Source organism: Cornus florida, unplaced genomic scaffold, assembly GCF_030987335.1.
Source record: "Cornus florida cultivar Cherokee Brave unplaced genomic scaffold, ASM3098733v1 CherokeeBrave_3.0.0_Hap2_Chr11, whole genome shotgun sequence".
Classification (NCBI taxonomy): domain Eukaryota; kingdom Viridiplantae; phylum Streptophyta; class Magnoliopsida; order Cornales; family Cornaceae; genus Cornus; species Cornus florida.
In genome coordinates this window covers 126,998,554-127,061,895 of record NW_026775581.1, presented here as the reverse complement: position 1 = coordinate 127,061,895, position 63,342 = coordinate 126,998,554, and the positions used below count along the sequence as shown (strand labels likewise).

The following is a 63,342-nucleotide window of genomic DNA, read 5'->3' as shown; positions in this document are numbered from 1 at the left end:
ACATAAATGAAATGCCAACATAACTGAATATCTGAAAGCTTAGCATAATATGAATGAAAACTAGGCATTTGCAATTTTTTGAATGATTATTATTATTTTTTATCCATACTGCAAGTTTTTACGTTCAATTTTGCCAAATAAAAATTTAATATATGCGGTTTAAAATTAATAAAAAATCATCAAACAAAGAGAAAAAATATTTTGAAAAGGTAGAAAAATCCTTGCCAATATGAGAAAAGGGGTGAAAGATTACAAAAAATAAAATTAAAAAAAAAAAGAAGAAAAGAAAAATTAAGACTAATATGCTGCATAAATATAACACCCTCAAAATATACGCTGATAGGGATGAAACTCGAACACAGCTTAATTAGCTCTCGAGATTGGGCCCAACTTTTAGTAGCGGATGTTCAGAGATTCAATTCAGGGCTAAGATTGAGTTGGGCTTAAGTTCAGGTCTTCGGCTTTGCTAAAGCTGTAAAAGTAAGCAAACAACTTTATCCTTGGTTAATCCATAATCAGGCCCAAGTCTAATTAGAATATAGGTAAAGTATGACACCCATGAGGTTTGAGAAAAGGATAGGCAGAGGAAAGTTGGCTTGTTTTTGGATAAACACACCCCCTTGTGAAATTTGCCCTTCAAACATACCCTTAAATCAAGTGAAAAGTCCACTTTACCCTTCATTATTTTATTAATTTTAATTATAAAATATTTAAAACTTAAATGGCCAAAATACCCTTTTCATATATACTTATACACACACACACACACACACACCACAACCAGTCACCACCGCCCCCAATCTCCACCAACCCCCAGCCTCATAATCACCACTCACTAAAGAAGATGCCGAAAAGGAGCTCTGCCACTGCCACCTCCTCGACCTCGCCGGAGCTCAGCCTCGGTTCGGGCGGCGAACTCGGACTCGGACTAGCCGGGTTTGACCGGGATTGACAGAGACGTTCCCCACGCCGGAAAGGGCTCAAATTGGACTCAAAACGGACGGCAAAAGCGATGGCCACTTCAGCCTCCTCGGCCTTGTAGGTGACGGTCGCCGGACTGTGCTCATCTGAACCTTGTCGTCATCGGATCTTGGTCCTCGCCGGATTGTTGCTGCTCGTCGGTCTCTTGTTGCTCGGTTTCTAAACTTCGCCACACTGTTCAGTCCGTGGCCGCATCGTCATCGGAGCTTGGTCTTCGCTGGCAATTTCAGGGTTTCGTCGATGCTTCTGGGTTTCGCCGCCACTGTCGCAGTCATCACCGCCACCCCCACTGTCGCAGCCATCACCACAATCTCTCTCATATCTTCTTCCTCTCTCTCCTCTTCACCTCATCTCTTCAACTATGGCCGCCCCTCTCTTCCCCCTCTCTCTACACCCACCACCGCGGCCACAACCACCATCCATCTAATCTCCCTTCTCTATCCTTTGGTGAACTGTATAACATACACAGGCGGGTTCGGGTTCGGGTTTAATCAACGGGTATTTAAGTCCATTAAAATGTTAATTTTATTTGAAAGGGTAATAAGGTCAATTCACTATCTTCAGAGTCTCTTTGTCCATTTTTCAAACTTGAAGGGATGTCATTGTCCAAAAACAGACTAACTTTTTTCTGCTTGTCCTTTCCCCAAATCTCAAGGATGTCAATGTACTTTACCCTAGAATATATATATATATATATATATATATATTATACAGCAAAAGAGAGACAACCAAACAAAATTCAAGCATTCGCGGGTGTGACAGTGTTGTCCAATTGATAAAGGATCAGCCTTAAGTGCCTCCCACCATATGCATCTAGCCTTAAATCCCCTTCTCCTAACTCCCACCAACTCCCAACTCTCTAACTATTGCCAAGTTAAAAAAAAAAATTTAAATCCTAATACTCAAGACTTGATGTTCACTTAAGAATGGAGTTAAAGCCCCTGGTTGAAGGTTTTCACCTGAACAATTAACAAAACACTACTTTAAAAAGTTAAATTTTTGAGCGCATACATATATATATATATATATATATATATATATATATATCCACATTAAAGACTCTTTTGCCCTCTCTTTGGCAAGATACACTTGCTCTGCATCCAACAAAAACTACGGTAAAGTTGAATATATGTGTAACGACAAAAGTACTGGTATGATCAAGCAAAATAGGCAACTTAAGCTTTCACAAGACATATCAAAGAAAAAAATGTACTAGGTTTCCTCAATAAATGAGGAGGATGAAAAGCTTAATAGAGCATGAAAGATTACAAGTTTCCACGTTGTTCATCCCACAAGCACAGTTCAGCCTTGAAGCTTGAAAGCAACTTGGAATGAGTGGTTGAAATTTTGGATCATTCATGTGTTTTCACTTGGTCATTCCTCACTAACAATTAATTCATTCCCCTCCTTTTCCCCATTTCCCTCATTTTCCCCCCACATTGCATCATATCTCCAACTGATTCAAGCCACAGACCCATTATCACCTTTTTTTTTTTCTTTTTTTTTTTTTTTAACTTGAACCCTAAACCTACCACTTTGAGAGGTAGACGAGATACAACTAGACTACAGCCCTTGGTAGCACAAACATGTTATCACTTTGGAGTTCCTTTATATTATATATTGTATATATTATATGTATAGAGTCTATAGACACACATATATTTATATATGTATTTATAGACATAAATTGGTTAGCATAAGGATCTCATAAATATTTATGTATTTGTAGACATATATTCGTTGGCATATAACCTCACTGAGAGATTCCACTTTCACTATTAACGCTTTAGATATACATTTGGCCATTTGTTCTTTGTTCCAAGATTCCCACAAAAGGTGGTCCTCATGTTTATGCTAGCTAGCAGATGCATGGACCAAGTGTAAGAGGACTTCTTTCACTCCTGAAAAAAATGAGGGCCAGGTATAAGTAGTGGACTTCTTTCTCTCCTCACTTATAAGAGGACTAATTAAGCTTAAACCATCCGACTGTGTCCGGTAGAGTCTGACATTATGAAGTTCAGGTATACATCTCCATTACAAACCCTTTTTCCATACTTCAAAATTACAGTAAGGTAGCAACAAGACAGTCCCAACAGGAGGGAGAAAAAGGAATCCATGGATATACTTTTCCAGAGGTGGACTTGATAAGGATTCCAAATACCAGAAAGATTGTGTATCTAAAGGATCACCATGAGAGTATGTATCTAAAGGACCACCATGAAAAAGAAAAAGAAAAAAGAATCCTTCCACACTTCCCGTCTCTCTCATTAAATGATTAAACTTCACCATTTCCACTCCTATCTTGTTTTTTCTTTCCCGTCTCTCTCATTAAATGATTATATCATTTTAGGCTTCTAAACTAGCAAACTAGAAATAAGAATAGAGAGGTTTGGATGGGATGGGGTTATTGGCCAAGGTAGTTCTAGTATCATGAAGAGTGTCACAGAGGCACACTATAAGAAAATAGAAAAAAAAGGATAAACACAGAAAAAATCAAATACGTAGTGCTATTAATGAATACTTTATTAATAAAGACTAAACAGGCAAAACAAATAACAGAACTTCAACCTATATGGAGAGTCTTCAACTAGGACAGCCTTTAATGACTGAGGTTTTCATAAAGCAGGTTGTATTTTTTTTTTTTTTTTTTTTTTTTACCTGTAAAAAATTTCGTTTTGCCATTCTTTGTTACTTTACCCAGAGAGCTGTCTGAATCATAGCACAACAAAGACAAGACTCGGTTCCACTTGCAAAATTGGTGCCTGCAATGAACTTGATTGATAGATTAGGTGACTTGCCTAGATATAATAATTTATATCAACTTGGAGATATAACTCAGACCAAGAGGCTCTTTACTTCATAGAAAGAATTTTCAGTCCACATCTTTGTTGAAATTTTAGCAAATGGAAGAATAAAGACCGACCATTCAATATGAACCGTCAGCAAGAAGATCTTCCAAGATTTAAGAAGTTCCTAGATGAACTTTCATAGCCTACCAACATGGAATCTTATGACTACTTTGTGGAAAGTTGAAATGAACCAAACAGATCATATATGCTGTACCATCCGTACAAGTTTGCTATCAAGCATATAGGTAGGGTGTTGAGAGTCCAGACCCACCAAAATGAACCATTAGCTTGCCTTTTGAGTCATGTTAAGAAAAGGAAAAAAGAGAAGATTGGTTTCTGCATTTTAGTCATCTAAATTCATATTTTTTTTTTTGTTGGAGCAAATACTGCACCACATAATTTCAGTAAACAACATAGATTTAATCATTAACCCAAGGGAGTAGAAAAGTTGGCCAAAAGGTATATGTTTGAAAGGTGAACGTCTCAATTTTGACTCCCCTTCCGTGGGGCTAGCCTTATATAATTTTCTTGCACTAATCCAGTATGCTGCTTGGGGCATGTTGGTAGACCCGAAGGGGATTAGTCCCACCCAAAGGGAGGGGATACCCTTCTTGTCCCCAAAAAATAAAATAAAAGTAACCATTGATGACTAAATTGAAATCATCCCTCACCTCTGTGATGCCTTACATGGCAATGCAGCAAGGCAATTGAAAGCATTGCTTCTTTGACTACTATCCCTAGTTGAACTCTTTTTTATACACTTAGTTTCCCTGAAAGAAAATTAAGGTATTAATCATGTGGGCTAGCCACCTAGATTTAATCTCATCACATGATATTCCAAGTTCTCGTGCTTGACCAAAGCGTGTGTGTGGGAGAGGTCTAGTCAGTTTCTAACAAGGCATAAGTCATTGATTCGTGGTGTCTAACATGCTCCTCCTTGGTAGTTTGATTCTCAATAAGTTGTGGATAGGACAAATTGGCTTTTCAAAAGATTGTCCAATTCTAACCAACTCAAGGACAAAAGTATCAAGTTTATATCAGCAGCTAAAAAGATAATTTTTACAGTTTTATTAAGAACAAAGTCAATGGTAAAATTAAATTTCAAGCACTGATAAGAAGTTTATAGCAGTTCGGGCAACAACATCACAAAAATAATTGTTGTTTTGCTGCTGTTTTTCTTTTCCCAATTGTTGGTTTCTTATTGTTATTGATTGCTAGCCTTATTATTTGTAGTATAATTATTCATAGTTAACATCAGCCTCATCTATCCACATCCAGCTACTAACTGTTTTGCTATTAATCCATATTTTGCAGTAGCTTATAAGTTAGTGCCACCAATTTCAGTTCTTTGCTAAAACAGACCCTTTTGTCAAGTTAGCTGAAAGTTTTATTGGGTGTGAATGTTAATTGGGATTGCATCCAAACACCAATGAACTGATACATGGTCCACTTCTTAAGAGACTAACACCCAATGGCTCTGCCATTTATGCAGCCTAAAATGAAATAAATGTCTGTTCCATCAAGCCAACCACAACCATTTGGTTTGCTGTTAAGAACAGCGTAATAAAAGCTACTTCCACCCATTTGTGACACATCAGCCACTCATCCCAGTATGGAAAACCTAAAAGTGCTAATGCATTGCAGCTCTAAAACATATAGGAACTACTGATCACAGCCTTCATGAGTTCTTTTTCTATTTTTAAGAAGAAAGGTTATACTTGAGCCCTAAAATGCAAGTTTAAAAACAATAAGGAGAGAATGAAAAGCCTTACCAAAAAGAAAGAAGGAAAAGGATCATGTCAGTGTTAAAAATATGAAAGATAAGAAGAATAAACTGTATGTCCCGCAATTAGCATACTGATACCGATTCTCCTCATTCACCTGTTGTTCTTTGTCTTGCTCCATTTTGTGGTTCTTAATGGGACGGGTCACTCCTTATTCTGCCCTACTGCAAGATATATTCACCCAACTGGCTCGACCCCACCACCTTTCCAACTGTTTATAAGGGGCTCACTTGTATCAGCTTCCCCATACCATCCTAGACTCCTAGTCATCCTTCCTGACTAAGCATTCTTTCTTTTCCCTTCTTTTGCTTTTCGCAGGATTCACCCTTGACACCCTTTCATTTTCATTTTGTGTTCCAATTGTTTCCCAACTACACTAATTCCTTGCCACCAACACAGAGCTTGGCTCTTTCATCTTCCACGGCCTATCAAAGTTTCTTTAGAAGAGCATCTAGGACTTGGAATGGCATCAAATTACCTCTCTTCTTCACGTAACTCCAGCTCCTCATGGACACCCAAGCAAAACAAATTATTTGAAAAGGCCCTGGCCTTATATGATAGGGACACCCCTGACCGCTGGCAGAACGTTGCCAGGGCAGTAGGCGGAAAATCTGCAGAGGACGTGAAGAGACACTATGAAATCCTCGTAGAGGACCTCAAGCACATTGAGTCAGGTAGTGTCCCATTTCCTAATTACAGATCAACAGGGAACAACCGCTGAAGCAGTGTGCATCTGGAAAACGGGTAATATACTAATTTCTTTTGACCTAGTTCCTAGCAGAACAAACATTTTGCAACTAATTCTCTGTTTATTACTTTCCTCAATGTTCCACCAATGCAAAATAAATAAATAAATAAAATAAAAAATAATCAGGCATAAATCATAACTTCCATACAAGTGGTGTGTAACTGCAGTCTCCCTCTAGGTCCAGATGATAATGGGACTTATAGTTGGATTGCATTGAAAACTTTAAAGTGCTGCTTTAATGTGGTCCATCAATACGTTGAAGGCTTCGATAGATCACTAACCCAAAGTTCCCTTCACCGAATTGCTTTTCATTATTTGAAAAGGCCACAGCTGCTGTGTTGCTTATTTTTTAATTAAAAAGGCAATAGTTGCCACACTTCTATCATAGCCTGTCCCTATGTCCAACGAGAGCCCACATGAGGTCTAATCCCACCCTTTGTTGCGGATAACATGTCAATGTTCCTATGCTCCTAAGTCATGTGAGTTTAAAAACACTAGCCCCTCCTTTTCGATTTTAATTAATGTAGACCCTCGTGCACACTCCACTCAATATTTCATTCCCTATTAGTACTATTACTCCATTCTTTGTTCTTTTTAACATATATTTATTTATCGATTTTGTCTTCACTGAGTTGTTTTCTTGCATCACCACTTGAAATCTCTGGATGTTTGAACTTTCCAATCACAAAATGTTAATATATGTTCTAATCTCTACTGTAAACTAAAACTGTTTTCTCGCATTGTGACAGGCTTGTGAAGCACATAACATAAAGTTCAATTGAAGTTCAAGATGAAAGTAGATCATCTCGTCAACAAAGCAATGTGTATCATCAGAATAATTCAAAAAACAAAATAATCTGCCCCTCTATTTCTATCTCTAAATCCTACGTGCTCTCTCTCTCTCTGTATCTTTCTCTTTTGTGTAATTGTAAGCAGTACCATAGCTATGAATCGATGGTGTTACTTTATTGCATGTATTGTATCAAAAAGGTACTATTTACTTGCATACAAGACCGAAACCCTTCTCAGTTTAAGGAATCATGATTATAGACCATCAAAAGGCAATATTGGAACGAAAATGGCAATAATTCCAATCGAATAACAGTATTAAAGAGAAATCATCTTCTGTAATGGAATTTCTGATTCAATCTAGTAATCAAGTTGTTTTTCTTACAAGATTGACAACTACTTCAATTCAGATGTCGAAAAGAAATAAAATCGAAAAGCAATGAAAAGAGTAATACTTATATACAGTGAAATTTCAACGGCGTTTTAGGGTTTGGGAGGGCTTACCTGGATGACTGAGTGTCCTCGTCTCGGATTCGCCAAAACTTCAGTGCTGGTTGTAGAGATCTGAGACCAGATCGTGCATAAGCAATTGGAAATATGAGAAAGCACAGTGCATTGCAACGATGAACAAGTTTTATTCCGCCATAAAATTGGAGAGCCGTGTTCAAATTTTGTGCAAAGTTTGTTGATTGTCCAAAGGCGGGAGATTTCTTTTAAAAATTATGATTGGAAATTTCATTAGCATACAATCAATAGTTAAAATCCTTTTTTAATCTGTATTTTATATTAATTTTTTCTTCGCAAAAAAAAAAAATAAAATAAAATAAATTCATACACCCGAAAATCAATGCACCAAAATGTATAAGTGGACTTTTGGTAGTTGGGATACTTGCCCGTATTGAAAACCAAAAGCAAAAAAGAAAAAGAGAGGAAAATAAAATAAAATAAAATACACCGGATGAAGAAACATGATAAGTAAAATTGAATTAATCGATCAAATTCGAATTATTTAATATTATTTATATCTAATTTCAAATTAATTTTTAATTGAGATTATGTTATAAATGTTTAAATAGGCTTGCAACCATGTCTAATCCAACTCAATATTTAATCCAAAACTTCAGAGCTCATTCATGTTGAAAGTTACAAAATAGGGCTAAAAATTAAGACAATTTTAAGTTGAATTATTTAACAAATATTAAAAAATAAAAAATTGAATATAACTCATAACAAGCTTCCAATGAGATTTAGAAAAAGAATTTGACAAAACACAACAACAATATATGATATATAATAATAAAATATATACAAATTGGGACAAATTGGGATGAGGTTGCTTGATCCTGGACTCTAAGACCAATCCTCAGTTGATTTGAGATTGTTTTCTTCAAATATGTGAAAGATCATATTGACACTTTTTTTTTTTTTTTTTTTGGGCCCGACTAGTCAAAGTTTATTTTCAAAGAACAACCAGTACAATCAGAGTTTTACTACAGCCATGATCATGAATTTTAAAACCGCCAGAATAATCATGAATAGCCCGCTAACTTAAGATATTTGATATTCCGACCAAGTTTTAAGATTGGGTTTGGACCAACATCGGCCCAAATTATAGCCCAAACCAACATTACCGAATGCGCAAGAAAACTCCGATTTGTTCTTTGATTAAGCAGAACGTTTAAACCCTAGAAGACCAGAGACAAGACACCAAGGGTTTATGCCCGCGCCAAACCTTAAACCCTCTTTCCACATCCCGAACTCTCCGCTTCTGAGTTCGAATGATCTCAAATTCAAACCCATCTGAGCAGTAACACCACGACGTTCGAAGGTCGTCAATGGCCGCCTCAAAACTAGCTTCCTTGGCAGCAATGGCTGTCACAGCCGCTTCCTTGTCCACGCTCCCTAACCGCGCGTACGCCGACTCTTCGTTTCGCTTCAATCCCTTCTCTTCTTCTCCGCAGGTGCCACAAAGTGAATCTTCAAGTTCAGATGGTAAGTCCGAGCCTGCAGCTGAAGAACCGAAAGGCGGTTTCGATCCCGAATCTCTGGAGAGAGGGGCCAAAGCATTACGAGAAATCAACAGCTCTCCATATGCCAAACAGGTGAATATTTTCTCCAAATAACTAAATTTCAATTAAAACAAATGAATTCTTTTATATTTGATTTTTTCCCCCTTTTCTTTCAGGTATTTGAAATCATGAGGAAGCAGGAACAAAGTCGCCTTGCGGAATTGGCGGCTGAGAAAACGCATTTCGAAGCAATTCAATCGCAACTCGATATAGTGAGTCATTGATTGACTATATATGCCCCCATTCACATTATGATTGCTTTTTAGGAAAAAAAAAAAAAGAAAGTGTTTGTGAAAATTTATTGCTACCTCAATTTTAATTTTAACTTTGAAGAACAACAATAATTGAGAGGTTAAGTCATTGTCTTTGAGACAGGGTAGAGGTTTTATTCTTTGTCAAGTTTTTATTTCATTTCTGCCTGATAGGAAAGTAGTTGGCTATGCGCGATTATGCTGTGAAACCTTTATATTAGTAGTAAATGCAATTGGAATCCTTGTTTTGCCAAGATTGTGCATTGCTTATTCTTGATTATTTATTTCCTCTGTGTTTTTGCCAAGATTGTGCATTGGTTATTCTTGATTATTTATTTTCCTCTGACTATTACTATCTGGGTTGCCAGGACAAGCAGCGGAAATTGGCTGAAGAACAAAGGAATTTAATACAACAACAATCACAGGCAAAGGCACAAATGCTTCGATACGAGGATGAATTGGCTAGGAAAAGAATGCAGGTGGAAGGATTTACCTTTTTATCTATCTATTATTTAAAATTCCTTACCACTTCAGAACTTGATAAGAGTTACTTTACCTATGTAAATTGTTTCTTGACAAGTGGAATGGGAACACAAATGTGGTAATACCAAATTAACTAAAATAAGGTATGTAGGGATAAGCTTCTACTGGTCTAAGTTGTGGAATTTTTTTGGTATCGAATAGGCACAAACACTGACAATGACATGAAAAGATATCTTGACGTGGCAAAATCTAAAAGAGTAGGATTCGGACAATGACATTATATACGTATATGCTTTTATACATAATTACATATTTTTATCGGACTAACTTGTATCCTTGATTAATTTTTGTAGTTTTAATCTTCCGCACTAGCTCAAATGGGCAAATGTGAAACTTGAAAAATATCGTTCACGTAACTATAATCTACATCATCTATACTACTATTCTCTTCTCATTTTTTCCCCCTAAAATTATATTCTCAAAAACTGACCATTGCATGCTTGACTTGTGGTTGCTTTGTGAGTGTGTGTTAATGTCAAATTTTCCTTTTCTCCTTTCTAAATTAAAAATAGGTTGGACAAATCTTGGTGTGTTCATCTTGTTTCCACTAGTTTCGAGTCTTGGACAAAGTTCCTATCAAGAAGTGTTTGTGAAATATTGGTTATTCACTAGAATTGTATAAGAAAAATCAGTCAGTGTGTCTAAAATAATGAATATATATATATATATATATATGAATAAAGGACGTGTGTAATAACTGTCAGAATAGTGTTCACCAGTTTTTTCAGGAGTATCAGTATCCAGCACAGACACTGTTCTTCTTTAGAAGTGTCCATATTAGTATGCTACTTAGCTAGGGGTAGTACTTAGTGCAAAAGTATTTTCTTTAAATAAGTTGTGTTTACTGAAACCTAATATCGTCACCAAAGGCTGTGTAGCCTAATGGTACTTCCTTGCCTTCCAAAGTAGAAGGTCAAGGGCTGAAGTCTCCATTGGAGCAAGTGGGCGTGTGAGTGTGTTTCTTGTCTTGAAAAAAAGAAAAAAAAAAAAAAGAAACCTAATGTCATTTAAATGCACAAATTGTCTGTTTAAGTTATTATATTGGTCTCAATCATGTAAAGACATTAAATAAAAATAGAACTTGGTATATCCTACAAATTAGCTATGGATGTGTGTTTTACCCTTTCATTAAATGTTTACCTAAAGACTATTTATTGAATTATTTTTTATATTCTATTTCGTTTTTTCAATTTTTTTATTTTTATTTTGAATAAAATTAAGGCTATTGATCGGAGAACTTTTGGATTGTTAAATCTCATATTTTATATGGAAATGTACCATGTTTTGGAATATTGCATTCCAGATCAGAAATTGCAGGGTATTAATCGGTTCAGACAGCTTCAATAAGAGTTTTGTCAAGCTAACTCGGCTGAAAAGAAAGAATGTGTAGGCCGTTAAGGTTCTGTATCATTAACTTGTATAATCTATAGCCATAACGTATATCCTGGAATCCTTAGTGGAGCGGTTGGGTTTTAAAATCTGACTTTTGCTGTCACAGTTGTTGGTAATGATCGAGGACAAATAGAGATTAAATAAGGTTTGGTAACAACTCTAAAGTCCTAGACTTAGTTTTTGGCTTGTTTTGTTAATGGAAGAAGACAAAATATGTACTAGGCAAGGCATTTATCATCCAGCAATGGTTCAAAGTTGAGGTATCAATTGCTGACTAGGGTGGCCTCTAGACAACTTGGTCACAAACTCACAACGTCATGGAATTTGCAAATCCCATATGAATATCAGGGTCAAAATGATACCCTGGATATAACATCTAAATTATTAAATTTATAAAAGAGAATGGAATCTAGAAAAATTGATAACAATAAAAATATGCATCAAATAAACAATTGGTATCTAGTATATACAAGTATTTACCATTGTCTAAATGAACTTGCCAGGAAAAAGTGTCTAAATCAGCAATATGTGTTACAGTCACCTTCCTCTTAATCCCTGTCATCGTCATTGCTAACATACTCTTCCTCAGCATTATCCTTGTCTTCCCATATCATTCTCACCCCATTCTCATCTTCACTTCCCTTGTAAAAATGTTGGTCCTCATATAGTTTAGCATTGTAGTAGTGTTCTTTCTTGTGTCATGCCCTTCATGTCCTTGAATTAGGTGGCTGAGGTGGAACTGAAAGTAATATGAATTGTGAAGTTGATCCATCTACAATAAATTTTTTTGAAAGGCATTATGCATGGATCCTCTCTCTTGTAGAACTAGTGCGTTTAAATCCTATTGTCTTTCGTTGAAGAAGTCTGAGTATCAAGTCTAAGTTGTTCTTGGTAAAAAACCTAAAATTATTTGGTATTTAATGGTTGAAGGAGAGCGATTTGGTCTATCTAGTTGTGGTGGAGAAAGGGACTCCTGTAATGAGTTGGGAAAATGTTCTCGATAATGTTACAAGAAGACTTGATTGACTTTGTTGGTCTTTGGTTCTGTGTTAAATGAGATGTCGTCGTCTACTGTATCACAAGGCGTTCCAAGGTGGCATCATTTTGGGCAATATCCGCAATGTGTCTTGATATGCAGGGCGAGGCAATGTTGTCCTGCTAATTTATTGTATCACGTCACTTATACGTCTCAAAGTCCAGTGATTCCAAGACAACTCAGCTGAGTTTTCTAGGAAGGGATTCCTATATTGAGTTGGGAAAATGTATTAGATAATGTTACTCAGAAGACCTAATTGGCTTTGTTGGTTTTTGGTTGTCTTAAGTGAAATGTTGTCATCCACTGTATCACAAAGGCCCTCCCAAATGGTGTCATTTTAGGCAATATCCGCAATGTGTCTTGCTATACTGGGTGGGATGATGTCGTCCTGCTAATTTATTGTACTGTCACTTGTACGTGCCAAAGTTCAATGATACCTAGATGGCTGAGTCGAGTTTTCTAGATATTGAGTGAGACTTTGAGTTATTCATCCAACAGTATAATTTATTGTCTCGTCATTGTTGCAGACAGATCATGAAGCTCAGAGGCGACACAATGCTGAATTGGTCAAGATGCAAGAGGAGTCTTCCATACGAAAAGAACAAGCAAGACGGGCAACTGAAGAACAAATTCAAGCTCAGAAAAGACAGACTGAGAAAGAGAGAGCTGAAATAGACCGGGAAACCATGCGAGTAAAAGCCATGGCTGAGGCTGAAGGTCGGGCACATGAAGCAAAGCTGACTGAGGACCATAACAGGAGAATGCTTATAGAACGGATGAATGGTGAAAGAGACAAGTGGCTCGCTGCAATCAATACAACTTTTAGTCATATTGAAGGTAGAAACTAACTAAGATGGTTTTTTATTATTCTTATTTTAATCACAGGGCTCGCAATGTGGTGTACATTAAGTGGTTTGTTGCATGAAGTTTCTGATCACGTTGCTTCTCTCCATGTGCAACATTAGTACTAGTTTCTTCACAGTACTCCTTTTGCCATAAAACTTTTTTTCACTCTGGAAGTTCTAGTTATTGTCCATTGACCTGTGCAGATTTATGCACTTGCTGCTAGTCATATTTTGTTTGTATTTGTAAGCATAGATCCTCTATGTTGTGTCATTATATTGACATAAAGTTATTTTTCTTTCATTTTCATTTGGTCAAAGAGTGAGCACACCTTTCTGACACTTGTTCTTAACTTCAATTTGCAGGGGGCGTAAGGATTTTGTTGACTGATAGGACTAAGTTGATTATGACTGTTGGAGGAGCTACTGCATTAGCAGCAGGAGTTTATACGACTAGGTCTGCATGCTATTCTTCTCATTGCATTTTGTTCATCTAAATGAAATAAACTAAATTCTGTTAGTAATTTTGTGCAGTTGGGTTGGTAATCATATATATATATAACTAGTAATAAATGTGAACTTTGTTGAGAACCAAAAAATAGATGCATGAAGATAGCACCATATATTGTTAGAGACAGTGATGGCATGCTCGAAGTACTGATAACAAATCAGAGCAGGAGTTTCTATCACGACGCATAACAAACTTAGTAGTATGAAAACATTTGATAAGAAAATTGTGGCTGTGTTGGAGTATATAAATTTGGTTGCATGGCTAAAACCATGCTAAGTGGAGGCATAACTGGGCGAACATGTAATTTGTCAAAAAAATAAAATAAAAAATTACTGGCTGAACATGTGTATATTTGTAGGAAAAGTACCGGGGATTAATTTTTTGGCGATGCACATGGGTGGGCATGTTTACTGCTATTGCATTGAGAAAAAATTTGGTGGGAAAGGAGGAGAAAAAATTAACAGAGGATTAGAACCCAATGAATCTGATGTCTGTGTATATATATATATATTTTCGTAATTGCGTTCTTTAATTCTTTTCTTTTTTTTTTTCCTAGTGGTACACACACTCCCCCTCCAAGGAATTGTTTGCACCTAGCAGGAATTGAACCTGAGACCCGGTGCTTCATGAGGCACTAGGGCCCAAGTCTTTAATTCTTTTCACATGATATTTCCTTCAAAAGATTCATCACGCTGTCATTAAACTCCTTGATCCATTGCTCTTTCCAGGCCAGATTAAATAGGCATGTAGTGAGCAGTCTGGAATAATGCTAGCTCACTTCTAGGATATGCTTTGACATAGATGGGTGGAGAACAGTCTGATTGCATCCCATAACTACATTGTTTTTTTTTTTTTTTTTTAAGCCAATAGATTGGAATACAGCCTGATTTAATATCCTTGATGCACTTGCAGAGAAGGTTCCAGAGTTATTTGGGGATATATCAACCGAATTCTGGGACAGCCATCACTGATTCGAGAATCGTCCATTGCAAAATTTCCATGGTCAGGAATAGTTTCTCGAGGTGCAAATAAGGTGTTCAATTATAGTACTAAGGCTGGAGCTGCTGCACCTGTGGCAAATCAAAGCAGCTTTGGAAATGTTGTTCTTCATCCTTCGTTGCAGAAAAGAATACAGCATCTTGCTCGAGCTACTGCAAACACTAAGTCTCATCAAGCACCCTTCCGTAACATGCTTTTCTATGGGCCTCCTGGCACTGGTAAAACCATGGTTGCAAAGGAAATTTCTCGAAAATCGGTATTGTGGTAACCCATTGTATAATTTTTTTTTTTTTTCCTTATCTTCCACCTTGCTCTAGCCCGTGCCTTGTGATTTTTTTGCATGTCCTAATAGGTCACTGGTCATCCCATTAGTTTGTCAATGAGAAGTGGGAGTAATCTTGATGGACCAATTAGAACCAAAAAAAGGATAAGTGAAACTGTGTCAAAATTGGGAATTGTTGCTGATGCACGTGAATAATGTGGTGTTGAGATTTTGGTTGCTTATTTGGTTTCTGTTTTGTCAGTATTAATGGATTTGCACAAGTATAGTAGAAAATTAAGTGAGAGATGTTACAAAAAGCAACAAAATAATCAATGGGGAATAGTTTTGCTTACATGAGCCAGATGATGGGCTACTCTTTGTCAGGATTTCAACCCCCAAGTCTCTGTTGACATTTCTGTCCCCTGGGGGAATGCTTTTAGAAATTGGAAAGCATTAGTTGCTGCTTTCTTCTCACTAGCTTTGTTCTTGAATATTGTTGTGCAGGGTTTGGATTATGCCATGATGACGGGAGGGGATGTTGCACCACTGGGTCCTCAGGCTGTTACCAAAATTCATGAAATATTTGATTGGTCCAAGAAGTCAAAGAAAGGTTTGCTGCTTTTTATTGATGAGGCTGATGCTTTTTTATGCGAGTAAGTCACTCTCATCTGATTCCATGGATCAAGTTTTTGGGTAAATCTATAATCTTCAGATTTATTTTAATGAAACAATGGTATTTTCTATCAGTCGGCAATTGTAAAATGTTTGGAATAGTATCACTTAACTTTTTCATCATCATCATATACTTACAATTGCTTGCAGGGCATTTATAAGTAGATTTGTGAAATGCCAAACAAGTTTCATTAGCTTAATATTGCACTTATCATGTTCTTGACTTATTGGCACTATTATGTTAAAGGTATATCAGGTCCTGGGAATTGTGCTAGACCTTGACAACCAAACAAAAATGAATTTGGAAGGCTCAAACCTGTAGTTACTTGCATGGCATGCATCAACTCAGTTTTAAATAAGTACTGGTTCCATTTTTGTGGGTTTTTTTTGTACATTTTAATTTGTTTCATCTTTTTGTTGGCAAAGTACCATGAATGTTCCAAATGAAAAAAGAGAGTGAGTTTAGGATAAATCTATTATCATTTCGCATAATCTCGAGGGTCAAATTGTACTTCTTCACCAAGTGACTGAAGCGAACATTAAAGCAGCTGATGATGTGTGGTGACCTTATTTTGCCTATAATAATTAATTGTACTTGTATTTTGGTTGTATGATTCTGACTTTTTATTCAGGGAAGACAACACAATTTGGTTTTTCTTCTGGCGACCAAGTTAACAAGTATATAATTGATTGATGCAGGCGTAACAGTATACACATGAGTGAAGCTCAGCGAAGTGCTCTAAATGCATTGCTCTTCCGAACTGGTGACCAATCAAGAGATGTAGTTCTCGTCCTTGCCACAAACAGACCAGGAGATCTTGACACTGCTATCACTGATCGCATTGATGAAGTGATTGAATTCCCTCTTCCTCGGGAAGAAGAGCGTTTCGAACTGCTGAAGCTCTATTTGAATAAGTATCTCGCTGGTGAAAGTAATGATGATTTTAAGCAGGGCTTTTTGCTTAAGTATGGATTTTTGCATAAGAAGAAACCACAGAAGATAACCATAAAAGATTTGTCAGACGACGTGATCCGAGAGGCAGCCAAAAAGACGGAAGGTTTCTCTGGCCGTGAAATAGCAAAACTCCTGGCCAGCGTTCAAGCAGCTGTGTATGGGCGCCCAGATTGTGTATTGGATCCGGAGCTGTTCAGGGAGGTTGTGGATTACAAGGTTGCAGAGCATCAACAGCGAATAAGACTGGCAGCGGAAGGTGGCCATCCAGCTTAGAGAGGTTCTACTTGTAAGGTAGAGAAGCAGGCCTTTGTTTTAGAGGTCTCAAATGGTGGAAATTTTGTTTTCTTTACTTATTATTTTCACTCTGTATTTGGAGTATATTTAATCCATTTAAATTTGATTAAATCGAGTATAATAGTGTTTTCTTGCAAGCAAATTGGTTCAAAACTTTATCCAAGTTTGCTTATGGGAACTTCGGGAGCTGGTGTAACTTCTGATTTTTCATGTGTCAATTTCTGGGGCATGTGTCCAGCAATAATTTGTATATCTATATCTGAGTTTTGCTATTTTAAATTTTGTAAATTTTATTGACTATACATGCTAGTTAGTTAGTCTCTAATTGTCAAGTTTAAGGGAGACCGACAGTAGTATTTCTTCGCCTTTCAAACCAAAAAGGTCTCGGCCCAAGGACTCGAGGACTCAAGTGGGTTCTTTGTTAAGAGAGAAAAAAAGAAAAAGAAAAAGAGTGTTCCAGGATTTGGAATTTGTCGAGCATATGTCCGGCATATGTCCAAAATTGTTTAGTTGGGACTCAGTTAAAGTTTGTGAAGTATATTTATCTAAATTTTTAGATATATTTTTTTTATTGTATTTGATTATTTCCCTTTAAATAGGAGTCCTTTTTCTAATAATTATTTATTAATATTAATATATTTGAAATTACAAAGAATGCTTTAATTATATAAGACATATTTTCAAGCCTATGGTTTTGTTTTTTTGTTTTTTTTCCGAAGAAAAGAAGAACTCGAGTATTCATTAAATCTGAGTTTATAGGTTTTGACTTGAGACTCTATTTAATCGGTACAATATATATACACACACACACACACACACACATATGTATTATTTGAACATAGCCGTTACCCCTAGCGGTGATTTGTTTGCCAAATTAAGAATGAACTTAGTAGGGACTTATGTAATTCTTAGACTAGTGTGGGCTTTGCCTTGTTTGGATAGACTCTATGCCTATTACATTCCCTTTTGTTCATTGGCCCATTGGCCCAAATTCATTCATGGGATAATAAATAAATACTTATTGAATCTGAGGAAAAGAAAAAAGTACTCTGGGCTTGGGCTTGGGCATGGATATGAGCCGCAACACATATGCAAAGGAAGCGGCCCAATGCTTGGCGTTAAGAGATAGAGACGTGGCAGTATACTGGGGGGTCGGTTCATGAAATTCCTTGGGACCGCCACGTTTCTCTCCACCGTTAACTGTTTCGTGTTTATATCTTCCACTAACTGTTTCGTGTTTGTATCTTCCATTTCATTTCTCCAATCAATCTTCACTACTCTCTTAAACATTTTGAATCTTGGTTTCTGGTTCCATTGTTTTGAGACACATATCATAACATCACCAGATTTCTAGAGAGAGATGTCAAAGAGAACAACGGCAGTATTAGTACTATGGCTGGTGGCGTTGTCGGTGGAGCAGTGCTGCTGGTGTTGGGGTGAAGACACCGCGGATAACATCAACCTCAAGGCGGAACAGGCGGAGCAGACCGCCGGCGATGTCATGCAAGACGCCGAGGACAAGACCCATCCTTGGGCTGATTGGACTATTGGGAAGTTCTCTCAGTAAGTTATATACGGAGTGTCGTTTGTAAACTTTGTATATATATGTGTGTGGATTAATTGCAATTTTCGATTATTATTATTGTTAAGCCTCAATTGTGTATCAAAAATTCTTGGTGGTATGAACTATCTTTTTTGTTAGTCCGCTGGGCAGTGTCTCAAACCCTCTACTATTCAGAGTGAAATAAGAGAATATATCACGTACTCGTCCACTGGCCTTGGTCCCCGGGTGGTATGAACTTACTTATATAGATGTTCATGCAATTTTTTCTTAGGCTATGTTTGGTAGGTATAGAATTGCAATAGGTGAAATTTGATTAAAACGACTCAGAAAATTGAATCAAAATTTTCTCCAATTTCATCCATTATAATTTCAAATCCAAAGGCTACAATTTCATGCGGCCAATTAAAACCTTAGAAAAAAGAAAAAGAAAAAGGGAAGTTAAGAAAAGAGCTGAAAGGTCAAACCTATTTTTATTAACTGCAATGTAAGTTGAGCAACTTCAGAGAGTATGAAAGCAATTAAGGGGTGGGAAAATAGGGCCACCATAACAAGGGGGTGTTTGGCATTGACTCCTAATTAAATAATTAGTGTACAAAAGTAGGAGATAGGGAGAAACACTGAAAGATAATACAATTAAAGGTGGCTTAACTAGGATATAGATTTGTATATTCCACACTCATTTCACAACTCTTTTATCATTACCTATCGATGTTTCTATAGGTTGTTGGGCTTAAATCCATAATCAACTTGTAAAAATCAAGAATAATGCATAATTAAAGAACGGAATTTTGCAATCGTAACTGATTGATGATTCAAGTTTGGAATACCTTAACGTTATGTTTAGTTGCACGGAATTGGAGAAAATTAAGAATTTTGTAGAAGATTCTTAGATAGTTCAACCCCAACTTAACATTATGTATGAGCTCAGTGGCCATACTTAAATTTCAGATATTGAATGAGTTGGGAATCATTTATGGTCCAATGTTGCTTGTAGGGGTTTTAAATTAAACGAGGACCAAGCTAAAGACAAGGCTCACAGGATGATGGATAAAACAGGGGATGCAGCATCAGGAGCTACAGAGTCCATGAGTTTTGCTGCATCTGGTGATTATTTTTTATTTTGGACTTTTAATTAATGCTTTCATGACCTGTACTTGTAAATCTTTTTTCTAATATTAACATTTTAATTTTTTGGGCAGAGGCATCAAAGTATGCTTCTGAAAAGGCCTGTGAGGCGGCAAATTTGGCTAGCGATAAACTGGATGATGCAAAGAACTTTGCCTCTGAGAAGGCACACCGAACCATGAACAAGGCTTCGGACATGGCCAGCTATGCCAAAGAGACAATGGGAGGAGCAATGTCAGACGGGGACGATAAAGTATCCGAATTTGCTTCTACGAAGGTCGATCAAGCCAAGGACATGGCTCATGATGCCAAAGCGATGATGGCAGGAACAATGTCACATGGGAAAGATAGAGCATCTAATGCCTATGCCTTCGCTTCTGAGAAGGCAGATCAACCCATAAAAGGGGCTTCAGAAAAGGCCAGCAATGCCAAAGAGACCATGGCAGGAGCAATGTCACACGGGCAACATAATGCATACGATGCCTATGATGAAGCTAAAACCGAGGTTGGTGATACATATAGGTTGGCCAGGGAAACCATGACTGATCAAGCGAGGGAAACATATGGGGTTGGGAAAGAGAAGGCTTCAGAAGGTACAGGTACTCTAGGAGCGAAGATCAGAATGGATGCGGAGCTATGAGTTGTGAGTTCTTATTTCGTATATTTTATATAAATTTCATTGTTTCTACTCCTAGAAACATTATTATGTTGAAAGTTGTTATAAGAATTTGATCCCGTATTTTCTGTTTCACTAATTTATTCGCAAGTGAGTCCTTAAGGAACTGTCATTCTCTACATTCACCTCTTATCACTTTTATTGCCCGTAGTCTACTTTAATGTCCCTTTTTGGGCGCCATTTGGTGAGCAAGAATGGTATTTGGCAACATCATGGCCATGTTATGTTATCCTTGAACTTCCCCCCACCTCACCCACAAAAAATAAAGCCCCACTTTTAGGTCGGATTGAACAAACTTGACTTGACATGGAGAGCTCCTGATATAGAGTCCGAACATCGAACATGAGATGGGATGTGGCCCCAAGCCCCATTTTATGCATGTTCTGCTGTCCGGAGTTCGGACTCTAAACAATTTCCCAACATTAATTGGATTTCTATTCTAATCTCTCTCTCTCTTAGTCGCCAAACCACTCACGAGGGTGAAGATTCAAATTAGGTTTGAGCAGGCCAGCCTTGTTTTTCTTATGTCCTGCAAGTTGTGCGCCGAAAATAGTTCCCAAATATTAGTCATGTTAGACTATGCTGTTGAATGACACACAGGCCACAGCCTAAGCAATGGGCCATTAAGCAATTAAGTGACTAACCCATTCCCATTTATTGATTGGCTTTCACACTGGAGATATTAATTGCAGGGCTATTGTTCAACCTACATATTCCAAAACTCATTATACTTTGTGCCCATCACATTCCAGTCTACTATTAGCGCATGTTAGTGAAGTCACTACCCCATATTGGTGGTGGCAAAATTTGGTTTTGAGGAAGTTGTATTTTGGTATTTATTCCCCGAGTATGATACATTTCTTCAGTTGTCCCTAGACTTCTTTTCCCCCAAGCAAACTGATGGACTACAAGTAAGATGCATTTAATAGCATCGCATCTAATTCATTCTTGCTATACATGACTGATTTTGAGAATGTGTAGTGATTATTGTATTTTGTGACGCAACTCACCGGCATTCTTAACTCAGAATAGTAATCTATTGCTTTCTATACCCGTCAATCATTATTGTCATCTGACATAATTCTATGGAGAGTGTTCAAGAGTATCAAAATTCAACTTATGTACGACCAGCCTGACAACACTCACTTAAACCTAGTTTTATGGATCCGTTATTGATAGATTAAAGAGAATAACATGTATTGGATACAGAAACTAAATGGTGTCATAAAAGTTGCAGTGATTCATGTCACAGTGCAACAATATCTACCAAGGGTGTAGCCTGGTTATATATATATATATATATATATATATTGTGAAGGAATTAGGAGATTCTTTTGCCAACCAAAGGAATCGGATCACATTCCACGAGGAATGTCTGAAGGATAATTCAATCAAGAACATTTGTAGCCATTGAGGTATTGATAAGATTTTGTGTTGATTAGTAACTTCTCTTACGAACTTTCATGGATTAATATTTATAATTATGTGCCATCCTCTAAGTCATTGAAGATCATTCTCTCTTTTTAGATGTCTATGACTTATCAATGGTCATTGTAACCCTATATAGTTCATTTCCTTCATCCGGATTCTTTGCTTTTATTAATAAAGTAGAAGATGCATTTCATACCTCCAGTGTCCTTGTGTTTAAAGTAAGAAAAAGAAATTAAGAGTTTCTTTACTTTTTTAATCTCTATGTATCTAATCAGCTTACATTGTAAAATACTCAAAAGAATAAAATCTGTGTTGTAGCTCATTTAAATCCTATATTCCTACATATCAAAATCTTCACATTTACAACAGCCACTGGTGTCACAGAGTTTGGCATTAAAAGTTGGGAGTAGATGGTATTTTAGATTGCATATACAATTAATGTACATATATCTAGCTTATATAACTAAGTTGGGTAAACTTCCATTTAAGATTCAATTAAGCTTGACAAATCTCATACTTAAAAAATAAAAAGTAAAAAAGAATTAACTGTATCTCTCTCTAATGTACGCGTACTTCAATTAATGGTGTTGCTATAGAAATAATAGTTTACTTATATAACATTCATATGAATAGTACCTCATTTGAAACTTCATCTAGATACATGGGTACATGAAACCTCATTACAGAAAATGATTCAGTATTGTTGTTTTTGTTTCTTTTTGCAGAAATAGAAATCATGTATACAGGAAGAAGCAATTAGTTACTTAAACCCACAACAGAAGCCATAAAAACGTCAAATGCAAACTATATAGAATTTAATTGAAAGTACTAGAAAAAACATGGAAAATGATCGAAAAACCTGGGGTACTACTTAGTGCTTACCCAAAAAAAACCTGGGGTACTAAAATGTCCGACAAACTTAACCAAAGTTATGAAAAAAGAGGTAATGATGGAGTTAATACTAGAGATCTATATATTTATAATAGATGAAGCAAGAACTAAGATTTAAAAAAAATATATTATTATTATTATTTATTTATTTCCACTTTTTGTTGAAGAGCTTGACACAGGAGTATCCCAAAATAAGTGGAATTTGTTAACTTGAAGATCGATGGGCAAACCTAGTAGAAGATAAGGTGATGTGAGTCATATTGCATATTCAATTAAAAAGAAACATAGTTTCTTTATAATAATGCACATCTAATTAAAATTTGATACTCTACTTAATTATGCGAAAACCAAAAATCTTGATGGGGGTTTTCATTTTGTCTTACAATTGTTTCTTCTTCATGGCTTGTTTGTTGTTGTGCATCCACACCTTGAACACCTGCCTCTTTACACCCATCTCAGCACAGAACTGCTGGACCTCCTGTTCATCTTGCTTTTGGATCTTCCATCCCAACTTTTCTGCGAATTCTTGCATCCTATCTTTCTGCTGCTGAGTGAATTTAGTCCGAAACCTCTTCTTTGAGGAAGAAAATGACGGTGGCCCCCATGGTTGCGCTCCAGCATTGGCCTGAAACATGTTTAGATCTTCGCTTGAGGACTCTGCCGGAGCTCCACTGCCACCACCAAAGGCCACCATGACCTGTGGAACCGGACCTGCAGGCGGGCTAGTCGATAAACCATGAGAGTAACCACCATGAGGGAACTTGTGGTGGTGCAGCTGAGGCGGGGGATGATGAAGTGAAGGCGGCGGAGCGTGAGTAGGGTGGATCGCAGCTCTTCTGCTATTGTTCTTGCTGTGATTGTATGTGTAGAAACTATTCACACCGGATTGAGGCTCGCCTTCCACTTCTTTCCGGTGAAAATTCCGATGGCAATCGCAAGCTGCACATTTCAATCCTTCCTGGGTACCTTCCTCTCCACTCGGCATGAATTCTCTGCATCCGTCCACCACGTGCCCGCCCATGCTCGCTGCATGATTTTTCTGGCACTCCCGATACTGAATCGGGGCGGCACTGTTTGTGGGTTTTAGTTGCGGAGGTTGCGGCGGCGGTGGCAATGGTGGGGGCAGTGGCAGTGGCTTTGAGTTTGAATTTGATGCAGTGCCAATTGTTGCGGCTGCAGCTAGAACTGGATCTGGATTTGGGAGTCTTTCCAATCTCTGTGTTTGTTGTTGCTGTTGATTTAGATGATGATGATGATAAAGATGAGAGTGGTCTAGGGTTTGACTTGTGTTGATGATGGTACTTCGTTGACCATCTTCATTTCTTCTTCCATCTGCTACATTAGGAATTACAGATGCAGGAGAGAGCTTGGATGCTGATTCTTGATTGTGTTGAGCTGAATTATAGTCCAAAGAGTTTGGCATACCTATTTCCTTCTCTTGCCTTCTCAGCTCCATTTGTTTGATTTCTAAACTGATTCCCTTCATCTAAAAGTCATTCCTAAACCATAACCAAAATCACCGTCATAATCTTCAAGATCTCTTCTAAACAATAAATATGCATCATTTTATATATATATATATATATATATATATATATATATTTCTCAAAACCCTAATCTAATCTAATCTAATCTAATTCAACAACAAACTTAATCAGAGAAATAATCAACTCTCTCTCTCCTTCGCAGTGCTAACCCACCAACCCATTTCACTAATTTCAACGCTGTTTCCAATACGTAAGAAAGTAATTGAGCACTAGATGCACAAAATATGTCTGTTTTTAAAAAACGAATTTTTTTTTTTTTTTTTGAATATTACTCTATAGCCAAAAAGAGAATACTTAAAAATAAAAAATAAATAAAAAGGATAAAAGAATCTAGCTAGCTAGAAACCCAAATAGGAGGCATAGGTATAGACTTAGATCATATGGACCCCTCAACAATGAAACAAAGTTTACTAAAAGAAATTCAAGCAATAAGCTTTTAAACTCTTTTATCTAGGTAAAGCATCACACAGTGATACAGAATGAATTTATATATATATATATATATATTAGTATAGAAGAGAGAGAAAAAGGGGAGGAGAGGGTGGTGTTCCCTGGCAGGCATCCAACTTCATAAAATTCATGTAACAAAGGAAACAGATGAATTGGTTGTTGTGAAGGTGGTGAGAGTCAGAGGTGAGTTGATGAGTGATCAGAGGGTTGCTCTCCAAAACAACCGACAAGCTAGGTCCATCTTCGTCCTCTCCTACTGCCTGCACTTGGGTCCAGTACTGTCTCATTAGTGCCTCACCATTGTATTTTGCACTCTTTGAACCCTAAAACCACACCCACAATTCACACCACTCAAATAATGGAATATAGAGAGAGAAAGTGATATATGATGATGATGATGTGACGTTGCTTTAGTTGCCTGGAATCTTCCTGCAATCTTCAACCCCCTTTATTTAGCAGAGACTTAAAAGAGTTAAGACACAGTTAGAAAGGTGCAAAGAAGGGTTTAGGAGACGGAGAAAGAGAGCGTGTTCTTTTTCATGTGCAGAGGGTTGAATTAAAGTGAAAAAAAGATGGCCCACAACAAACCACTTGGGTCCTTTTAGTGTGTGTCAGATTTTCTCTCTCTTGTTTCTCTCTCTACTCGAGGTTGAGACCCGTGGTGCGCCTGCTGCAATGCCTGCAACTGCACTGCTTATCTAACAGGTGGCTTTGTCTTCTCTCACTCTTTCTCAGTGCAATTGATGCCTATTCCTTTCCTGGGGATTTTTCTTTTTTAGTGAACTGGAAATTTAAAATATTCTTAAAAAAAAAACCTAGTTTGATTAGAAATGAAAGAATAACATATCTTCAAATAATTTTTTAAATATAATTTGAAGTAATAACATCAGTCAATTTTCTCTTAATTTCCATATTATGAATAAGATTGATTAGATGATTTGATTTTCACTGGTTTAATTAGAAATACAAGAAAAGCATTTTTTTAAGATTTTTTTTATTATAAAATATTATCATTTTTTTTTTTGTAGATAAGATTAATGAGTTGATTTGTTTTTCATATTATATTTAAAAAAATTCACAATGGGATGTCTCTAGTTTTTGTCAGTTGTTTGGATTTCGTTGCTGAGTGAAAGAGTGCTAGTGTTTTCCACTAGTGGCGTTATATCAAGCAGGTCAGCAAGGTATGGGTTACACATTATTATGCTAGCTACTAGAGTCCTCAAACCCCTTTCCTCTGGTAAACGGACATGCAAGCTTTATTTTCTTCGGGTCCAGACCATGCGAGACCACCATTTTAGGTTTAAGCTTTTTACATCAAATTGAGTTGATATAATACATTTGCAACCATTTCATCATATCATAGTCCTCTCATTGCTTTACCAATCTCCCTCTTTGATTCTCTTTCTCTACACTTTTTCTTTCTTATTTTAAAAATCGTGTCCTTTTCATTAGTTTGAATTTTTTATTCATACATGTGACCCCATTCGTTGCACTTACCAAGACAAACACTCAAGAGAGACATATTACGTCAAAAATCATAACTACGACACTTTTGTTCCAGAATACATACATCGTTATTACATCTCTCGATTTAATGATGATGTATATATTTTTTATTCAATATTCATTCCACGTTAGTGCAACACTTTTGATAAAAAAAAATGCTCGGATCGACATTACAATATTAAATACTCAATTTATATATATATATATAATTCAGTGTTCATTCTGGATATTATAATTGTACTCGGACAGTGTCTCATTGGTTTCGGATTCATCTGTCCTAAAACTAGTATCTGTTTTATAGATGTCTAGGTTATCCTATTTTATAATTTTTTTAAAAATAAAAAATAAAAATAAAATTGAAAGGAAAAGAAGTAACAGTTGGATTGCTTTATAGACGGTCTCTAACTTTATATTATATATATATATATATATATATATATATATATAATTATATATTGGAAGTAAAGAAAGTGACGGTTGGATTATACGGGAAAGTGTTGGAAGAGTCGAGCTACTTAGTTAATCCAGAATATTAATTTAATGGGTCAATGCACGGGATTGACTATTGAGGGAACAATTTCCGACCAATGAGTCCCATTATATTATTAAGTCGAAACTAAAGTTGAATGATTAATCTAATCAGGCTAATGCCTTCAATTCTTCTTGTTGGGGTTAGAACACGTAGCAAAAGCTCAACCATGCGTCAATGAAGATGGTTTAGAAATTTACTAATTAAATAGAAGTACTAAGGGCCTGTTTGGTAACCAAAGCTACTTTGTGTTTTTATTTTGATAGGAAGTAAAAATAATATTTCTGTTTTATAGTGTGTTCAACATTATTTCGAAGCTTGTTTAATAACGTAAGTTTGACACAAGATTTTTAGAAACAAAAATATAAAAGCATGGTTGGTAAAAGTGTTGCATGTTTAAAAAATTTGAATGGTTAGTTAAAAATGTTATTTTAGAAAGAATTTATTTTTTTTTTTACAGTGCTTTACTACCGTGCAGAAGCAAACAAAAATATCATTTTGATACTTTCGATTTTGACCTCAATTTTGGAAGCGCTTCGGTATTATTCAAATGACAGCAAATATTACCAGACATACTTCGTACTTTTGCTTCACTACAATACACTAGCAAATGCAAAAAAACATGAAGCAAAAACGGACCCTAACTTCTTTGTGCCTATGCCTGTCAATCTAATTTAATTCAATTCAAACCGTGCAATATAGAATTAGAGATATTTTCAATTCATTAGGACTTGTTCGTTTACCTTTTAAACTTAAAAAATCCTGTCAGTTCCATGTTAACTATGATATATATATATATATATATATATATAGGGGCAGAGCTAGAAATTTTAGGTTGGGGGTCGAATTTGTACCATATAACTAAAGTTTGAAAATTTTATAAATCAATTGTAATATAATTTTTTATAAATCTAGTCATAGTATATATATTTAAGAAAATTCAAAAATGAGAAAAATACAACTTAATAATACACGAAAGATTAATATTAGGATGGAAAATGTAGAGAAAAAACGATGAGTTGCAATTAAAAAGAGTAGATGTACAGAAATAAGTATTGTCAGAGAATCAAATCTTCTTCATCAATTGTTTCAGCTTTTGAAAATCTAATTTGTGGGGAAGAAAATTTTCTAGTACTTTGATTTCACTCAGGAAAGATATACCTAGATGAAATATTAGAAAAAAAAAAATGAATTTTAACTAAACAAATTAATTTTAAATTAAACAAGATTTTAATAAAGATTGTTGTATAATTCTAGACATTTTTCTTGTAGATATTATTGTACAAAAATATTTGACAAAAAATGCTTGAGGCTTATTTATTAAACATGATGAAACATTATTGATTTTTATCCCTTTTTTTCTCTCTTGAATTAATATTATAGATGTTGTACATGTGTATATGTAAATAAATTAACAATGTGCTACAATAACAACTATAATAATAATGAGTTTTTCCACAATATTCGAACTTTTAAAATCATAGTTAAAAGGGTTCAAGTAGAACTTTTTTAAAAAAAATTCAATAAGACAGATACTAATTTTATTTTCGAACTCTCTATTTTGGGACTAATTTTCGAACCCTCTATTTTGGGACTAATATGTAATTATTTGAAAAAATTGCGGGTCAATTGAATTTTTTAATGATTTTTAGGGGTAATATTATTTACATATGTTCATTTAATAAAATTATATTTTGTTTCTTAATAACATATTAAATAATTGTTTTGTTCTTAATTGATTTTATAGCCTAAGAATGCAAACTTGAATAGCTAATAGAGAAAATTTTATTTGTGTTGCGAAAATGAAATTAAACAAGGTTTGATTTAGGCTACTTGATGTTGTCAATTATATTGTACTATATTTTGATATAAGTTTAATCAGTAAAACCAAATCAATTTTGCTTGTACGATTCAGATAAGTTAGATTCAGAGGTCTTATCTATTTAGTTTTGTTTTAATTTCTATAAAATTATTAAGATATGATTTATTTTTAATTTATGTAAATGTGTCTTTTTTTATAAGACAAGAAGTGTTACAAGTTAAATATGATTTATATTGTACTATTTATTTTTAATTTATGTTATTGTGTTTTTTTTTTTTTTTAACAGAATAAGAAGTGTGTTGTCTCGACAAATGTGTAGATTATATGATTGTAATTTTATATATCGGAGTCATTCAAAAAAAAGAAAAAAGAAAAATTTGTTGTAGGCAGTTTATTTTGACAATTACACTTTGTAGACAAATTTTTGGATGTCTTGAAAGTGTAATTTGAAATCCTCAACTCATATAATGTGTCCATTTTTCACCAACATAATATGCATAATTTGAACTTTGATGAATAGGAAAATTGAATTAAAATGTAACCAAAGGAATTCTTTGACTGGTTGGTGATGATATTAGTACGTCCTTGTTGAGAAAGTACTGGTACATCTTTTGAGGAAGGTGGTAAGTTTGCTTTGGTAAGTCATTTGACGTTTCTCAACACATAAATTGTCCCACTTTTGTCACTCACATAATGTGCAAATTTAAAAATTTAAAATTAATTATTAATTTGAAATTGAGAAAGACACAGTATTAGCTAAGAGAGAGAGAGAGAGAGAGAGAGGGGCACCAGATTGAGAAAAAAAAATTGAGAATGATCGAGAGACGCTGGGATTGAGAAAGTGACGTTTAGAGGGGTATAAAGTTGGTAAAGGTAATAAGGGGTAAAAGGGTAATTTAACAAGCACAGTAAAACGGCAACTTGGAGAGACCAAAATTGTAAACATTGACTTTTCGTGTTTTTGTGTTTTTTTTAAACAACACAATTTTGCTGAAACTCTTGAACTGTGCCACAATCGGCCGTTCGGTATAGTTTTTTGAAGTAGAAGTTAACACTTTGATTTGACTTATGTTGTTTGATAATTGCATTATAGATAGGGATGGTAATTTGACCCGCCTTCGTAGTTACTCATCCCATTTTTGGCAATTTTGAAAAACCATTTTACTTATGTGGACGGGAATAATTTGATATAATAAAAATCCGCGCGAGTTTAGTGCGGGGGCGAGAGGAGGTTGCCCCGTCCTGTTTAGATAATAAATTACTTAAATACTCTTATTTCATTAATATATATATTTCAGACTATATATTAAGTACCATATATAACAATATTAAAGTAACAAATAAATTTTATTAAAAAGAAAGCTGTAATGGTGAAGAATTGAAGATGAGAAGAGAAAAAAAAGAACAAATTTATTTCAAGAATAAATAAATTGTGATCTTAAACGGGATAGGGCGAGTACCCGCGGGGATAAAAATGTTAAACGGTTATGGAGATAGGGTGGAAAGTTCCCCCATTTTTGCGATTTTGGGTGGGGACAGGGGTGGAATTTTTAAACTTGCGGGAGCAGGGGAGGATACACCCACCCAAAGCTACCCCGTTGCCATCCCTAATTATAGAATAACTTTTAATGCTGTAAGAATTTTTTTATCTGTTTGGCAAAAAGTTTGCTAAAGTTCTTCTACTACTAACATAACTATTTTGCCCTTCATTCAATTTATCAAATTTATTTGTAAAAAGCCATATAATAATAATAATAATAATAAGATTGTAAACACTATTTTGTGTTTTAAGAAATTTAGTAACAGTGTTTCAATATGCCATTAAAAAATCAATTAAATGAGCATTTTTACCATGTAAACCAATGAAACAACTCCAAAACAATGGCCTAAATAACAAAATTAAGTTAATTTTAACCATGTAAACCATTTTTACCAAGTTATTTTTTTTCACATGTTGATGCCCATAAAATGATCTAAATAACAAAATTAATTTACTCTAAAAAAATTATTCATACAGGCAATTATTTAATTATTTTTCTTTCCTTATTTTTTTTTCAACATAATATATATTTAACTTATTTTGTAATTGTTTTCTTTTATAGTGTTTTGATAAATAAAAAAATGGACGGAAACTAAAAACAACGCTTTAATTACAGGGAAAAAAAAAAAAAAAAAAAAAAAAAAAAAAAAAAAAAAAAAATACATCGCTTTACTTACAGAAAAAAAAAACAACAACAACAACGCTTTTCGTATAAGTTCACTTTTTCCCAATTCAACTTTGAGGGGAAATTTTCTTTATTTTGTTGGCATTGATCGTCATTGTACTATGTTCTTTTATTATGCCTTAGTTCTAGAGATTTTTTTCATAACCATCGTCAAGTAAATCATATAATATATATACACATATATTACTTGTATATACACCCATAGCTTCACAAGCAAAACTGAGACAAAATAAAATTGAAGGGAAGAAACATATGATGGATGGTAATGAATATGAGAATAAGCACAAAAAAAAAAATAATAAAATAAAAAATCCAATTATAGATTGCAACAGGCGCGCGCGCACAAATGTATATTGTTCTCATCCCTTAGTAGCTTACTTAAGATTTTGTAATTTAATGATTTATTAAAACTTGAACAACAAAGAAGAGAAGCCAAACAAGAATCTTCTTCTGGTTTCCCTCCAGTTGAATGCTCTATCAGATCACTCTTTTGAGTATGAAGGGGATATGTAATGGAATTTTTTTTTATTTTTTGTGAAAGAAGAGAGGCGAGAATGCAGAAGCTGTAATACTAGAGTTTGGAAAGAAAATAAAAGGATTTTTATAGGGATACGCTTGAAATTATATTTTTTTTCTTAGGTAATAAAAATGATATGCTTGTCATTTAAAAAGTTTTATTAAAATATCAAAACTCTTTCCATGTTGTTTGAAAAGAGTATTTTGAAAAAATTGGGTCCCAACTCCTTTAAAACGCTCTTTCAAAAATCCAAAACTCTTTTAAAAATTTGCCAAACACCGTTCAAAATAGACTTTTAGTCCAAAAAGCCAATCGAAATAGAATATGTTAGAGTAAGTTAGGGGCCAAAATGTCACTTTAATGTAATTTTTCGGTCTTTTATTTCCGTACATGAATTTACTAGAAATTGTTACTCATATATAAGTTATATAACAATACTTGACTTACTACCTTTCAGAAAAAAAATAAAAATAAAACTTGTCGTAATGCAATCTGTCAAATCATAATCTGTTTTAAAATAAATAAATAAAATCATAATATGTTATAAATCGTTCATGCTCATTTTACATATTAGATTCTCACATAGCGAAATACATTTTTCGAATAAAGAATGACATGTGTTATGTTAATTCGGGGTATCGACTCTCTATATCTACTAATCTATTATAAAGAATGAAATGTGTTATGTTAATTCGGGGTATCGACTCTCTATATCTACTAATCTATTATAAAGAATGAAATGTGTTATGTTAATTCGAATGCGTCATATGTCGACTCTCTATATCTACTAATTTAACTTATAACTGAAGAAGCAAGAAATTCCTTCTCCACTTTCTCTCTCTAGAATTCTTACACCTCAACCCCAAAAAGATCCCCCTTCATTTCATTCCATCTCCTATTTATAGATATTTACAAGATATTTACAAGATATTTACTAATTGCTAGATCTGGGTCTATTCCTTCGTAAGCCTTGGTCACCTTTGATGGGCTTACTCTCGTTCGGCCCATATGGCAGTGTCCTTCTATGGGCTGGCCCAGCTGTACGGACTGAATGCTATGTTTGCGAGTCGGATCTGGCCCATGTCATCCGGGGCCTCCTCAACTGCCCCCATAATTGCCCCTTATTTAATAAGGGGTAATTATTGATGGCGTCTCATCATGATGTTGACGGCTCGAGATAACCACGTGGGGGAGTGGACGGTCAGATCCAGCATCAATGTTCCGGGGCTCGAGGGATTTCTGGCCTTCCCGACGCTTCGGCCCTCGGGCCCCCTCGCCTTTATAATGCTCTAGAATTCCACTTCACTTCCCTTTACCGTCTCCATCATCAGCCAAGTCTCTCTCTTTTCTAGAACAGTGCTAAGCTTTCCTTGGTGAAATTCTTCAAGAGTCATTCTTCCAGCGATCTTGCAGTCCTCCGAGGTTAGTTTCGTTCTTTTTACTTTCGGCAGGCTTCCATTTACCCTCTTGTAGATTCTTCTATCACTTCCACCATGGTTGTAGATCTGGATGTTCTTCGTATGAGACTTAGACTTCCTGACAACATCGAAGTTAGGGTTTGCCCCCAAGACGTTAACATTACGACCGGCGCCGGCCTCCTGCCCGGCGAAGTCTTATTCACGAACCTTCAATTGAATGTTGTTAGGTTCCCTCTGCACCCTTTCTTTAGTTATGTCTTCAATAGATTGGGGATATCCCCTCTGCAGGTCAACCCCAACTTCTTTAGAATCATATCTGTTATGCTCTTGTTGATGCGTGACAGAAATCTGGACCTCGACCTCATAGACCTCCTTCTGTGCTATAAGGTGAGTAAGATCCGTATTAACGAGCCCTTCTACCACCTCTACCCGTTCGAGAAGATGTCCATATGTACTGACACAATAAAATCTGAAAAGGGTTGGAGGGATAGCATAGTGGGCATTAGTGGGGCTTGGTCTTCGCCGGCTGCAGAGGGTTACCCAATCCCGAGCGCCTTTGGTGTCTGCTCTGTCTCCTCCTATAAAAAATTCAAATCCCATAAACATGACTGCCCCTGTGAAACACGCGTTCCTCGTTTTTGCACTTACTTATGCTGCTCCTTGGGAATACCTTGTGATGACTTGAGCTATAGTGTTTGTAGGGATAGGAGTAACTACTTGAAGAGATACGTTCTGAACGATATTCCTTCCTGCTCAGATCTCCTCACTTCAGACAACCTCTTAGCGCTCTCATCACTCGGCTACAACATGAGCAGACTTCAGATTCCCTCTTTTGGCAGGAGGAAAAATACTCCCCCAGCCACTCCTGCTGCTGGGGCGACCTCCTCTCTAGCGTCAGCTTCTTCTTCAGCCACCATATCTGACACTGTCCCGAGCGCAGTGGCTACTAACCCTGTTGCCAGCGCCCCTGCTGCCAACCAGAACGCGCCCTCCCCAGCTACCATAACTCCTGCTGCTGCGGGGGGCGGTCGGGACAAAGAACGAGGCAAAAGGCCTCATCCTGACAGTGAAATCGATCCTGAGGAGGAGCCTCTCATTAGAAGGACCCGGGTCTCTGGGCCGGGTACTCTCTTGCACCGAGCGATCAGAGCTCCTTCTCCCTCTGGGCCTCCTGCAGCTGGTGGCTCTGCTTCTGCTTCAGGCCCCCCTTCTATCCCCAGCTTACCGCCATGGTTTCCAACGTATATGCCCCCTTGCCAATGACTTCCGCAATTCTGTATGGGCCTTCCCAGGGTGGCATCATTTTTTTGACCATCCCCACCTTTCTTTTCAGAACCAGATCGCCAGGGGCAAAATCCCTGTGTTTTACTCTCTTGTTGTGACTATTCGCCAGCACTTGCTGATACGATGCTAGCCTTATAGCCGCTGCGTCTCTCCTTTCGTCTATCATGTCGAGGTTCAATCTTAACATCTTGTCGTTCTGATCCCGACTCCATGCTAAGCTTCTGATAGTGGGGACTAAATGCTCAACCGGTATAACTGCTTCGGTACCATACGCCATTGCGAACGGGCTCTCCCCAGTCGGCCGCCTTGGGGTGGTTCTGTAAGCCCATAGAACGTTCGGGAGTTCATCCAACCACTTCCCCTTATGATCTTCCAGCTTCTTCTTAATGCAGGCGAAAATGGTTCTGTTTGTGATTTCTGCTTGTCCGTTGCCCTGAGGATGACTTACTGCAGCCAACTTCTGGTTGATTCCATACTCCTCCAGCAGCTTTCTTACTTGCCTGCTGTCGAGGTTTGTGCCATTGTCCATGACTATTGTTCTGGGAACACCGAAGCGGCAGATAATGTTGTTCCAGATAAATCGTCTCACCTGAGTCTGAGTCACGCTAGGATACGGTTCTGCCTCCACCCATTTAGTGAAATAATCCGTGGCCAGTAACACATACTTGTTCTGAGCTCTTGCAGTTGGCAGAGGACCGACCACATCCATCCCCCATTGCGCGAAAGGCCACGGCGAGGCCATTACGTGCAATTCCTCAGGTGGTTGGTGGATCAATGGTCCATATCGTTGGCACTTATCGCACCTTCGAGAGAACTCCTCCGCATCTCTTGACATGTTTGGCCAGAAATACCCTTGTGTCATTGCTTTATGCGCTAACGATCTTTCCCCAGAATGATTGCCACACACACCCTCATGAATAGCTCGCAATACCTGCTGCGACTCCGCGGGGGTGACACATTTCAAGTACGGGCCAGAATAGGACCTTCTGTACAGCTGGTTCCGCACGATGGCGTACTTGGCAGCATTCTTTTTGAGTTTCCTAGCTTCATCCCTTTGCATAGGCAAAACGCCATCTCGAATATAGGTAATGATTGGGTCAATCCAACTCGGTTCATACGGTATGACGTTGACTTGCCAGGGGTCAGAGTCCATCGGTTCTTCGAAAATGGATGGCTGGGTCACTATTCCTACTGGAATCACCCTCGCCAATGTTTCATCGCAACTCGAAGCACTGCATGCTAAACGGTCTGCATCTGCATTCTGTTCCCTCGGCAACTGTATGAATTCAATCTTTGCAAAGTCCTTGGCTCTACGCAGAACGGCAGAACGATATGCCCCCATCATGTCATCCTTGGTTGCGTACTCACCATTTACCTGCCGAACAATCAGCTGCGAGTCACTATACACTGTCAAACTTTTGATCTGTAGCTCTCTGGCCAACTTTAATCCATTTAGCAACGCCTCGTATTCCGCTTCATTATTGGTGGCTCGGAACTCAAGTCTGAGTGCTTGGCTCAAAGAAGTACCCTCTGGGGTTTGCAGTTTGATCCCAATCCCAGCCCCCATCTGGTTAGAGGAGCCATCCACAAAAAGTTTCCAAGAGCCGCTTCTAAGGTCCTCTTCCGTATCTTCGGCATCACATTCTAGTAGGAAATCGGCTACCGCTTGCCCTTTAACAGCTGTTCTCGGCTCATACGTTATGTCAAATGAACTCAACTCTATGGCCCACTTTGTCATTCTGCCCGAGAGCTCTGGCTTGTGCATAAGCGTTCTGATTGGGAAAGTTGTTAGAACAGCTATGGGGTGGGATTCGAAATAATGCCTCAACTTTCTTTTTGCATTTACAAGTGCAAGTACCACCCGTTCGGCCTTTGAGTATCTTTTTTCTGCCTCCATCAGTGTTTTGCTTACATAAAATACCGGGTATTGCACCCCTTCCTTGCAACGAATCAGAACGGCACTCGTCGCGACACCAGATACTCCAAGATATAGAAATAACTTTTCTTCCGGTTCTGGGGCTGACAGGACTGGTGGATTCTGCATATATTGCTTCAAATGAGTCAATGCCTGTCGTTGCTCATCCCCCCAGACCTGCCTTCCATGGCTCCGAATCGTGTCAAAGAATGGTTTGCAGTGGTCTGACAATTTTGAAATAAATCGACTTAATGCAGCTATTCGTCCTGTTAGGGCTTGCACCTCTCTGATCGTCTTTGGCTCGGCATTCTTAATCAAAGCCTCTGCTTGAGCGGGGCTAACTTCGATGCCCCTGCGGTTGACCACGTGTCCCAGAAACTGCCCGGAACTCACACCGAACGAGCACTTGGTCGGATTGAGCCTCATCCCATATCGCTTTAGTACATCAAATACCTCTTGCAGATGCTTCAGATGATCATCCTTTTTCCTACTCTTTACCACCATATCATCAATATAGGCTTCGACAATCTTACCCATTTGATTCTTAAAAACTTTGCTAACAAGTCGTTGATAAGTTGCTCCCGCATTCTTTAGCCCGAAAGGCATAACTTTGTAGCAGTATGTTCCTCGCTCGGTGACAAAAGAAGTTTTTTCTTCATCTGCGGGGTCCATAGGAATCTGATTATAACCTGAATATGCGTCCAGAAAGGTTAAACGCTCATACCCAGTGGTGGCATCCACCATTTGATCAATCTTAGGCAACGGGAAGCTGTCCTTCGGACAGGCTTTGTTCAAATTGGTGAAATCAATGCATACTCGCCATTTCCCATTTTTCTTCTGCACCACAACGACGTTGGACAACCACTCAGGGTAGTGCACTTCTCTGATAAATCCCGCATCAAGCAGCCTATCGACTTCTTCCGCTATGATCTGATTACGTTCTGGAGCAAATCTTCGCTGCTTCTGTTTCACTGGTTTGAAATTAGGATTGACATTCAGGGAATGACAGGATACGGAAGGACTAATTCCAGGCATGTCTAGGTGACTCCATGCAAATACGTCGACATTGTGGGACAAGAAATCCACTAGCTCTTGCTGCTCTTCTCTGGTCAGTCTTATACCTACTCTGGTAGTTCGTTCTGGCCTGGACTGATCGATCTGCACATCCAGAAGGGGCTCCTCGGTCAAGTCGACTGACTCCTCCACCCTATTCTGCTCGAGCGGAGGTTCCTGTAATTGCTATCTGGGGCTTGTCGAACGGACGGGCGCCTTTCCTTTCCCAACATGCTTTAGTGTGACGGAATAACACTCTTTGGCTGCGACCTGATCCCCCCGAATGTCTATTACTTTATCTCCATCGGGCCCGAGGCACCTCATGACCTGATACAGAGTTGAGGGTACACCTCGGACTCTGTGAATCCATCCTCTTCCCATCAGGAGATTATACGAGGGGTGAATTTCCACAACCATAAAAGTTTCCATAAGAGCTCGTTCTGCAGCTTGAACTTCTACTTCCACCATCCCGACGGGTTCCACCCTCTTCCCATCGAACCCTAATAAGGGATTTCCGGTGGGCTTGAGCCTCTCTGGTTTAATGTCGAGCCTGTCAAATGTGTCCCTCGGCATAACATTCGCACTGCTCCCAGGATCGATCAGAACTCTGCGCACCAAGCAATCTGCCACTGTCAAACTGACTACCAACGGGTCGTCATGAGGCAGTTGAACACGCTGCAGGTCTGTCCAGTCGAACTTTATCTGCATTGACGGGCTCTGCTGGTGTAGAGTGGTCACATTGCCGACCCTTTTCTTCATCTGCGCCTACCGCAGGCGCACCCGGAGCAGCTCATCTGACTCTTCACTAGGCTCGGGTCGACCATGGATAGCATTGATTATACGAACTGGTTGCGAATTGTGGGAGCTTTGTTTATGACTCCTTTTTATTTGTTCCACCGGTCGATTCTGCTCCATCGCCGAGCCTTGAACATAACTCGCAAACTCCCCTCTAGCTATCAACATCTCCACTTGCCTCCTCAGGTTCCTGCATTCGTTAGTCTGATGTCCGAAATCAGAATGAAAAGCACAATGTTTAGTTTGATCCTTCTGTTCGAGGGGTTGTCTAATTGGCAGTGGTGGATGAAACTTGTCCTTGTTCTCCTGATATAGCCTCGCCAGAGTGACCTTCAGCGGAGTAATCAACTCTTCCTCCCTGGACCTTTTTTCGGCCTTCCAAGTGGTCTGACGTTGCGGCTGAGCCTGCTTCTGCCTGATCTTTGCCTTGGACTTGTCCTCGGTCGACACAAGCGACGTTGTCCGAGCATTAGCTGCCTCCTCTTCTTCGAGGCGCACAAAGCCATCGGCTCTCTCATTGAGTTCATCCATGGTAGCCGGCGTGTTCACTACCAGACTGGTGTGAAACGGAGTTCCGCGTGTCATGGCTAACTTGAAGGCTTGAACTGCCGTAGAAGGGTGGCATTCGATCACCATACTCTTAGTGAGATTAAACCTGGTAAGAAAGGCCTGGAGACGTTCATCCTTGTGCTGCCGCATCGTGAACAGGCTCGAGATGTCCTTCGGCGGGCGTTTGTTCCCATAGTACTGGCTTATGAACCGATCGCACAGGTCCCTGAAACTGCCAATGGAGCTCCTAGGCAAGTTTTTGAACCAGCTGAGCGCCGGTCCGGCCAGGCTTGTAGGGAAACATTTGCACATTAAAGAGTCGTTTTCCGTATTCAGGGCCATTTTCAACTGGATATGATACACATGATCGATCGGATCGGTCGTTCCGTCAAACAGAATAAAGACTGGCATAGCAAACTTCCTTGGATGCGGCGCATTCAAGATCTTGTCGGTGAATGGTGAATCCACCGTCCGAGCTGCGGATCGGAGAGCTTCATTCTCTCTCTGGAGTCCAGCGGTAGCTCTGTGAGTTACGGTTCTGCCCTCCGAACCGTGATGAGTGACAGTAACCATGGAGGGCCGGTAAGACGGATCGAACGACCGTTCCTCTATGAACTCTCTTTGCCAAGGCGACGCTACTCGACGGCGATCAACCTCCATCACTTCCTCTCGGTCAAACCTTTCCCGCTGCGGATCAACGTGAGTCGATCCTTCGTGATCTTCAACTCGACGAACATTTGGCGGCAAATTGTCCATCATCCTTTCATCATGGTGGTGAGCTGACTGATTGTTCTCGTTCTGATCGCCTTGATGCGCGATATTGGATTGAACACCTCCTTCTCCGACCGGAGGTGGATGCGAAACCGCAGGTATTTGCCGATGTTGCAGTCCAGCTTTCAATTCTGCATTTTCTTTTCTGAGAGCTTCAATCAAGTTCATCAACTCTTCAAGCTTTGATTGCTGGACAGCCTCCATCGGATTGGAGCTTTCACCTATCATTATTCCCGAACGGAGTAAAGGCATTAATCTCAAGCTCGCGAGTAGATCTGAGCTTCGTGAGTAGGAATTTTTTAGATCTGGCTTCTAATTCTCCGAATTATGCTCACTGTTTACGAGATCTGAATTGTCTGAACTCTAAATCCGTCAGATCCTGCCACAATCAAACAACTCGTAGATCTGAAGTCACTCCAAAGCTTCAAGAATTGTAATTCCTCCAGAGCAGGTCACAATCGCTCAGCTCTGGATTCAAATCCCAAAGATCGAGTCTCGATCAACCGAATTGGTTTGAATCCATTCGATATTCCTCATTGATCAACCAAACTTCCATGCGTTTCCCACAGACGGCGCCAATTGAAGATGCAAGAAATTCCTTCTCCACTTTCTCTCTCTAGAATTCTTACACCTCAACCCCAAAAAGATCCCCCTTCATTTCATTCCATCTCCTATTTATAGATATTTACAAGATATTTACAAGATATTTACTAATTGCTGGATCTGGGCCTATTCCTTCGTAAGCCTTGGTCACCTTTGATGGGCTTACTCTCGTTCGGCCCATATGGCAGTGTCCTTCTATGGGCTGGCCCAGCTGTACGGACTGAATGCTATGTTTGCGAGTCGGATCTGGCCCATGTCATCCGGGGCCTCCTCAATAACATTTTTTGTTTTGTAAAAAAATAATAATAATAATAATAATAATTAATATGATATTAAAGAAAAAATTTAATCACTACCACACCTTAGCTCCTTAATTTATTATTTTATTTTTAACGTAAGAAGTGTTAATAGTTAGATTAATAAATATAAAAAGCCAAAGTTTAATATTTTAAAATTCATCGGTGATATTAATTTATTAGACTATAGAGGTTTCTGCACCTCAACTTTTTAATTCGATGAGACTCAAAAGATAAATAAAATAATAATAAATGAATGAATAAATTAGATGAGATGTCCATATATATATATATATATATATATATATATATATCACATACGTGAAACTGACTCACAAGTTAGTGTGTGATGGATAATCACATAATCACTAATTGTATAAATAGAAAAAGTGTCAGAAGAGTGCTCACTTTCACGCCTCACACCATTAATCTTTGGGTAAAGTGCATTAAACCCCCCTGAACTATTGATCATTTGCAAGAAACCCCCCTAAACTACAAAAAACCCCCCTGAACTATGATTTTGTTGCAATTTACTCCCTTGAACTATTAGTCATTTGCAAGAAACCCCCCTGAACTACAAAAAACCCCTCTAAACTATGATTTTGTTACAATTTACCACCCTGAACTATGATTTTGCTGCAATTTACCCCCTTGAACTATGATTTTGCTGCAATTTACCCCCATGACATCAGCTTCCGGTACCGAAAATTTTGAAAGACCAGTTTACCCTTATAACACGTACACTGCGTCGTTTTAACTTATACACTTCTTACTTTTTTTTTCTGCCAAAAGATGTCTTTCACCCAACACAACCCAAAACTGAGAGCTAGAGAGAGAGAAAAGAAACCAAAGAAATTCGAGATCGGCGGGATAGTTCGGTCTCGGATGATGGCGGCTTGTGCGCGGAGGACTCGGCTGTGATGAGAGCTTGGTTGACTCGGTCGTGAACTGTAGAGGCGGCGGCGAGCTCAAGGGGGCTCCGTGGTGAACTGTGGACGGCTGTGTGCTCGAAACACGGACGGCGATGTGCTCGGCTATGGAGATGGCGGAATGGGCCAGCGAGATTGGAATGGACGGTGGAATGGACTGGCGAGCAAGGTGAGCTGAACGGCGGGCAAGGCAATGACAGCGATGGGCTGACACAATGGTGCAGAGAAGTGCGATATATATGGCCGACGGATCTGGCTAGTGGTGCAACGGCTATGATGGAGCTATGACAGGAGACCCACCGATCCCAGCAACAAATTCCTCGGCTTCATCATCCCTTTTAGTCAATCAATTCGCTTGGATGGGGTAAATTGCAAAAAAATATATAGTTCATGGGGTTTTTTTGCACATACCCCGATAGTTCAGGGGGTTTTTTTGCAACTTTTATAGTTCAGGGGGGTTTCTTGCACATACCCCAATAGTTCAGGGATTTTTTTTACAATTTTTATAGTTCAGGGGGGTTTCTTGCACATATCCCAATAGTTCATGGGGGTTTAATGCACTTTACCCTTAATCTTTTTACCGAAAAGTTGTGAGAGTGTTGTTTCTATTGAATCAAAATGGATTCATAGTTTTATTTATTTATTTATTTATTATTTTTTTTCCTTTGCAACGTAATTCTATCACATTTATTTTAAAATTCCGTTACAATAATTACAAAATTTCACTAATTAAAATGGTGAAATTTACTCAGAAGAGCATAGTGCGGTGGGATTGTAGGACTTTTCTTAATTGGCAATTTGAATATTCAATTAAGTATTTCAATCCATATTTAAACTATAGATTGGATTCAAATTAAATCGGATTCATTAACAAGAATGTCTACAACAAATTTACAAAGAATAATGATTTAAAAATTCTATAGTTATTGAATTTAATTTAGGGTAAAGTGCAAAAAACTCCATTGAACTATGTTTGAATTTACAAATAACCCCCTTTAATTATACTTTGCGCATAAAATTCCCTAAACTATCTCATTTTGTTACAACATACCCCAAGGACTATACTATATTTCATTAAATGACCTTAATGCCCCTTCTTATTGAATTACATTTAATATATTTTTCTTATTTAAATAAATTAAGAAAAAATTCATACTAATTTGATGAAATATTTCTATTAAATTTGCATAAATTTACTTTTAATTTTTTTTAATGAATTATTTAAATAAAAATATTTAGTAGAATTTTTTTAAAAAAATTAATTAATTTATTTTTAATGAATATATTACATGAAAATAAGGTATTTTTTTCAAAAGTATTTTATTAATTTTTCATCAATACATTATATGAAAAAGATGATATTTTTTTACGATAAAATGTTTAAATTGGTTATAATACGTTTTATTATAAATAATAAAATTTAATAAAATTAAAGCAAATAGTATAATTAATATTTACATGAGAGAAAAGATAATAAAAATAATTTAATAAGAAATAAAAATTTTAATAAGGAAGAATAAAATAATTTTTTGTGATGAATTTGTCTTTATTGCAACAAATTAATAATTTAAGAAAGCGATTTTTAGTTCAAAGAACTATTTACAAAAAGATAATAATTTAGAAAAAAATTTTACAATACCATAATGAGCTTCATTACATGATGTTAGGATGGAGCTCACCACTTCTATAACATAAATCAAATTCGACTCGAATTGGATCCCCTAAATCAATACCCATTTAGAAATGGAATAATTAAGGAAATTGATGGAGCGTTGTAAGAGTGATCTTGGACCGACCATCTCCGAAACGAAGTTGAAGACAGGCAAATCTAGTTAAGATTATGGAGATGTCACATCGCCATCTGCACGCGTGTACATGTGGTGGTGCGAAATGGGGTCTGCATTTTCAACAACACAGACAAAGTCATTGGTGTACCAACTATTGGTATTACCTATCTAATTTCAATCAACTTATCTTTAATCACGTTTAACATAATAGCTTGCTTTTCTTTTTTAGCAGATTTGAAAACACTTTTAGTGTTTTCATTTGTTTTCTTTAAAATCATTCTCTCTCTCTCTCTCTCTCTCTCTCTCTCTCTCTGCATGTATTTTAACCAATAAAAGTGACAAATAGACAGGCATGTAAATGTTGACTTCACACGTGTTTCATAACCAATTAAAGTTTTCCACTTTAAATTCTCAAATTTTTTTGATTTCGAGTGCGCACATATATATATATATATTAAGGATGTGATTATTCGTGTAATCAAATTAGTGTTTATAAACATAATACTCTTGTTATTGAATTAAAAGTTATACTCAAACTTAATCTTCGAAATTAATTATAAAGAGTAAATAGTTTCAAATTTATATTTAATCATATTAACATTTTAGAGTTAAAATTATCCCCAGTGATATATATTTCCAGCTGCACTAAGTAATTATTAAAATTCTTTCTACATTCTAAATCTTGACACTTGAGTACTCGACCGACAATTTTTTAATCATTATACTATATTTGAATGATTAATAGTGAAAAAAGAATAACTACAATGGAAAGCTTACAACACTCTATTACTCTACATTATTGTATTTAAGAAAATTTCATCTGATCATAATAAATAATAGAAAGAATTGAAATTCAACTAGAGTTGAAAAAAAAAAAAAATAGTGATATGCACCTCGCGGCACACTAAATAATTATTAAAATTCTCTCTACATTTTAAATCTCGATACTTAAATACTTGATTGACAATCTTTTAATCATTACATTAGACTCGATTTGAATCTTAATAGTGAAGAAAGAATAACTACAATCTTAGAGCTTAAAAGACTCGATTACATTAAAAGAATACTTCCAACATTTTCATCATTACATTGAAATTAAGAAAATTTCATCTTATCATAATAAGTAACAAAGAGACTTTGATACACTAATTGAAGAATTATACAGATTTTTTTATGTATTATTTTTTTATCATGCATATTCACAAAAACATTTAAGAAGTTAATACTATTAAGTGAACTTAATCAGACATGAGAGTTCTTACCAGTTTAACAAGACTAAGATATCTATTTTACAGGATTTCGCATGATTATTTAGTAGAAGTATATAGATTTAATAGACTTCATCAGTAAAATTTGCAATTTTTATTTTTTATTTTTCAACTATTAAACTGTTTCCCCTAAAAAGCACAAAATTCTCCCAAGTCTATGATCAGATTTTGCACTACAAAGTGAAGGGTTCTTTAGGCCTCCTCTGTTTAAGAGTCAAATTATCTAAATTATATACATTTCCACTTGTTGCTAATTTGGTACTGGTTTTAGGTACAATTTGCAAAAAAACCAATTACTACTGTTTTCCCAATAAACCGTCTCTTAAACATCTTTTGACTCGTAAAAAAAAAAATTAAGATACACCGTCTGAATTTAGTGAGGCCCACCATCCCATTCACATATTTAGATGACAAATAATTATTCTTTTAAAAATGGCATATATAACCTTGAAAAAAGTATTAACTAAGTATTAGAGATACCGAAAATATGATACTCCGTACCTTGTTAATGATTAATCTGTAATTGTTACTTTTTATTATTAATAGAACTAATGAATATTACCGGAGAAATTAAATTTTTGACGCTAGGATTTAAGGTAACTTTACAAGATAAGGACTAAAAAGATAAAAAAGAAAAGAAAACACATACTCTGTTCAAAGGCTCGGTGAAAAGAAAAATGCCTAACTAAATAATTTGATTTGCTGACATTTAAATTGGCTTAAACCTGTCGAGTCACACACTTGCCACTTGATTTTGTTTACCGATAATTACACACACACACACACAATTGATTTATGACAAGGAATAGGAGCACTAACACCGGTTGTGCATGCCAACATGATCAAAATGGGTTCAATTTCACATAAAAGTTGCTGTTGAATACGTCCCTTGATTCATGGTCACACCACCAATCGAGCACTTTCTTAATGGCATATATCTATCTTCCATTTGTCATGCACAAATCACCATCTCCTCTACAAGAAAGCATTAAATAATTCGGTTTTACGAATCCTCGATCATTCCAACCTTTAAATGTGGTGGGATCCACCATTACATTCATGATCTAATGGATCTCACTACTCTGAATACCATCCTTCCATATATTTAATATTTTTCTCTCATATGCTCAAACCATAAAAATAAACCCTTTTATCCTTATTTTTCATCATTTTGATGGTTAGTCTTGATTCAAAACAAAGTTTTTGTTCCTAAATTGGACTTCGAAGTGTTCTTTAATTATAATTTTACATTAAGGCTCTGTTTGTTTGGATGCAATATATTTTTCAATTTTTTGTGTTTGATTGTTATAAAATATTTATGAAATAACTAATTATAACGTCTCACCCGATGACCTGATTTAGATTTTTATCAAATATAGAAAAAAATAAAATAAAATAAAAATATTTTATCCATGCTTGATCGATACATCATTAAGGATCCAAAATGTGCTCTGCATGTGAAAGAAAAGTTTTAACTCCTTACCTTGTATATCTTGTAAATGATGATATTATGTTTTTTAGGCATTGGATTTGAAGTTTTTCTCCAAAAATATCATGCAGTATAATAACTACAAAATATATGGATGGGTTCTTGTGAGTTGTGATGTCTCGGAGAAAAAGTTGCCGTCACTTATATCTGAATACTTGTAATAATGTAGGTGTAGTTTGACAATCGATGTAGGAGGGAGAATGTTAGAGCAAATAATATTTAAGCAATCATTGCTGCTGGACCCTTTTTTTAAATGATTAAATCTTTTAGGCAGTAGTCTAACATAAAATTTGGCAGAGGATTGAGAAATTATGGAAAGAGGGTTGAATCAAAATGTGTTAGATAAACATTGCAAACTAAAAACGTAATTAAAAAACACAATAGAAAAGTATACATCCATCGAACACACTAATTTATGTGGTTTGATTTGAAGCGTACGTAAAATATAAAAAAATTACAAATTTCAACTCCAAAACCCGGTCTCTCTCTAATTATGTGACTTTCTGTATTCACATCCCCATACCAAATCCTAGAGTCTATAACCCATAAGAAAAAATATACATATTTTTGGTCAAAACCGCGAAAACAAAATTCGGATCACTACTTCATAACCCACCACATTCTTCAACAGATTCACATGCCTAGTGACACATCAAAGCCCTTGATGATGTGATGAATAATTTGGTTATAGAAACTCATTAAACCGTCCAGGATTATTGTCACAGAGAATTGGCGAAGAAGATGAAGATTCTCAAGAAAGATTAGAATTGAGAAGGAAATAGAAACAATCAACAGAGGATTGAAGAGTCTATAAAACTTTGACTTCCATTATTTTATTCTGTGTCCTTATCAATCCTATATATTCAATCAAAAATGAAATTAGTTTTATACCCACATAATTCTGTCAGGTCATAATCATCCTAGATTATGAAACCATGCCACTAATTTTAGGGTGGTTCATGGACCACCAGTTTGAAAACAAATAAAACAAATTTATGCTTCAGATAGTTTTCACAAGCCGAAAGCAAGAGAATATATTCTCCATGATATAGATATGAGCTATCAATCACATTCAGGTTATCTCACTACAAAACTGCCTTTCAATTGGTCTAAATTTTGTTCCTGATTTTGTTTTGTTGCCACACATCAACTCTAAATCATACAACCATATATATATATATATATATACACACACACTGCCATTTGTGTGATGGCCATTTTGGTGGTTGATTAAAGAATATATGTCGGAATCAATTTCATATATGACCACCACATACTAGTTTAACACATACTACTAGTTCAGTGTCTCTCTCTATGTTCTGTTTAGCAAGCCATATACAAATACACCTGTAAAAATGATAATAAAATAAAATATAATAAATAATAGTAAAAAATAATACAATATGAAAATTCAAATAAAAATAATAATAATAATAATAATAATGTTGAAATAACTGGAGAGAGAGATCTATAGAACAGAATCTTTATCGGAGCCCAACTGGTTCCAATATATTTTGATCTCCTCAAATTGGCTTTGGATTAGTTTCCAATTTTAAAATTGGGCCTCCCAATGTTTTCAAGTTGTCTTGTTTTTAAAAGTCAATGCTGGGCCCTAAGAGGGCAATTTAGATTAGTTTCCAATTTTGAAATTGGGCCTCCCAATGTTTTCAAACAGTCATATTCTTCAGTCAAATGGGCCCGAACAGAATTGAGTGACCAAAAATAATGAGGCCACTAAAGTATTTGATGGTAATTTGTTCAAAACAAAACTTGAGACACCTACATATATATTACTTCTAACTGAACCATTGCAACAGAGGTGGATACTATACTACAAAGTTTGATATAATTTAATGTTGTTGTTGGTTTATATATATATATACATTGCAGCAACGATTTATTGCTCCGACGAGCAAGAAAATTAATCTACACTTTCCATACTAACCGTTAGATTAAATCTAAGGTCAGTTTCCAAACCCAACTTTATCCTATCCTTTTAATTTTAAACCACTAAACTGTCAAATTTCTCTACAACTTGTGTTTGCCTTCTGATTTAATCATTCAATGAATTTAACTTCCGCTTCATCAAATAGCTAGAGTGTTACACATAGATATGGTCAATTATAGAAAAAGAGGTGTATATGTGAAATATATATTTTGGGGAGATTGTGAAAAATATATATATATATATATATATATATATATTGTATATTGGCTAATTGCGTTGTCAAAACAAGTCCGATCGAATTGTAATTTTCCAGTTTAGAATTTTAAGATTGAAGATCGGATGCGAATTTAAAGAAGTTCAAGTATTCATGGTATGCTACACTCCGAAATGATGAGAACAATGCTTTAGCAAGTTTTGAGAGGTAGTGAGAACATTTAGGAAGGGTTTTGGAAGTTTTAAAAGAAGATTTTACATTATGTCTCTTAAACTGGTTCAATGGGGCTGATCTGATTCAACATCAGCAGAATTGCCAAAGCTTCAAGACTAACCATCTTGAACCGGTTCAAGGGGGCTGAACTGGTTCAAGGGTCAAAGTGATTCACGTTAAAATCTTACTGGCTATCTTGAACCGGTTCAGTCCCTCTGAATCGGTTCAAAGCATCCTGGACAATTTGGGAACTTTTATTTCTTACTCTATTTGTTTCCTAGTTGGTTTAGAATTCCTCCAAGTCGAAATTTTCTATATTTTTAAAGGGTTTAGGACATTCTAAACTCTATGTAAATCATGATAGTCATCTAGGTTTAGACACGGTTTTTGCATGCAAAATTCAAATCTATTAGAGAGCCATTTTTTAAAGATATTTAATTGATTTTCTGATTTTATTTTTGAGAGCACACACAGAAACACAAGAGTGATTTAGGAATATTGTTCTTTATCTCATCGGAATTGGAGCATAATTGAAGATTCAGAAATTCCGAAAAGCAGAATTCATTCGTTCTTCGTTAAATTCAGATCTAGAAGAAAAATGATGAAGCGATCGATCATACTTTAAAGGGGTCAAAGCATTCGTGGAGTATTGTTTGATATACCTGCAACTCTTCTACAAAGATTAAGAGTAAGCCTGAGGTTGAGAGCTGTTGGAACGGGGAGTCGCAAAGTCAGGGATTGTCAGCGATTGGTTTTTGGTAGAACGATAGGGTATGAGACTCAGTCAAAGTTCAGTATACTTTGCTTCAAATATAGTGGATCGTTTATCTCAGGACTGCAACGAAGTTTTTTCTGTTACAATTGGTCTATTCTACCAATTGGAATTTCCTCACTAAAAATTATGGTGTTATCTCTCAAACTCGATTTACTTTACATGCACTTTATTTTTGCTTTGTGGTTTGATTTTAGTTTTATTTTGATAAAATTAAAATAAGTAAAAATTGAATAAAAGAACAAGTTAAATCTATTCACTACTTCTTCATATTCTCTATCCATATTATATTCCACAATCATTCCGCTGTGCACCAACTCCCAACAGTATAAACTCATCATCTCCACAACAAGGACACATCTTCTCTCCATATGAGACACATGAAGGTTTTACATAAAATCATAAATAATAAACAATGCTGAAAATAACATGAGTTTAGAATGAAAAAAAAAAAGAAAAAGAAAGTGGAATTGAATTAGTTAATTATGGGCTACAACTTGTTGCAGCGAAGCTAGGAACTTCTTGAGACATCTATTGTACACACAGGGTCTTTCTAGGTGAACTAGGTGACCTGCTTTCTTTATGCCTTCAAATGTTGCATTGTGCCCTAGTTGCCTGTCATTACATCATCCAAATCCATATCAATTTGACTATTATATATACTTACAAGCTAGGGTTATCAATAACACCTACTTTTGTGGTCCAATTTGGGCCATTTAATTTGTGTGCTATGTATGTGTTCAACCAAGTGACTACTAAATCAATTTAATTTGATGATAAGGAGATGAAAACTCTATGGTCCACCTATTGAATGGTTTGGGTAAGTGGGTTGACTTAGTGTAGCATGATCAATTAAAAAAAGACTTACTCGTTCATGTTTTGGGCTAGCTCCAACTTGAATATCTGATCATCCTCTCCCCAGAGAAGATGTATTCTCTGCACCACAAAACACACATACACACACACACACAAAAATTAAAAGAAAGGAGAATAGAAAAGAAAAGAAAAGAAAATTAGCTAGGTTTTCTTGCAATTTTTACATAAATTAGTTGCTTCACCTGTTGAAAATTGGGGATGGTTGGATCTTTATTGCTGACTATCAAGCCCTCAAGCAGTTCTCCTCTCTCTTTTCTGTTGTTGAACATAACCTGTAATGGGCATTGAAATCATCTCAAACCAGCCTGAAAGGTTTGGGTTTGAATCCGAATGGCGTTGGTTTTGATAGTGTAATGATGATTATGAATACTATGATGTTTACATATATATCCACACACACACACACACACACACTTATACAGGCGTTTACTTTTGCTTGTCTCAGTTGTCAAATTATTTACTTAACCATTTTATCTTGAATCGGGGTTATGAAAGTTTTAATTAATTTGTTGATAATAATATGCAAGTTGAAAATTTTATAAGCTGAGAACTGAAAAATGATCTACACTAGCATTTCTTTTTACCATGTGTAAGTGAAAAAAAGTTTGAAATGAGCTCCGATTTCACTTGTAGAATCAAAATGAAGAACATATATATTTTTCTTTTCTTGGTAAATAATGGGATATTTTTTTGATAGAATTATTCTATACTATAATTTCATCTTTCTTTACAAGACTTGGACACTCAGAGTCAAGGTTGTGAACTCACCGTCCAAACAGAGTCTGTTGAAGTATTAATTAGGTTTAGTTAGTAGAGCAAAGTGACAACTACCAAATCTTGCACCGATTAAACAATAATGTCAAGAGAAAGAATAAACTCGTCAATTCCTGACAACAGAGTTATACATCTTAGTAGCGTATAAGCTATCGATACATGTTCAAATTCATGTGCATACTTGACTTAATGCCAAGCTGGACAAGATGGAGATCATTGGCAATGAGGTCCATGAGTCTATTATTCTCGGTTGTATGAAATTGAAGATTTGAAATTGTAATTAAAAATTTTAATTTAATTTTGTAAGTTATTTTTCTTTAATTTTAATTTTATGCAATCGAACAGAGTCTCATATTAATTACTATGTGGTACCCTATCTCTATTATAGAACTTTCATTTAAAGTCCGATAAAGCAGATATATTATAGACTCCAAATCTTCAATTGATTAAAAAAAAACAAACAAAAAAAAAAAAACACTTCAAATCTTCAATTTTTTTTTTTTTTTTTTAATTTAAGCATTAATTATATATATATATATATTAGATGGTTATCAATTTTAAAAAATGCTCTACTCAATTCTATAGTATAGTTTTATAAAAATAACGTGTGAAATTAATGTTAATGGTTGTTTTTTTGGTACTCAGACACCCCTCTAAGAATGTTAATGGTTCTGTTCAAGTGAAGATGACTTATTAAGTAGCTAGCAACTTGTACAAGAAAGCCAGCCCTCAATCTTATCAAGAGAGTGCCTTTTCCATTTCTAGCTTTTTTTTCTCCATTTTTATTTTTTTAATTCACAAGTAATGTTAGACATCATAAAATGTTTTTTTTATTTATTTTTATTAAATTTTTTTGGAATTCATTCATCAATTTTATTGAAATTCAAGTACTCATATCAAATGGTTAAACACATTAGAATCATTTATAATTTCCAAAAACCCTAATCCAATTAGTCTATTTTCATTGGTAAAGTAAATGTTAATTAGAGTCACTAAAATCTTTCTTATAAGGTGTATCATTTGAACTGTTTTCTTAAATACAATGGATTACTATATGTTTTGAATCTCATTTTATACAACCTTTTGTTTTTTTATTTTTATTTTTGACAATTAGTTTCACAGAACACCCTCTAATGAAAGTACAGAGTATTTCAAAGTACATCAAAGTACAGTAAGTATCCTGTGTCAATCGCAAATAATTATTTTCTATCATACTAAAAAATATTGACTATTAATTTATTGGGGTATTGTAAATAGGAAAATGATAGAGTCACCAAATTATTTCTTCGAATATATTTCGAATCTGACGTGTTTTTGTCCATTCCATCTACTTAAATAGTTTTCAAAAAATAAATATTTAACACATAATAAGTGTAGCCAATCGCGTCAAATTAGTGTCAAATGGGAGATTCTTTTTGGGTTCCTATCATTACACTTGTAAATATAGTCTGTACCCAAAATTTTACCTTCTAATAAATAATAATAATAATATAACAACAAAATAAATTTTTTTTAAGAGAGAGAGAGAGAAAGTTAGACAAACCTCAAGGAAATCCTTGTGAAGGCGATCAGGAAACCAAAGTCTTTTGTGAGCAGCAACAGAAAGCAGTGCCTTGAGACCCTTAACAGAGGTGGGTAGCAACAGCTCCGAAGAAGAAGAGAAGCCAAGACTCTCAAGTGTGGCATTGCTGATGGAGTCAGTCATAGCCAGAATTGAACCAGACACCACCAGTGCCCCAACCAAGTCCGGGTACAGCTCCGCCATCTTGAAAGCCACCATCCCACCATAACTGAACCCAACCACCGTACACTTGTCCACTCCCATCTTCCTCAGCCCCTTCATCAAACACTCCGCCTGGAACGTCGGCGACCGGTCCTGGCTGTCCGTGATCGACCCGCCAAAGAAGAGCAGGTCCGGCACGTAAACGGCGTATTTTTTGGTCAGAGAACCGACCTGGAACTGCCACGTTACGATGCCTTCTGCTGCGAAGCCGTGGACCAGAACAACCACTGGTTTGTTTGGTTTGATCATGGGTTGATCTTTTTTGAGTTTCTTGACGGATTCAGTGGGCACCCAGATGTTCATAACTGTGCCTGATTCGATCTCTACCGAGTGAGGTACAATACCAGCCATCTTCATTAGTCCATTCAACAATGGCTTCTGTAGAGCAACAAAGTTCACCATATCTCGATCTCTAGCTTTGTGTATTGTGAGTCTGATGGAGGTAGGTGAATGTGTGTGTTGTGGATTGTGAGGGCTGATAAAGAGTGTGTGTGTTTATAAACTAAGAGGAAAGACAGGTTTGGTGTTGGGTTGTTATCAGTTGGCCATTGAATGTGGGCGTTGTATAATGCCAACTTCATAAAGAAAGTGATGGAGAGCAAATCGGAACTCTTTATAACCCATAATTATGGGCCGTTCAATTTATTTGATTTACTGTATGTGGAAATAATATTTAGGTGGTATAGTTTGAAAGAAATGGGAAGTCGATGGATATACTCTCAATTGAGTGTATCTAATAGATGAAGGGCTTAGAGTTTTTTGTTATTTTGTTCGAAATCCTCGATTTTGATATTCTTTTGAGTCAATGTTTTACTATAACTCAAAAGTATATATATATATATATATATATATATATATATATATTTTATGAGCACCGGAAGTCAAAGAAAAAAAAAATTATACAAAAATCTCATAGTTGAAAGTTTCTGGAAACTATTTTATAACAACTCAATTAAAATAAAAATGTTAAATATAAAAATATTTTTTTTGTTTTTTTGAGTGATTTTCATCTAAATAGATACACTCAATTGGGAGTGATATGAGATCTAATTAGGTTGTAAGTGTTTTTATTAAATGAGAAGTCTTTTAACTTTCCATTTTATTTTAAGTCTAAATATCATTACTCTCTTTACTATTACTTAAAACCAGCGATCTACTTATTCTCTGACATGCATCAAGTACTATGAATGATATTGGTCTTTAAAATAAATTGTTTGCATGGGTTAAAAAATCATTTTCCATTTATTTCTTACTAAAATTTGTCATCTTGACATTTCATTATTTTTAGTTTAGATCGAAAACATAGTGCTCTATTAAATAAGCCACTAAATAATGCATATCTCAGGCTGAGTTTGTTTGAGTCCCAAAAATATTTTTTTATGTTTTTTAGAGTTTGGTTATTGTAAATTATTTACAAAGAAAAAAAATTCAAACCTAACAAAATAACCTATTCATTAATTTTTGACAAGTTATTTTATGACTTAAACCTTTACCAAATACAGAAAAATATTTTTTGTTATGTTTTTTAGTGTTTGGTTAATGTAAATTATTTACGAAAAAAAAATTTAAAACATAACGAAAATAACTTATTCACCAATTTTTGACAAGTTATTTTATCCGTCCCACCCGATGAACTCGACTTAAACCTTTGCCAAATATCGAAAAAAAAAAATACAAAAAAATATTTTATCTGAAAAAAAAAAAAAAAAAAAATCTAAAAAAAATATTTTACATACAAATAAACTGAGCCTTATAATTATTATGTACAAAAATGTTGATACACCTTTTGAATGGGACTCGTTATTATTTTCCTTAGTGGAATACCATGCCATTACACCATATTAGCATGACTCATATCAGTATTCTGCCATACGAAACAAATTCGAAAGGTGCTATTAGTTGGAAAATTTTTTAGTTGAGGGAGCTTAATTAATTGACATTAATTAGTAATTACTAATCGAATAAAAGTGTCTTAATTAATTAGAGAATTGGACAGTACCATGGCGCTAGCATTTGAACCTTTATGTATTGACTCAAACCCCGACAACTAGACAAGGTGGAGGTTTCATTTTTTATCAACTGCAATTCCTACTTACAATCGCGTATTACAGTGGGGAAATACTTCTCTTGCCATATGTGATTACTTTCCTTATCGGGGTTCGATCTCCTTCAGCATGATAAGATATTTGGTATGTCCGGTGCACGATATATTAACTTATTTGAGCCATATATATTATATATGTGTGAACATGTATTATGCACGTACGACTCGAATGAGCTAGTGCACTAAATATCTATTCCTCTTAACACTAAAGAAGGTCCTGCACTCAATTAAAGATGAATATTGGATCATCAAAGTGATGTCTTCACCTTGACAATTTTCTTTTAAATAATATTTGAAGTAAATTATTATTTTGTTTTTCCGATAAATATATTTGACATTTTCAGGAGCATACTAGCAACATTAAACTAAGAAATACAGAGCTAAAGAGATCATTTTTACCTTGGACTCTTTAGAACAAAGTTTTCTAACAAATTCCATCCATTCTTCCATTGATCTCACATTGTCCGGCTTCATAAGAGCGGCAGCACGTGAATTTTTTCCCACATCCCTTATCTTTCTCGTAATTTTGGATTTATGCCCACACCAAATTCGTATATTTGAATTTGATGGAAAAAATTTTGAATTCGATATCTAGGTTGCAAAATGTTACGATAAAATGAAAAAAAAAAATGATGGAAAGAAAGAACACAGGCATGGTTAGTATAAAATGAAAAAAAAAAAAAAAAAATGATGCTCATACTACATTTCATCACACCAGTTTCACATACAGGGATTAAAAGGGGAATATCAGGAAAAACCGCTCACCAGATAATGCTGTGAGAACAAGAGATTCATCTATACTAAACATGGTTTTTTGTATTAAAGACTAAAATGAAAAGGAGGTGAAGAAATATAGTAAAGAGATTGATGATCAAAGTAAAATTACCCACAATGAGCTATTGGGGGCTAGCTCATGACTTGGATCACACTGCCTCAAAAACTACAACCCAAGAATCACGCTGATGGGAAAAACTTGTTGAGATTGAAGGGAAGGGAATAGAACTCTTCGCTCCTCGTATCCGTCTTGAATGACCGGAACCTGTCCCAGCAATGCATGCCCCGGTCTTTCCTGGTTGCAGTGTCTTTGCGATGCAGTGCGACGTATAGGAAAAGCGCCAACATGCCGGCAACAAATGCTTCCGATGAGAAAGGCACATTGATCATGTCATTGAACTGTCAAATAAGAAGTCTAACCTTAGATGGGACCAAATTAATAGAGAAATAAGAAGCTGATTTAAGGTTATGGAGAGGACAGAGGTAGCTGCATATACCCTGTTTTAGTTTGTTATTACTTGGGTTATTGTTGCATGTTTTGTATATACGTGACCAATGCTAACATAATTTGTGTCAGTCTTAATTGTACTCGCACTCCTTCAATTGGTGTTCCTCCATGGCATCATCACTCTCGAAGCTGTTTCCACAATCAGGGCAAAAGGCATCCTTGTAGTGAAACAGGCCTGGATGATTTCGCGTCTCCGTGCTGTATTTTTGTAGATAATGTAACCTAATCTTCTCAGAAGAATGTTCAACATCTTAACCTTTTGGAAAAGCATACGAGACACTTAAATGTTGATGGATTTTTATAAGCGAAAGCCTGCATATTCCAAATAAAAATCCATCATCATCAACAGGAGTAACATAACACAAGGGACTACAAATTTATGAAGAGTGTGGTAAATGTACAGCAGCAACTTACTCTGGTGCTCTGGGCGAACAGGGGGTAGAATGCAGGGTAAAAATGTTCTTGTGAAAGCACAATTCTGCAGGGAAGGAGCTTTTGATTTCCTTTCGGAGTTCTTCAGTCTCATTCTCTGCAGCATGTACAACATCTTATTGATTTAAGAGCAAAATTCTCATGCCAAAGGTTACACCTATCCATGGCCGGCCTCTATCCCAATAAACACAAAGGCTTAACCCCATTCCGGGCTATTGTTGATCCTATAGAAATTCTAATGGAACTAATGAGTTTAAGTACCTGAAACAACTCTGCAGTAAATGAGCTTTTGATTCCCTCCGAAATTTCTCCAGTCTCATTTTCCTGAAGTATAAACAAGTAGTTATTAATTTAAGAGCACAAATCTCATGCCAAAGGTTATGCCGGACTCTATCCCAATCAATACAAAGGCTTAACCCCATGTCTATCGTATGTTAGCTTAATTTTACCAGGATTTGAGCCTACTTATGAAGAAGGCACAGTTATATAATAAGTTGTTAGTTTATGATATCACATTATGTGATACTGTTGATCCTATATGTGGGATGGTGTGAGCCTTATTACCATAGTTATGACATTGATTTCAAGTTCTAAAGAAATTAATGATATTAAGTAATTGGAAACACTCTGCATCTGCAGGGAAGGAGGTGTTAGTTCCCTTTTTGATTTCATAGTGTCATTTTCCTGCAATATAAACAATATATCCTAATAATTTAAGAGTAAAAGACTGGTGCAGAACAATAAAATATCTCAAATTACTCTATTCAGGAATACTTTGTGTACATGTAAAAGTATCTCAAATTTCTGGGCCTTGCACTGCTTTTCCACATGAACTCAACTCGGAGTATTCGAATTACTCATGCAGGGTACTGCTTTTTCACACGATTCTAGACGGAATTTAATTCAGACACACACAATTCACTACTATGATTGCCTTTCAAAGAAAATTAACTACTACGATCCTAGATGACACAGTTCACTACCATGAATCAATCAAGAAATCAGATATTTAAGCACAAATTCATCAAAAGAATTGTAAATTATGAACAAGTTATTCATATCAACAGGAATTGAGATCACATACAATTATACCAACATATACAAGAGGACGGGAAGGAGGCTTGGCAAGCTGAGATTGCAGATATTTCAAAATGGTCCAATCAAACACACAATCAAACTGAAACCATGAAGCAAAAAGAAAGCAACTTACTTGAGTGGGTAACTTTGAAATTAAAAGCATAACTACTGCGCTTAATTTGATCTTTCCAAAACCTAAAGGATACATAGAAGGTCAACATTATCATACAATTTTAATCAAAAAGATTTCTACAGTTTCTTTCAAGAATCGACTGCTATGAATCATCAAGAATGTAGAGATTCAAATTAAGCACAGAATCATTAAATGAAACGCAAATTCAGGAATCAAAAAAATGAAGAGCAACTTCAAGGATCGACTGCTATGAACACAAATTCAAGAAAAATTATTGAACTTGAACTCCTTAATGATTCGAGTAGAAAAATTAGAATAAAATAGGGACTTCTTCATTTGGTAACACATACCCACGTAGGAGAAGAAAAGGCAATACACAGCTGCAATGATTGGAGCTGGGATTGAGGCAAAGACAGCTCCGAATATCTCTGAATAGTAAATTATTTTTAACAAATGTACTTGGAAATGAAGGTTTATTTACTATGGGTTAAACACTTAAACTATGGATTATTTGCATTATTTGGACATCGTAACACCTAAATTGCCAAGTATGGAAAAGAAAATCATGAAACCAGCAGATATCTGCACAACTCTTCGGCTGCCAACACGTGTCAATGCTAACAAACCAGCATTTTCACTGTATAATGGGAGGAAAAATCAAGTTTTATTCCCCTGCTGATTAAGAATGAAAATTTGCAACACAATTTACAAATTTATTGCACAAGAATCTTACACTGATACTGAGGATCCATTCCCGGTTCCAAATATTGCAGAGAACAATATGCCCACTCCCTTCGATAAAGAACAGAATTAAGATGAGTAGAACACACAGGACATTAACAATTACAGAGTCAAATTTGGAGAAGTACTTTATGAACAGAATTCATGACCAAAAGAATCGCATTCAAATTGACATGGCAGATTAGTTTCCCATCATTTCAAGACAAAGAGCCATCTTTTTAGTTAAATGCCACTATTATGTCAGATGAAAATTTTAGTTAAATTATGCGTGAACCATTCTTTTTAGTTGGGGGGAGGTTCAACAATATTGAGTAGGCCATTAATTCTAATTATTCATTTTGGAAGCAGCCCATGTAAAAATTGCGCAATATCTAGAGTCTTTTAGGCTTAGCATTGAGGTGTTAATGAAGGCAAAAATACAGACAAAATTCTCACCAAGTCAATTTTACCTGCCAACCTATGCAAAGTACAAAATGCCAATTATGAAAGCATCAAACTCTTCATACTTAAAACAGCAATAAAAATATATATGTGTGTAAGTAAAAGAATCCGGAAATGAACTAGGCAATGTGAACTCTACTTGGAGAATGGTTAAGAAACACAAAATTTCATGCAACAAACAATGCAAAGAGAACGGAACTATAACCTTTTCATTCTTTATTCTACAAAATTTGAAAGCATAATTCCATGTGACATACAAAAATCAGTGCATCACTAGAAAAATTCCGGAAAATAAAAAATGCATCACTAGAAATGCAAATGATCAAAACATAGTCACTTGATAAAATTCAGAGAGTTATTGCCTATAGCAAAGAAGCAAGCAAACTCACTTCAAATGCATTCAGCATTGCATTTTTTATTCTATAGCTTTTGAAGGCACAGCTCTATGGTTATATCCATTAGAGAAAATCAATTCATCACAAAGAATGAAACTTAAATGAATGAAGGAAGAATTAAACATCCCAAGAAAAGAGAACTGTTCTACTTTTGAAGGCAAAAGTGCATTGCACATAGCCCATAACAGAAAACAGGTGTGAGAAAAACTCAAAAATCAGCTGATAAAATTTGCCAAAAAAAAAAAAAAAAAAAAAAGCACGCAAATACATTCTGTATTCCATTTTTTGTTATATAGTTTCTGAAGGCACAATCCAGGAATATAGCCACTAAAGAAAATCAATTCACTGCAAAGAATGTTATTTGAAAACTCAAACAAACAGTTAAAGGAAGATTTAGAGCATTTAAATATAAATTTGTATATATATACATACACATATGAATTTGTATATATATATATATACACATGTAAATACACATTTGCAACAATACGAAAATAAAAATAGTAATATAAACAATACTTTCCTATTGTATGGCTTGCTATGGTATTGGTGGGTCAAGTATGGATCTAGCAGAGTCAATAGAAATTCTCACATCTAATATACATATACAGAATACAAAATCAGAGTTCAGAAGAATTGAACCTCCATGAATTTGATTGTCTACAAACTGAAACTAATAATAGTAATTTGCTATGTTGATGAACCAATTGTTAAAGCTGCATTTAATTTGCTATAATGAAATCGTTTTGAGGTCCGAATTTGAACATAATATGGTAATTTGCTATGGTGATGAACCAATTGTGAAACACAAAAACTGAAACCTACATAACTCCATAGATGCCTATGATCGAAGGAGACAAACTTACCAGAAGTTGCAGAGGTTCTAATTAAAATTCTGCTGATGATCGAAGGATGAACAACAAGGCGAAGACCAAGAACACTATGAAGATGGTGATTGTGATGATACGATCCCAAGAAAGCTCTTTGAAATACTCGGAAGCTCAAACTCTCAGATTCTATACATTCGGATTGTAAGTTCACAATCAATAATAGAAAATCGACGCTCAATCATCAATCCACACCTCAATCGTTCAGGGTTTTCTCCTGCAACCAACCACTAGTACATCACACACACAACGTATGATGGGGCTATAGATTAGATCAAGTAATGTAAGCAGCTGATCTCAAGGCAATAATCCAATACAGATGTGTGATAAGTAATTAATACAAGTGGATGGTCTCAAAGCTTCCACGTTAATTAAACACAGTAAATAATAAAGAAAATGTGGTAAATATGAAGTTTTCTTTTAAAAATTTGTTTGAAATTAATATTTAGTTTTTAATATAAAATTTAGTTTCAAAAATGAAATTTTTACTGTTTTTACAAGGTTTAAAGCTTAAATGTAGTAAATAAAATACGGTAAATAACCATTTTTTTGTAGTGTCTATTCCATACATATATGCAACACATTAGTGAAAAAAAAAAAAAAAACAAAACAAAACAAAACTTATGTACTATCATCACATCGATCCAAAGCCATTTGAAGCGAGCAAAACAATTAAACCAATTCATAATCCGTAAGTATATTAATGACCAAAGATACAAAATCTAATTCTTTTACATTGAACTCAATAAATCACAATTGTTAATGTACAGTGTACCTGTTCTTGTGCTTACAAAGTACTGAAATCAATATATGCTACTAACTACTGAGATAACTCGGATTTGGTGGTTGACAACTTGAAGCAACACAAGGGACACATAAGACTCCTTTTCAGTCATATTTTTTATGGGTCCAAACGTTGATAAGGTTATGGTGATGAGCATCAATTAAACTGCAGAAGCCATAAGTAATCTTCATTCATTATATATATATATATATATACACACACACACATATATAGTTCTCTTCCATTATGTAGTGGCCAAAACTATGAAAATGTGCTCCTGACAGATTCCTAGTACTTTCATAAATTATGTAACCAAAAATCATAGAACTGTCCCAATGTGAGCTATTTAAAAAATGGTTGTGCTGACAAGCAACTAAGCAAGTACTGCCCATATTCACTTATTCCTCCAACTTGATTGAATTCACCAAATCTCAGTGTGTTTGGGATACATGATAATAAAATTAGATATTTGTTAATCCTATTGGATGTCAGTAGTCCTAATTTACAACAATAATGTTTGAGAATGCTCTTGCAATATATGATAAGGACACCCCTGACCGGTGGCACAACATAGCCAAGGCTGTTGGTGGGAAAAGTGTGGAGTCAGTAAAGATGCAATATGAGATCCTGTCCCTCTTCCTAATTACAAGAGCAATGCGCGTAACAAGTAGGGAGACAGTATCAGTAATGAAGAGCAGAGGTACCCTAGCTCCTAATGCTTCCATTAAGTTTTAACTAGTAGGAATGTTATGGCAATTAACCAAATTCGACAGTAGTCTATATCTTGTGTGAGGCTCATATTCATATACCCCCATCCCCTGCATGTGTGATTAATCTATGGTATTCTTTTGCAAGTGGAACATTTTTGTGGACTGGAATTTTTCTCATGCTGGTGCATTAGTGCAGTGTCTGAGCTACAAAATGTAGAACACCTTAAGGAATGTAGTTAGTCTTTCTTATTCCCTCATTAAGTGCAGAGGTAACCTACACCATCTCCTTGCTAGGAAAACAATCAATCACCAAAAGGCCCATCCACAATCTAGCTTATAATCTTATTTTCCTACAACAAACAGTCCCTAAGGGAGAGCAATCCGAATTCCAAAATGCAATTTTCAGATTCTATATATTTAACCTTGTTACCTTAAATTTGATATACTTTTTATTACAATTCTGAGTCGTGATTTTACTTTTGCAAATGGGCTGATTAACCAGCCATATATATGAATTGTCATTCGACCTTCATCCAATTAATTCTGCCGACCATTCTTCATTCTGGAATCTTCAATTTTTTAATTTTTTTAATTTTTTCCTCTGTCTCTTCAAGTAAAGGTCAAGAATTGATTGGAGACAACCCATGAATTGTCTGAGCATTGCTTTTAGATAATAATTAAGTCAGTAAAGGTTCTCTAGATTCATGAATATTGCTGATACTTGAGTCCTTCTACAAAACTCATATTTTTTATGGGTCCGTCCAAAGGTTGATAAGGCTATGGTGATGAACATCAATTAAACTGCAGAAGCCAAAAGTAATCTTCAATCACAATATATATATATAGTTCGCTTCCATTATGTAGTGGCCAAAACTTCACAAATTATGTAACCTAAAATCATAGACCTGTCCCCTATTTAAAAAATGGCTATGCTGACAAGCAACTAAGCAAGTACTGCCATATTCACTTATTCGTCCAACTTGATTGAATTTACCAAATCTCAGTGTGTCTGGGATACATAATAATAAAATTAGATAATGGTTAAACCTATTGAATGTCACTAGATGTCAATTATGCATGCAAAAGCACAACCACCATTGCACAAAATATATAACAATACAACGTTTATACGAGATAAAAGTAAGAGTGATAATTATATAGGGATACACTATGATGACATGTTGTTGCAACTTACAACGTCGATTAAGAATGGTTATATGTTATAGTGTGAAAGTCGGGCCACCAGATTTTTAGGCTGAATCTGGAAAATCAAGATCTGCTAAGAGATCAATTCCAATGAAATGAGGTCTGACAACTTGCTTAAACAATCATAACATCTTATTGGGATCATTTATTGCCAAGAATGTGTTGTCTGCTAGTTAAAATCCACATGCTATACTAAGTACTGATGTTTAAATTATAGAAGGAAACAGACCAAAAAGGAAACAAGTGACAAAGCCTTCTTCTAGAAAGCTACTAGGTTCGTCAACATCATTACTCTCTCTCTCTCTCTCTCATTTTCCTTTGTCCTACTTCATCTCGTGGCTAATTAATTGATTAAATAATCTGGAGTTCTGCAAATTTTCTTTAAGGTTAAAGGTGACCTTAATGCCAGAATATTGAAGGGCCAAAAACTATGAAAATATTCTCCTGACAGATTCCTAGTTGCTAAAAAAAAATGGTTGTCCCAAGATGCAAGTACCATCATATTAAATTATGTCTTTGAGTTGGCTGAATTCCCAAATAGCACAACAAAAGTACATCAGATTGTGAATAAAAGTACATCAGATCAGCAAACAAATGTGAAATGCAAATGTCACTAGTCCTTGCTGTCAAATTTATACAACTATGGGCATACAATATACTATAACAATACATTATAATGCCCAATTGATGCAGTGTTTCACTTGCAAATTGCAAATGAATTGGTGGTTGTGTATACTAATGGTTTAGAGAAACAATATGAAAAGCAAAGTCTTTTTTTCAGGACTCCACAATTTTCTGGTACTAGTGTTTGAAAAATGGATACGAGACACCATAGACTAGGCTGTCTAGAAATGCCCAGATTCCTAACAAGGTTTTGGTTTGCAAAGAGATCAATCCCAACGAAGTCGGATCATTTTAAATTGACCATTTGCTTAAAGAATCATAACATCTTCTTGGGTTCCATTTCTTCCACAACATACAGTCCCAAAGGGGGATCAATCCGTATTCCAAAATGAAATTTTCAGATTCTATATCTTGAACCTCATTACCTTAAATTTGATATACTTTTTATTAAAATTCTGAGTCGTGATTTTACTTTTGCAAATGGGCTGATTAACCAGCCATATATATGAATTAAAGTAATGTTCCTCAC

At 35.8% G+C, this 63,342-nt stretch overlaps 6 protein-coding genes across 8 annotated transcripts in view; 3 read left to right on the top strand and 3 right to left on the bottom strand.

Annotated features, from left to right (window-relative positions):
- Nucleotides 1-5,854: 5,854 nt before the first annotated feature.
- LOC132282670 (protein RADIALIS-like 3) lies at nt 5,855-7,335 on the top strand. The gene is made up of 2 exons (XM_059784415.1): nt 5,855-6,358; nt 7,112-7,335. The coding sequence occupies exon 1, from the start codon at nt 6,078-6,080 to the stop codon at nt 6,333-6,335; it is 258 nt and encodes an 85-aa protein (XP_059640398.1). The 5' UTR covers nt 5,855-6,077; the 3' UTR covers nt 6,336-6,358; nt 7,112-7,335.
- A 1,135-nt stretch (nt 7,336-8,470) lies between these two features.
- On the top strand, nt 8,471-17,279 carry LOC132282669 (uncharacterized). Its single transcript, XM_059784414.1, has 8 exons — nt 8,471-9,253; nt 9,337-9,432; nt 9,840-9,950; nt 12,970-13,279; nt 13,651-13,741; nt 14,708-15,050; nt 15,561-15,709; nt 16,428-17,279. The coding sequence occupies exons 1-8, from the start codon at nt 8,987-8,989 to the stop codon at nt 16,954-16,956; spliced, it is 1,896 nt and encodes a 631-aa protein (XP_059640397.1). The 5' UTR covers nt 8,471-8,986; the 3' UTR covers nt 16,957-17,279.
- Nucleotides 17,280-18,144: 865 nt separating this feature from the next.
- LOC132283941 (embryonic protein DC-8) lies at nt 18,145-20,454 on the top strand. Its single transcript, XM_059785989.1, has 3 exons — nt 18,145-18,540; nt 19,536-19,645; nt 19,741-20,454. Exons 1-3 carry the CDS (start codon nt 18,338-18,340, stop codon nt 20,304-20,306), a joined length of 879 nt encoding a protein of 292 aa, XP_059641972.1. The 5' UTR covers nt 18,145-18,337; the 3' UTR covers nt 20,307-20,454.
- Nucleotides 20,455-22,566: 2,112 nt separating this feature from the next.
- On the bottom strand, nt 22,567-25,168 carry LOC132285389 (zinc-finger homeodomain protein 6-like). The gene has a single exon (XM_059787565.1). It carries the CDS (start codon nt 24,148-24,150, stop codon nt 23,044-23,046), a length of 1,107 nt encoding a protein of 368 aa, XP_059643548.1. The 5' UTR covers nt 24,151-25,168; the 3' UTR covers nt 22,567-23,043.
- A 23,738-nt stretch (nt 25,169-48,906) lies between these two features.
- On the bottom strand, nt 48,907-52,518 carry LOC132284523 (uncharacterized). The gene is made up of 4 exons (XM_059786632.1): nt 51,758-52,518; nt 49,623-49,712; nt 49,433-49,500; nt 48,907-49,179 (listed from the first exon to the last, which is right to left on the bottom strand). Exons 1-4 carry the CDS (start codon nt 52,397-52,399, stop codon nt 49,044-49,046), a joined length of 936 nt encoding a protein of 311 aa, XP_059642615.1. The 5' UTR covers nt 52,400-52,518; the 3' UTR covers nt 48,907-49,043.
- A 2,034-nt stretch (nt 52,519-54,552) lies between these two features.
- Nucleotides 54,553-63,342, bottom strand: part of LOC132284636 (uncharacterized) — a 12,663-nt gene continuing 3,873 nt past the window's right edge. The window contains exons 2-8 of one of the 3 annotated variants that reach the window (XM_059786759.1): nt 59,469-59,706; nt 57,759-57,817; nt 57,026-57,662; nt 56,077-56,139; nt 55,798-55,912; nt 55,373-55,695; nt 54,558-55,274 (exon numbers count right to left, since the gene is read on the bottom strand). In XM_059786759.1, the coding sequence (XP_059642742.1) occupies nt 59,686-59,706 (21 nt within the window). In that variant the 3' untranslated portion in view covers nt 54,558-55,274; nt 55,373-55,695; nt 55,798-55,912; ... (2 more) ...; nt 57,759-57,817; nt 59,469-59,685. Of the gene's footprint in view, nt 55,275-55,372; nt 55,696-55,797; nt 55,913-56,076; nt 57,663-57,758; nt 57,818-59,468; nt 59,707-63,342 lie in introns of all 3 variants that reach the window. The other 2 variants (XM_059786757.1, XM_059786758.1) reach the window with 2 other exon arrangements.

Bases quoted from the DNA above. Each gene is read 5' to 3' on its own strand.
- LOC132285389 (XM_059787565.1), bottom strand. From the start codon at position 24,150: ATGAAGGGAATCAGTTTAGAAATCAAACAAATGGAGCTGAGAAGGCAA.
- LOC132282669 (XM_059784414.1), top strand. From the start codon at position 8,987: ATGGCCGCCTCAAAACTAGCTTCCTTGGCAGCAATGGCTGTCACAGCC. The intron at 13,280-13,650 runs GTAGAAACTAAC...TTCAATTTGCAG, and splicing joins AACTTTTAGTCATATTGAAG to GGGGCGTAAGGATTTTGTTG. The intron at 13,742-14,707 runs GTCTGCATGCTA...ATGCACTTGCAG, and splicing joins GCAGGAGTTTATACGACTAG to AGAAGGTTCCAGAGTTATTT.
- LOC132283941 (XM_059785989.1), top strand. From the start codon at position 18,338: ATGTCAAAGAGAACAACGGCAGTATTAGTACTATGGCTGGTGGCGTTG. The intron at 18,541-19,535 runs GTAAGTTATATA...TGTTGCTTGTAG, and splicing joins ACTATTGGGAAGTTCTCTCA to GGGTTTTAAATTAAACGAGG. The intron at 19,646-19,740 runs GTGATTATTTTT...TTTTTTGGGCAG, and splicing joins CATGAGTTTTGCTGCATCTG to AGGCATCAAAGTATGCTTCT.
- LOC132282670 (XM_059784415.1), top strand. From the start codon at position 6,078: ATGGCATCAAATTACCTCTCTTCTTCACGTAACTCCAGCTCCTCATGG.
- LOC132284523 (XM_059786632.1), bottom strand. From the start codon at position 52,399: ATGGTGAACTTTGTTGCTCTACAGAAGCCATTGTTGAATGGACTAATG. The intron at 49,713-51,757 runs GTTTGTCTAACT...TGCCCATTACAG, and splicing joins TTCACAAGGATTTCCTTGAG to GTTATGTTCAACAACAGAAA. The intron at 49,180-49,432 runs GTAAGTCTTTTT...ATGTAATGACAG, and splicing joins CTAGCCCAAAACATGAACGA to GCAACTAGGGCACAATGCAA.